General features: G+C 39.3%; 4 protein-coding genes across 5 annotated transcripts; 2 read left to right on the top strand and 2 right to left on the bottom strand.

Annotated features, from left to right (window-relative positions):
- The first annotated feature begins 1601 nt into the window (after positions 1–1601).
- Positions 1602–5501, top strand: ptges3a (prostaglandin E synthase 3a (cytosolic)). Its single transcript, XM_062427705.1, has 8 exons — positions 1602–1735; positions 2582–2695; positions 2890–2959; positions 3050–3148; positions 3504–3593; positions 3685–3741; positions 3888–3915; positions 4334–5501. Coding segments are annotated over exons 1-8 (480 nt in total). The 5' UTR covers positions 1602–1733; the 3' UTR covers positions 4354–5501.
- Positions 5502–8539: 3038 nt separating this feature from the next.
- On the top strand, positions 8540–9762 carry mipa (major intrinsic protein of lens fiber a). The gene is made up of 4 exons (XM_062426707.1): positions 8540–8899; positions 9095–9259; positions 9378–9458; positions 9577–9762. The coding sequence occupies exons 1-4, from the start codon at positions 8540–8542 to the stop codon at positions 9760–9762; spliced, it is 792 nt and encodes a 263-aa protein (XP_062282691.1).
- A 2646-nt stretch (positions 9763–12408) lies between these two features.
- On the bottom strand, positions 12409–40456 carry stat6 (signal transducer and activator of transcription 6, interleukin-4 induced). Of its 2 annotated transcripts, XM_062426689.1 has the most exons (21): positions 40213–40456; positions 27826–27971; positions 27462–27606; positions 26850–26930; positions 25935–26109; positions 25206–25306; positions 24656–24804; positions 23891–24007; positions 23573–23740; positions 22995–23082; positions 22785–22907; positions 21523–21615; positions 19366–19569; positions 19196–19290; positions 18968–19101; positions 18487–18636; positions 18326–18386; positions 18144–18224; positions 16495–16563; positions 14177–14290; positions 12409–14065 (listed from the first exon to the last, which is right to left on the bottom strand). In XM_062426689.1, exons 2-21 carry the CDS (start codon positions 27957–27959, stop codon positions 14005–14007), a joined length of 2343 nt encoding a protein of 780 aa, XP_062282673.1. In that variant the 5' UTR covers positions 27960–27971; positions 40213–40456; the 3' UTR covers positions 12409–14004. The 2 variants fall into 2 exon arrangements, with proteins under 2 accessions (XP_062282673.1, XP_062282674.1); XM_062426690.1 differs by lacking the exon at positions 16495–16563.
- A 4699-nt stretch (positions 40457–45155) lies between these two features.
- Positions 45156–64624, bottom strand: fignl2 (fidgetin like 2). The gene is made up of 3 exons (XM_062427294.1): positions 64507–64624; positions 60590–60730; positions 45156–49812 (listed from the first exon to the last, which is right to left on the bottom strand). Exons 2-3 carry the CDS (start codon positions 60612–60614, stop codon positions 47765–47767), a joined length of 2073 nt encoding a protein of 690 aa, XP_062283278.1. The 5' UTR covers positions 60615–60730; positions 64507–64624; the 3' UTR covers positions 45156–47764.
- Positions 64625–72089: the final 7465 nt, after the last annotated feature.

Genomic DNA, 72089 nt, shown 5'->3' with positions numbered 1-72089 from the left:
TGAAAGTTTAGTCAAGCAGTTTTAATATTTAACAGCTTGACTTTATATATATTGTAAATATCTGTAATTCAATTCTGCCTCGTCAAAATGAACATTTCAAATATCTACTATCTATGTAATTCTTCCTGGGACAAATTATGTCACTTTTACCATTTACGTGTACTGGGCTTTCAATTTCAGATATTCATACATTCATCCATACATTCATTACAATCTGCAATAAAATTCTTACTTACTTACCTATTATATATACTCCTATTCCAGATATCTACAAGTCAATTATCATTTTAATTTCAGATATCCAAAATGAAAAACCATTCCAGATATCCATAATGTAATTTTGAATATCCAAAATACATTGTGAGTAAAAGAAGAAGAAGGGAAACAATCGTATTATGACTAGCAAAAATACAATTTTAGATATCTACAATCATAATTATGTTTTGTAACAATGTAGTTACTCCTTGTAAGAATTATATTGTAGATGTCCAGAATTTTCATTGTTGATTATGGACATCTGAAATTGAAAGCCCAATAAACATGAATGGCAGAAGTGATGTCATTTGTCCTAGGAAGAATTTCATTGTGGATATGTGAATTTTTGATTTTGACTAGGAATAACTGAATTATCCATCTGCAAAATATGTCCAGTCAAGCTATTAAATGTTAAAACGGCCACTTATACTTTTTAATCATAAAGTGTATTTTTGAGCAGTATAATCAAAGTTGTAGACAGTGTTGGGGAATAACTAGTTACATGTAATAGTGTTACGTGATTTAATTACTAAATAAATATAACTTTAATCTGTTACAGCTTCTGAGAAAAATGTGTAATTAAATTAGTTACTCCTGATCATGTTGATGATTACTTGGGTTACATCTGAAGTCAGACCTTTAAGATTTTGCTCAGGAGGAGAGTTTTTCCTCATTTTAAAAATATTTAACATGTTACTGAATACATATATTGCTGTTTTTAATTCTTTCAAAACAATATATGTTTATATGTTGTAAATAAATCATGACATGGGCTTATTTGGAGCACACATGGGCTTAAATGGTGTCACAGTAGAAGCCCATGCCAGACTTTTTTCATAAAATATGTTTATTTTATATTCTAAAAGCTACATGAACAATTGAATACATTTTCAAATGACAGATAAATCTTGCTTCATAAGAAATGATCTCCCTTATAAATAATGTAGGCTAAGTATCCATAAAAAACGCCTGAACTAAAAGCTATCAAAAAGTAAACAAATGCAATAAGTTACATTACTTTGATGAAGTAATTGAAATAGTTACATTACGTGTTACATTTTAAGTAGGGTAACTAGTAATCTTCAAGTAACCTTCCCAAACCTTATTGTAGATATATTGAAATACAATAATAGGAATTTTATTGTGGATGTATTTAATTACCATTCTGACTGGGGAAATACAGTTTGAGAAATGCTAATATGGATATCTAAATGTAATTACGGATAAGAATATGACTGTATGACTTACATATTCCTCGTGGTGGAGCTCTCGCGCTGCCTTGGAGGTGACACGGTGCGTCACGAGAGAAAAGCACGCGAGATGTTTACAGAGACACACGGGGGGCATCTGTTGCAAACGTTAACTGTTTATGTCTCAGTGGTCTTTTTTTTTTTGTCAAGCACACCACAGCTACGTAATACTAAGTTATTATCTGTATCTCGAACCGAAGCGGGAGTCAGAACTCTAAAACTGTGAAGATGTAAGTGTTGAGTTTAATACGCAGGTTGTTGTTAGACTGGTGTCCTGCGCTTCGACTAGCTAACATTAGCTTAGCACACGAGTTAGCCGCAGCGGTGCATTCATTTTCACACGCATGTCAAGACTCAAAAGGTGCAGCACATCGTTAAATCCACCGACAGACAACTCTCATTGAATCTAGTTTAACTTGGCACTTGCGTGTCACTTAAGCTGATAACTCTGCTAGTTTTGTTTACGCGCTTTGCATCAGCTATCGTTAGCTAGCGGGCTAATGTCAACCTGGGGCAATGTTAGCACTGAAAAAGCATGGTGTCATGATTAGCTTGGAGGATTTCACTTTAGCTAACGCGAGCAACTCCAATTTACACTCACATGTCAGTGATACTAGTATTAAAAGCTGGGTTTATCCTATTTTTCCCCTCACCGTGGCTCACATGCAAACGACCGTTCAGCTTCCTTGTATTACCTGACTCATTCTCACAGTGTGGTCATGTAATACTTATTCGGAGAATCGTGTCAAATCTGAAGTTTAATGCTAGCAGGTGCACCGATTTGATTAAAGGGCTTATTCTAATGTTTGTCTTAGAGAACAGTTATTGCTTTAGGGTATAGAGGTGATCAATATTGCAGAGGCTCTCATCCTAAACGGGAATGAATGAGTGAAGGTTTTCCTTAACATGATTCAAATGTGGCTTCATATGTGCTGCGCCCTGGCTGTAAAAATGATAGGCCAAACTATTGCCAACAAGCAGTGCAGTGGTAGTTTTTGAATAATTACCAGAATGAAGCATGGATGATGTTGGATTATCCTAATGTCACACAATTCCTCCCCTCTCTTTGTCATTAGGCAGCCTGCAGCAGCTAAGTGGTATGACAGACGGGACTCTGTTTTTGTAGAGTTCTGTGTGGAGGATAGTAAAGATGTGCACGTAAAGTTTGACAAATCCAAATTTGATTTCAGGTAAGTTACAATCATTGTACATTAAATGGTAAATGTTCAAATGTTGGATGAGCTTTAAGATGCTCTTTGGAAATGTGACCCAGATCCTATGATATAGTATGAACAGAATGTTTGAAAACACAAATACCTTTTTGGTTTACATTTATTGTTTATGACTGTAGATGGAATAATATGACATCTTTTTTATCTTACAGCTGTCTCAGTGGAACAGATAATGTTAAACACCAGAATACAGTGGAACTTTTCGGGGAGATTGACCCTAAAGTAAGTTTGTCACCTGCACCTGTGGTTCCAGTTCCACCATTTGTTTAATATATTTGAAGCCTTCATCACATCCTCTTTTTTTCCACACAGGATTCCAAATACAGACGCACAGACAGGTCTGTGTTGTGTTGTTTACGAAAAGTAGAGGCTGGGAAATCATGGCCAAGAATCACCAAAGAAAAGACAAAGGTAACACTCCATTTATGTAAAAGAATGTGTTAATCCACAGATCTTTTCAGTTCTGGTATTGTTTTTTTTTCCTTTGCAAACCAGATACTGCTAATTTATTTCCATTAATCTGAACATACATCTTGGTCAGGTCTTTTCTCATACATTCAAGCCGCATCTTAGTAAAACTCATCTTACTGCATGGTCCTGATGAGGATGATTAAACACATGAAAATGATTAGTTCTAGGAATGGCGATGGTATAGTCTGCCACCCAACTAAACAGCTAAGTAAATTTGAATGTAAAAACAGTCGGAATAAACTGCTTTCCTGTTAAGTATTGCCTTACTTAAAAGCTTGAATCTATCTTCCCTTAGTGCAACTGGCTGAGTGTGGATTTCAATAATTGGAAAGACTGGGAAGATGACTCTGATGAGGACTTGTCAAGTTTTGACAAATTCTCAGAGGTAAACATACTGAGCATGCACAGATCCTGAAGTGAGAGAATGTCCTGATACAATGCAGACATCTTGATTGTTTTCTCTTGAATTTCTCCAGATGATGAACAGCATGGGAGGGGATGATCTACCTGATTTAGATGGTGCAGAAGATGAGGTGTGTTTTCTTTTTAAATGCAGTACTTATTTATATGGTTCACATTTTTATTAGAGATTTTTTTGTTTTTGAGAGATTTAATCTAGTAAAATTTACCAGGTAAAGCATTAATGAAAGATTGTTATTTTTGTTTGTTTGTTTTACAGCATGAATCTGCAGACAGCGATGATGATAGTAAGTACTACTCTAAAAGAGCTTTCATGTGATTTGTAACCAGCAGTCTCTAATTCTGATGGGCTGATGTTACAGAACACAGCTTTAATGCTAGGTGGTGCCAAGTGAATACAAACAGATGGTATATTGTAGGGTTTGGTAGGTAAGCTATAAATGTTAGTTGAAAAATATATCATCCTACATAGATTAGTGGTTATAATGTTATGTTGGGAAGGGCTGGATTGTTTTTTCATTCCTTTCCTTGAATGATAATTGATTTTATTCAATCAAAAAATGGGTATGATAAAGCATTAAGTAACCTAACACTGTAGCAGTAGCAGTTTTGACCTTTTTCATTTCTGATTATCAACTAGCTTGAATGTTTTATTATGTACAATTTGGTTAATTCAGTCTCACTCTCTCTCACTCTCCCTCCTAGAAATGCCCGACCTTGAGTAGATGCATATGGACACCACCTCAGTAGTAAACAAAGCGAGTTAAGAGAGAGGTTGGACATGAGTTGGCAGCCACGTTGGGAGAGGAAACCTCATCTCTCCTAATAGTTTCCAAAGCGAAACCCCTCAAGGGAGTGACTGTTGGATACAGACATGCACAGAGATCCATAGCGACATACAGTGCTGTGCTGTGCTTTGCTGTTCTGTTCTGCATGGACAATTCTGTTCAAAATGAAATGTTAATGTTCATTGACTTAAATGACTGTGGGATGTGCTGATGTCTTACACCTTCTCTTTGTTCTTGTTTTTTTGCGATGTCAGGTTATGTATAGAACATTGTGATTTCTAATGAAGAAAAAGAACTAAAAATGCCTATTTTCCAAACGACTTTTTTTTAATGACAGGTTTTCCCTTTTTAATGTTTGTATTGTAAATTGCACTTATTTTGTTTTGTTAATTTAAAGGTTTCCGCTTGAAATGGGTTTTCCAATGTATGACAACATCTGCAAATATTTAACAATAATTTCTCTCCTTTTTTTTTTAAACATCTCAGCATTTAAAATAAACAGATATGCTTGTGCAATTTACAGCTTGTGTTGAGATTATGGTAGTAGAGCGGTACAATCTTTGCACATAGTCAAACCTTTGCAAAGGTGAGTTTGTTTCTCTGTGTATAAAACATTGCACATTGTAGCAGGTATAAAAAGTATACTTAATTTTCTTCCATATGCATACTAAGGTCAGGGCAGAAATCTAATGTACCCAGTGAAGAGATTCCCAAATAGTTAAAAAAAAGAAAAAAGAAAACGGCACAGATTACAAATGTTTGTTGCTCAGAAACACTAGAACTATGCTTTGGAAGGTTGTGTGTTTCTCTCAACGTGTTGAACACTTGTTTTTGTCCTATGCTGTGGGATTTGGGTTTACATTTCTAATAAACCTGTTTCAGACCCTTGTATATCAAACTTAAATATTGAAGTATCACCTTTTCAAGTTCCAAAAGAGATTAAGTCATCACCAAAGTTTAACTGTAAAGAAATAATTATACTATATTAGTGAGGGAGTGTGATCTCAGTATCCAGCAATATTGAAAAGAGGTTCTTTTTCTTTTCTTTTTTTCTCAAATCTGTATTAAAACAGTACTGACATGCACATATGTACTGTATTTTGTTCCTTTGTAACACTATTAATCTGAGAGTTGTGGGACAAAGTCAACAATCATCCTTGGCAAAAATGTACTCAAAAGTTAACCAAAGCCATTATGAAGCTTCTGCAGTCTTAGTTAGACACAAGTTAGTGTTTGTAATAGTCTGAATTAATTTCCTCATACTGTGTTTCCTCCCTGAGCTAAAGTGGAGCAACAGTTATTTTTATATGTGAAGCACTTTGAATTACTTCAGCAGCACTATTGGAAGTCTGCTGTATAGATTTTGATTTTGAAAGAAGAACATACCGATTTGATTTGACTTACTTTGCTGAAGCCTCATATTGGTTGAACTTTGGAACAATAATTGCAGATTTTTTTTCCATCTCTAAACTTGGAATCACTCAGAGAGAAATCTCTTATGTACAAGAGGAGCAATCTTTCAATTTACTTATGGGAATGTGAATGTTGTATCGAGACAAAACTGAAACTACCTTTGAATTGCCATGGAAATATGAAATGCCACTTTGTTACCACTGTGTAGTGCTAATGCGTCAGCACTGCACTCTCACTTCCCTCTTAACCTTACAGGGGGATTTCTGGGATTTCCCATCTCCCCTGTTCTTTGATACTGAGTGTAAAAAGGAAAATGGAACCCTGAAATCCCATCATGCCGTAAATTTCTAGTGTAAATTGTTTGTGATCATGCTGAGTACAGTTTTGTCTAACATCCAATACATGCTTCCCACAAACAGAAGTAGTTAGCAAATATATCATCCCCTGATTCTGTGATGCTCATCTAATCTGGTATTAAAACGTAATTATCAGTCAATAAAGGCTGCAGATTATTAATGGAAATTAAAACTTAAATTCCCTATCATGCACACATCATGGATCACGTGATAATGAAAATGAATCATTTGAAGTAAGGAACTTCCTGAGCTAAACAGCAGCTATGAAGCCTAACTCTCCTGTGTCCTCCAATAAATGTTGTTACCCCTGTGTGGTGAGCGTAGCCCATTTCTACTCCAGTGTGAGATGTTTAGGGCCTGCATGGTGTTATGTATGTGTCAGCAGTCTGTAGACAGGGAACAGGAAAATACAATGCAAGCACCTTTTAAACACCCTCCCCTGTAAAACTAAACTGTGGGCTTAAACCCACAAAAGGTGGCTTACCACTGATGGAGGGAGTCATGAGAAGGACATAATACTCGTCACAATAGAGATGCACAAACTGGCAAACTAATAAACTGTCAGGATCAGGACAACAACATCAACACTATCTTTTGTGAGAAAAAGTTTTGTTTTCTCCAGCAGCAATGACCATTGTTCTCCATACGATAGTGGAGGACTGTGTTCACCATGTTTTCACCTTGTTAACTTTAGGCTGCTGTGAAATTAATGTGAGATATTTGAATATTTGTAAAACATAAAAATAAACCAGGCAACTTTCAAAGTGACCGATGTTCTTTGTCTTCTGGTTATATTTATATATTCTGATGCTATTCCAATGCAAGTCTCTGGAGTATCTAAATCATCATGGCCAAAAAATGAAAAGGCTGCTCTGGACTATGAAAAAGTGAACTCACAGATTCAACAGTGACCATTAGACAAACATCATAGAAACCAGCAGAAACTGTTATTGCCAGCGTTTTGTTTCCATGCATGAAAGGAAAAAAGTAGTGAGCTCAGCATAATCCTTTCAAAGGGCTGCTGCCGTCCCTCTGCCTGCTCTGGTCAGCATGATGCTCCAGTGCAGAAGCTCAATGCCAGGCCTGCTCTCCCCTCTTCCTCTCCGACCGTGGATTTTCCACCGCTTTATCCGACCTGAGCCTCCAACCCTGTCCAGCACACACAATGTAAAACTCTGCCTAATCAGTTCTGCTGCCACAAACCTAATTTGTACCTATCCACAACACAAGTGGAGAAATTGAGAAATTGCTCATGCTTTTGTTATCAAAGCCCCAGCTGAATGTGAAGTGTTGTTTGCACATTACTGAGGAGACAATGGAAAGTAAATCATGGAAAATGAGAGGAAGGTGGACATCTTAATGATATTAACACTGTGCTTGTAAATATATCAAAATTAGTGGAAACCAAGCAAAACATTCACTGCTCTTCACGCTGCCCACCACATGTTCACAGCTTTTCTATTTTTGCAGATTTGAAGGTCAGTGCAGTTTCCCAAGGGGCATTTTCACCATCAGTGATGTTCTATCACTATCCTTCAAATAGTGCTTCAACCAGGCAGTTGGTGGTACTGAGATGGTAGATCTCCACTTCCCCCACTAAAACCAGAGGTCTTGCTGAACCCATGACAAGCTTGAAATGAGAGCAGTGTGCTACACCAAACACATTTTTGTTTACTTCTCTGCTTGCCCTGACCAAATAAGTTAAACCACAAGCCATAGTTTCGAAAGCACACCTTGAATGGACTAAATGCAGTACATTTACATTTACATTTGCAACCCTTTAGTGCAGTTTCAGAGAGATTTCAATAATGAGAGGGCGAAGAGGTCAGGGCAAAAGAAGGGTTAAATGATTTTGTTTTGAGTTGTAGTATTGTGCACTGGCCCCTCCCCTGGGCTCAGCAAAGCAGCTTTGGCCCCTGGGGTGTTATAAAAAGGCCTCCGAACTCCCCCTGCTCTGGTAAAGAGGCTGAATGTCTGCAGGACATGCTTAACGTCTGTCTATCCATGTTCTTCTACTAACAACCAGCAGGGTTGGCACATAGATGCACAGAGACTGGCGTATTGCTCCACTCAGGAGCTCTCTATGACAGAAATCAGAGGCAGAGCAGCAGGTTATTCACAGTTACATGTTGAGCAGTTTAGGTGTTGTTGCATTTAACTTTAGAGAGACAGTTTCTGTTTGAGGAAAAGTTTTGTCCTTTGCTCTGTTGTTTTTTTGTTTACCGAACAACAGGGTCTCAAACATAGTTATTACTGTGGAAAAGCAGCATCTGCTTTTAGGTGATTAGTTAGTTTTTCTGTTGACTTTTCATCCCTCCATTGCTTAGAGGTTGCTTTTTGACCTTTTTGCCACCATGTGGGAGTTCCGGTCCATGTCCTTCTGGCGGGCAGTGTTCGCCGAGTTCTACGGCACCATGTTCTTTGTATTCTTTGGGTTGGGGGCAGCCCTCCGCGGGACCACTGCGCCCCATAATGTTCTGCATGTTGCCTTTTGCTTTGGGCTGGCGGCTGCCACCCTCATCCAGTCCATTGGCCATATCAGTGGAGGACACATCAACCCAGCTGTTACCTTTGCCTACCTGATTGGCTCCCAGATGTCCCTGTTCCGTGCTTTCTTCTACATCATGGCCCAGTGTCTTGGCGCACTGGCTGGTGCTGCCGTGCTCTACGGGGTCACACCTGGCAACATGAGGGGAAACCTGGCACTCAACACAGTAAGATTACCTGCCAATTACTGGAACTAATAGCAGCTTTAATAGTCCATATCCAAGTTCTTAGGTCTTATATGAATATAATTCTCATAAATTATATGTTGCAGTATTCTGGCATTTATGTTAGCACAAAGTCTGACAAAAAGAATCAGCTTGCATCTACAATAAAATACAATAATTTAAACCTTTTTCTTTCAGCTGCAGCCTGGTATCAGCCTGGGCATGGCCACCACCATGGAGGTCTTCCTCACCCTCCAGCTTGTCGTCTGCATCTTTGCTGTGACAGATGAGAGGCGCAATGGACGCCTGGGATCCGCTGCCCTGGCCATTGGTTTCTCCGTGCTCATGGGGCATCTTCTTGGGGTAAGAACCAACCAGGCAGCTCTATAAAATTTGAAATGTCTCACTAGGCTCATACAAGGATCCTTAGTAGTATCAGTTCAACAGTTCTTACCCAGGACTCTCCCTGTCTTTGACTTAGATGTACTACACTGGAGCAGGAATGAACCCTGCAAGGTCCTTCGCCCCAGCTGTCCTGGTCAGGAATTTCGTCAACCACTGGGTAAGATCACATCTGTAAATCTACGTATGAACACAACAAATGCTTAAGAACTCTTCTAAACAACAGCAATATGAACTCATCAACATATTCTTCTCTCTGATTTTTTTGTCAATGACAGGTGTACTGGGTGGGACCCATGATTGGTGGTGCCATGGGTGCTCTGCTGTATGACTTCATGCTCTTCCCCCGCATGCGTGGCCTCTCCGAGAGGCTTGCCACATTGAAGGGCACCCGGCCCCCAGAGGCTGAGGGCCAGCAGGAGACCAGGGGAGAGCCCATCGAGCTCAAGACACAGGCCCTATAAGCCTGGCGTAGAAGATTGGCTTTCTGACCCCCATCCCTCACCCCTCATGCCCCACTCTGCACCCTCAGTTCCCGGTCCATCCTCAGCCCCACTCAGCGTTTCTGCACACATACCTCTTTCCCGCCTCCACACACGCTAACACAGATCCCGAACACATCCTTGTTCTGCATCCAGAACTTGACCTGCTGAATTACAGTGAAGGGGTACCCACAGCCCTGACCATCTTGTCTAAATTCCCCTCTACCCAACCTTCCTCCTCCTTCTCCTCCTCCCCTTCCTCCTCCTTCTCCTCCTCCCCCTTGGACTGCAGGACAAAGATGGAGGGTTAGAAGAAGACTTGCCACTGAAGGAAGCACCCTGTGCCTTGTGGTGTGGGGAGTCAGTCCCTCCTGACTGACCAGGTGGCTATAACTGCTCAGGACAGGGGCCCCTCTCTCTATCTTTCTTTTTTTTTTCTCTCTTTCTGTTTTTCTCCCTATTTCGTAGTCTGCTAGGAGTGAAGCTACAGTAGAGCAGTGGACTTCTGCATGCTTTTCCATTTTGATCCAGTGTGATCTCGCCCTTTGTTTTGTTTTGTTTCATGAACTTTGGGTATATTACATGTACGTATTATACTTTACCAGTATTTATTTGGCTCACATTCTTTTTTTTCTTTTTTTTAGTTAAGTGTGCATGTGTGTGTGTGAGAGCGAGAGAGAGACAGATTGAGTGTGCATGCATGTCTGTGTGCATGTGTATGCTTGTGTGCTTATTTTCATTGATCATTTTTATTTTTAACTTTTCATTGCTGCAATCCTTTGTCTGTATCATGATTTTTTTTTATCATGCAAGCTTATTTTAGGGAAAGATGCTGCCCTCACTGATACTGCAAAAGTTAAAGTTCAATTCACAAATTCAACAGATTTCATGTTAGATCCCCCTTTTTATCGGATGAATATAATTTATGCCTTTTCAGTCGAGTCTTAAAGCCAAATTCATTCAGTTTAGAATTTGTGTCTCATCTAGTGAGGCATATTTATATTAAAATAAACACAAAAAACTAAACTATCTGTTTTTTTCTGAGCTCAGTCTTCAATGAAGTTAGTTACAAACACTTGAAATGGTAACATTGCCTCCAAATTTGCTGCCCGTTGCTCGATAAGTGGGAAATCTGCAAGTTTGTACCACATTTAGATAACTTATACAGTATTTGTGTTGGGTTACATTTTAAATGAATTTCTGACATGATTTTGTCCTCAAAGCTTTGCTTTTAGAGCAGCGCTTATCACAGATTCATGTACAGGTGTGTGATAGTTGGTTTGCTTTTACTTCTGCGTGTCTGCCATGGAAAAACAAAGAGAGCAAACCTGACAAGCTGTCAAGAGGAACAAGTGTTTCCTAGATGAATTGTGTTGTTTGACACAACTGAAGAGTCTTTGTTACATCAACTCGAGGTTAAAAATGAAAGAGTGCATGAGGTGTGGTGGCTTCTTGCTGGTGTTGGCAAACACCTGGTGCCTTCTCTTTTCTACGCTGAGCTGGGTGGCTCTTTAGGAGTGAGATAGTTTCATTGGACAAGCCCCTCTCTGATACTTGGGAGAAGAGAGAAGATCACTGTGAGGCGACTGAAATCTTTAGTGTGTTTGTACAGGGTGGTAAACGTACACCTTTATTTTCATACAGTCTACATAAGAGAGAATGAACTTTGAAGTTGAAGCTCTACATTGGCCTGGTGTCCCCTCTCTCTTCCATCCCTCCTTCATTCACCCTACCTCCTCCCTTTGTTTACGTGGCAGCCATCTTGTTCTGCTCTAATGAGGGGACATCTAAAGCTGCTGGGATGGAGAGGGGGACGGGGCACTGAGATAAGTTAGCATTTTGACATTTGCCAAAGCATTTATTGAACCAGATATGTAAGCTGATTCTCTCTTTCTGCTTCCTCTGCATAACCTTTTTCAGTGTGATTTCCCTGGCAGTGGTTGAGTAGAAATTTACATTTTAGTGACATGTTGAAATTAGAATTTGTGTTCTAAAGGAAAAGCTTTGTGATGTACAGTGTAAAGTTTTCTTTTTTTAAAACATTTCATGATTGTTGAAACTGGATGGATAGGAAATATAATATGCTAGTTATGCAATGTCTCCTCTCTGGCTGATGGATTATGGAAGTGATGCCAATTATGTTATACACCAATATGCTTTCATTCAATGGACAGCCTTTATGGTACAGGGCATACCTTCTCAATCAAATGCCATTGATTTATTATTTTTATATGTCAAAAAAATCCTAAAATTCTTATGTTTCCAATCTTTTTTTCTTGTCTTTTTTCTTTAAGAATGCCTGTAGAAAATTTATGAATTCAAATAGATGGTTCCAAACAGGACAGACCTAAATTTAGATATAACAAATAATCAGCTCTGGGTCAACAATTACCACACAGACATAATTTTGTCTTCAAACTAAACCCAGTAACCATTTACATAAACATATGCTAATCAACTGAGATTATTTCTGTGACACCAAAGGGACAGCAATAGCTGCGATTCATTTTTTCATTTCATTCACTTGTTGCATTTATATTCCTCTACGCGCCGTTTTAAAATATGCCACAGAGAAAAAGGGAGACAACCAAATACTTATAAATAAATTCACAAAAAAAGATTTTTTGATATTTTGAGAAAAACTGAGATTTTATTTGTCACCACAGATGAAAGAATATATGGATTTTAGCCTTAGAATGATTTATCTAAACATCGATCCACAAAATACGAAAGGATTTTCATCAAATATATCTGATACATCCAACACACCTTTATACTATTATTGTGTACACACAACATTGATAATGTAATGGTAGGTAGTGCAAAGCTTTTATGGTTGATGGAGAAGATAGATTTTGATATACATTCAGATGAGCAACAGACCAGTGAATAAAATCCAAGAAAAATTTAATTTAGGGCTCCCCACGAAGCAAAGATATATACATCCTCATTATTATATAGTTTTACTCTTAACTGCAGTGCTAATTACTGCTCTTTACTTTACTTTTACTTTACTTTTAACTTTATCCCCAACAGCTATTATACTCTTTTAAAATACACAAATCTAACAACAAAGAACAGGAACCTGACATAGGAATGTGTTATGAAAGCCTCCTAACAGCATGACATCATTTTTTGTCACATAAAATAACAATTGGAGAATTTACATGAGATTGAAATAAGAATAATTAAAAAGTACGATATATTTTTGATCATTTACTTTAACTATTTCTGTCACAGATTTGTCACCTGCATACTGAAACACTTTTTTGCATAAGGGCATCAGAAATACAAAATCAAAACCATGTAACATCTATGCTCAAAACAACAAAAGCTTTAAGAAATTATACATAAAACAAACATTGGAGTCTTTAATTGGACAGATATAATAACAACATTGCCCAACACCATCATCAACACCACTGCTGCATTATATGTGATGTGGTATAGTTTCACAGTCAACAGTTTCAGAGAAGCGTCTTGTTCCTTACATGTTCCTTATCCTCACTATACCACAGAGAAGGTTAGGGATATAAACACTGATTTCAACACGGCTGAGTTATGAAGTATTTATCATGCATACTCTTCATTACTGGAATAAGGAGTGTAATGGCTGTATCACAAACTATAGCTGAGGCAAAGCCAGGCTTTTCGATCACAAGGAGGAATTATATACACACACACACACACATATATATATATATATATATATATATATATATATATATATATATATATATAGGGAAATACTACAAACATTTTTAGCCTCATCATGACTAAAAAAACAAAGCAAAAGCATGCACCAAACACAGAGAACAACATGCAATATGTTCCGTTACCGTGTTCACGTGTTAAGTTGTTGCTGGATAAGCACTGTAATCTGTACAGTAATTCACTTATTTTCCAAAATGCATGGAATATAGTACAAACAGATTAACAAATAAATCAACATCAACAAACCTACCAACAGGAGAAGGAGAGAAAAGAAAAGGTTTAAAAAACGGTGCACAACAAGGCACAGCCGATGGACAGCGATGACAGTACTTTACATTCTGGTTAAACCAGAGTAGATAAGGCTGAAGATGGATGATGATGGAAATGAAGGGAGAAAGTCTGTACAAAATGTGGCAATTTTTTCATATGAAGATAAGATGGACAAGTTTGTCTCCCGTACTTATTCAGTGTCAGCTTTACACTCCAAAACAGCTCTGATGGGAAATCTTCCTATTGCCCCAGATCCTTGAGAAGAGTGTCTAAAACTAGTTCCATATTGTCATTTGAGCTCCTAGAAAACAGACACATAAATATTTTAGGAGCCAAATAATTGTCCCTTAACCCTGCATAACACTATTTGTGATTTCTTGTTTCACACGCAGGCATGGAAATATTAACTTACATGTCAGGGAAGACAACAGGAGAGTTTTGGTTGAACTCAGCAGGAGACACTGTAGTTTCCATTTGTTCTTGATTGATGGACTCTTGCGGGCTGAATGGTTGCTGGAACTGATGCCTGAGAGAAAACAGCAGGAACAAGAGCGCTATCAACTTGAGATTCATTAATGACCACTAAAAGTGCAAGATATAGGCTTTCTACAGTCACTGGATCACAGCTAGCTCTTTTCATTATTGATTAATCACTTGTCTATAAAACATCAGAAAACTGTGAAACATGCCCATAATAATTCCAAGTTATTGGATAACATAACTTATTCCAAGTTATGTTATCATATGTCTTGTTTTGCCACACTAAAAATCTAAAACCCAAACATATTCAAAGTACTGTAATGTTAAGACAAGGAAAAGCAGCAAATTCTCAAATGTATGAAAAATCAATGATTTGGCATTCTTGCTTGAAACTGACCCAAATGATTAATTGATTATCAAAATAGTTCCATTGGGAAAAGGGAGCTTCTGCTATGCTTATGGCTTCAGAGACCTAGGTGCCGACTTATGGACTGTGGCGAAATACTTTGTGAGTTCTGGCTTATCAAATTATCACCATCCATCCATCCATCCATCCATCCATTTTCTGCCGCTTATCCTGGGCCGGGTCGCGGTGGCATCAGGCTAAGCAATGTATTCGATTTTCATTTAATTTTATCCTATTGTTATTATTATCGAGTGGGTTTTGTTTTCCATTTCTTGTTGCATGGGTGCTGAGGTCAGTGGTTAGTATGTTTTGAGAAAAAGATTGTTGTGTGTGGGTTTTTTTTAACCCCCACAGTGCCCTGACACAAATAAGACAGTGATGTTAAACCCGTGGGAGGACATTCTGATGAAAGCTGATAGAGGCTCATTTTGGTTAATCGAGACTGGTGGTGAATCTGTGTCTGTTGGGAAAAGGGAGGTTATGTTATGCGTATGGCTTTAGAGACCCAGGCGCCAATTCATGGACTGTTGTGAAATACTTTCTGAGTTTTAGCTTATTAGGCCTCAAATTATCATCACTGAAGTATACTCTATGTAATTTATTTTCTCTTTAACTTATTTTCATTATTATTAAGTGGGTATTTTCTTTTGTTGTGAAGCACACATTTAAAAAAACAAAAGGAATGAACTACGAGTTTCACATGTTGCTTCATCAGATTATTGAAATACATTTCTTGGTGTATGAAATATATGTGATGCGTATAGGAATATGCATGTAAAAATCTGCATCACATTGGGTTTTCCTCGTGCAGTGTTCTTTTAAGCAGCAATTGAGAGTAGTCAAGTACAAAATTCCATCACTTTCGATTTGTGCAGGTATTTACTACTTTATGAGAAATAACCGATGGATGATGATATATGATAATGTTGTATTTGAAATATGAGGTACGTGCACAATATAACCAAAGTCCAAGTCAATTGGACATTGGACAAACAATGTTTTTATTTCTTTCCTTTTTCTTTTCTTTTTTTTTAACATTGCTTTATGCTCCTTTTATGTTTGTTTTATGTGAAGCACTTGCATGTACTTTTTTTGTTGTAAAGCATTTTAGCTGCATTTATTGTATGAAAGGTACTATACAAATAAAGTTACTATAATTAAGTCAATAAAGTAAAAATGGAAGTAGGACAGGTTCACACCACCAACTATTGCAACACAACTTTTACCAAACGAACACTAAGATTCTACTTGATTTGACTTATTTGGACAGCTGAAGCTTCATATTAGCTTCAGATAAACTTTTAAATACACTTTTGCACAGAAGGAAGATTTTTGGCCCCCATTACTTACATTTTAAGTGCACTATGCAGGAATTCTTTTAAATGCCAGTATGAACAGCAGGAATGATTATTAGAAGTAACCTTAGGCACCTGACTATTGTTTTAAGACAGACTTGAAAAATTGTGAACCCATCCTTTAAACTGACTTAACTAGAAGTCCATTGCATGACATGGTTTATTAAATGTATTAAAACTTTATGACAAGATAACACATAACCAAAGTCCAAGTCAATGAAGTGAAAATGAAAGAAATACACCACACATAGCTTTTACCAAAGAAATACTAGAAATATTTAAATGAGACTGCCTTCACGGATATTCAAATAAAATGGATTCCTGCGGGCACCCTGGAGGTCACAATGACTCAGCAGATATAAACACTGTGTAAATGTTGCTGGTGGTTGAGGGCTGATCACTAGCTGGTAAAGAACAGCACCAGGAATTAAGTAGGTGGTATGAGAATAAAGTGAAAGAAAGACGATGATGTGTATAACAAAGACCTACATGGAGTAAGGAACAGCACTGTGAGGGCTTTCCAGATTGGAACCAGGATGTGTAGCTGAGCCAGCGTCTCTGCAAACACACACACACACACACACACACACACACACACACACACACACACACACACACACACACACACACACACACACACACACACACACACACACACACAAAATGAGGTGTGATGGATTGCTATTTTGAGGCAGTGTGATTGACCTACAAAAACCAGGTCAGGAGTCAATTGCGTGCATTTCACTGTTATTTTAAGGGTGAATTGGGGAGGAGACGCAAAAATAAGCAACACAAAGCGAGTTGTTGGTGTTTTTGTGGAAAATGGGTCTCAGAACTATGTCTTTTTCTGGAAGAAAACCACTTCGCTGCCACTTAGTGATTTCATCAACAAGAAAAGCATTTGTACATCTGTGGTTAAAACATCTGTATTGAACTGTTAATGAATGGGGGTGATTCTGTGTTTGTTATCCACAGTTGTTGATACTATTTGAGAAGCTTCTCCTTCAGTTTGTAAAATACCTGCAGCATCTGACGGCAGCAGAACTGATATATTGATAAATCTGCAACCTCTGAGATGCTGCACCAGAGTACAGTGCCATTACGCACAGCTGCTCAATGTTCTGCTGATGACACCAGGCTGCTACAGTATAACCACACACACCTCTGCACTCATCAGACTGGTTGGTTATAACTCCATATTCTTCCTTTTTAAGAATTACACATCAGGTTAGCAGCTGATCAGCCAGCTTTTCTTTCAGCAAAAGTAGCTCATGTTTTATTCTTGAAATGCAGTGCTCTGCAAATGCGCCATAGTAATAGCAACCAAATTAAATGGGAGATGACACTCTGATTGGTTTACTGCATGTTATGCTCAAAACACACACGTGATTAATTAAGAGACTTAAGTACAATCCCTTGAACCATGCGCCTGGACGCAGCCACCATTTTTCTGTTGTTTAACTAGCAAAAGTGGATTTGGACACACCCTAAAAGCACTTGCACTATGCACTTCAGACCATGCACTATAGATAATTAAAATAGCACCCCTTATGTAATAGGTGGAAAAGTCCATTTGGATTTAAGAACAACCCAAAAAGTTGAAAAGTGGAAAACAGTGGCACACTATCAAAGCAAACTATTCCTGTAGAGCTTCACACTTGGCTTGACAGGCATTGTTTGCTTTGGTGGTGTGCTACCTTTTTACTATTCAACTAGTTTGGATTAAGTCAACACAAGTGGTACATGGATCTGGTGATACACTGTAAAACAATACAAAACATACAATTCTGTAAAACAACAGAAAAACGTAATTAACGTGTAGGCTTTCATTTTAGTGGACTTTGGAGGTAGGACTTTGGGATTTCTACTTTTATATATTGAAACGATTTGAGTGCCTCTTACATTTTGTGCCTCATTTAATTGTGTCACATTTTTGTGACACAATTATAATTTGTCAACAATCTTTATGGTTCCCGTGGGCATCCTGGCGATCAGAAAAAAATCAACAGATATAAACACTGTGTAAATGTTGCTGGTGGTTGACAGCTGGTTGCCAGCTGGTGACAGACAGCACCAGAAAGTGAGTGGGTGGTATGAGAATAAAGTGAAAGAGAGTGACGTGTAGAATAGAGACTTACAGGGGGTAGGCAACAACATTGTGAGGACTTTCAGCATGAGAAGTCATATTGGAAACAGGGAGTGCAGCTGAGCCAGCGTCCCTACAAACACAGACACACACACACGACATGTTACAAATGTTGTCCATTTAACTTGATGTGCATTGCATGAAATGGTTTATTTGTGATACATAGTTACTTACATGCCCACTTTAGTTTGGAGTGATACAGGGATATAGCCCCCGCTGGGTGGATGTTGAGGCTCTGTTTCAAAAAATAGCAGAAATGTAAGAACTGTCTATAGTTGTCTGTCCTCAATTGACTTTAAAAATAAAAATGTGACTCTGTGCATGTAAACCATTACCTGTGTAATACTTTTGGAAAGCCTTATGTTTAGGAAACTCAGGATACAGAAACGTTATGTGGTTTATGTCTAGGATGCGGTCACCAAGGCTACGGATCTCAAGATCTCTCTTAGTAAAGGGCTGGATGTTCTGGATTTTTTGTCCCCCATCTATGAGAAAAAAAAGATTGTATGTGTGAAGGAGGTTATTTAATTAACCTTCATTATTTAACCTTTTACCAACCATTGTTCTGCTTGTAGGTCACTAATACAATGTGGAACTTTCACAGACTGTTACTGCTTTGAAAAGTTATGTGAAATGTAATAAATCCTTGAAAATTATTATCAAGATCTTAACGATACAAAACGATGATTTTCTTTTAATTTAGGATTTTCATTACAATACAAGTCGTGGGAGTTTGTAAAATGGTTAAATAACAATTATCACAGGAGAATTTTAAGTAAAAAATGTAATTAAACACACTCAGATTCAATGACTTACTCTCTGTAGCAGACACATAAGCAATTGTGATGCCTCCAATCTCAGAGTCACTAAAACGAAGCAAGAATGTCCCATTGGGCCTGTCTTTGAGAATCAGGTGTAGATGCTGTTTCCCAATGAAACCGAATATCAGCCTAGTGAAACGTTGAAATAATAAAACTGTTTTCATTAACAAGCTGTAGCAGGATGCTAATATTCACAATTGAAAGAGCACAGGGATCTCCTCACCCGTCGCTCCAGTAAGTTTTCAGGTGCTTCTTGGTCAGGTCCATAACTCCCTCAAACCACTGCCAGAAAGTGAATGGTCGACCTGGGAGAACCTCCTGTAAGATTAAGAAACTATGTAAGATTTGAGTGTGAATGCCTGCGTAAGTGTGAGGACATACACATACACATACCTTGTTAAACTGAGCCCAGGAAACCATCATGTTGCTGAAGTCGTCAGTAAAGTCGGGCTTGTCAAAGATTTTCTGGGCCAAGAATAGCTGGTTGTATTGGTCTAGGTTGTGTTGTGTCTGAACCTCGGAGGTGAATTTACTGTTGAGAGTGCTGCACATCAGCCTCCACGGCACACGCTCTGGCACCACGAACGGCACTCTGTCCTGATGACAAAAAGAAAGACGTTGACATGGCGAGAACACTGATATGGAGTTATGATAGTGTCAATGGAACAGAAAAAGAAGATACTTAAACTGAAAACAGGAAAAAAACACAAAATTATTTATTGTATAGATGTTCACTTGTTTCATCATTCAATTAATTTCTTACAGACTACTTTCTGTCAGCACTTACAGTTTGAACATAGGACTTAGTTAGTTAGTATAGTTTAGTTTGAATGAGCAAAAAAGAGCAACAAACAGCAAACCAGTTGCCCACAGCACCTTAGTGCACATTACTGTAAGCCAATCCATCACTTCTAAGTCTACATACTGTAGTTAACTGGTAAAGCTGCATACAATATCACATCTGATGAAATAAACCACAAGATTTTAGGATACTCATGTTTGAGTACTATGAGTGTTAAGTGCTGGATAGGTTTTCTGCAACCTTTGTTTTCCAGCAGAGAATAATATTTTATTTGCGTTTGGGACATAAACATGACTTTCATCTGGCACACAGCCCATTCAAACAGTGATTTTCTCCTTTAATATTACTGTTACGGAAACCTTAGTAGGTCTTTTTTGCAGCAGGTATTTCACTCCTCAAGTGTCCCAGTAAGCCATGACAGTGTGACAGTGAACAAGCATGCCTTACCAGTCAGATATTTTGGACAGCCAATTATAACTGCATTAGCTGACTGATTTTTGTGATCTCAGGCGAAGAATGGCCGCTTTACCAACAAGGCAGGCTTGCTTTATTGAACTGGAAAAGTCCACAACCTGCTATTCACACTCTATAGTTAAGGGAAGTGATGTAGCACCTTAAATGGGACATCATGCATCACACCAGGTCTATATATTTAGTGGCCCTTTTCTACTCTACTTTATGCGGCCCCTCAGTTCAGCCTCTGTCTGTAACAGACAGTTTTAGCTCCTGTCTCTTAAAGCCCCCCTCTTGATGTGCCCACTCTATTCTGATTGTTTAGCTTCCAGAAGATGCCCCTTGGCCAATTTCTGGTGGCTCTGGAGGCCACAAACACAGTAACATTCCACATTTCATGTTTTCCTTTTTTTCTTTTCCTTCAAGTTCACACATTCATCTGGACATGTTCAAGTTGAAATCTGACCTGAAACATGCAAATAGACCAAACAAACAACCCATAGATTGATCTTAGCAACAAAGGCAGCCGTTTGTGGGCATGCACAAACAATTTTTATGTTATCACAAGTAAGAAGTAGAGGTAACATTGCAAACAAGTTCAGAGCAGCCTGTTTTTTGACTTTCAGGGAGGATTTTACATATATTCACCTCATGCTTTGGAGCTTTGACTGTGTTTAACATAGACATCCAATATCATAACAGTATGTAAATGAGAGAAAATCAGAAAAAGCATATGTCCCCTTTAAATTAGGCAGGCAACTGTATGTGCTTCATGGCTGTCCTAAAAAGAAATCGTGAAAATATGGCATGTTTTTCAGAAGTATGCTAAACACATCACAGTGTAATGCTTATAATATATTAATCTCTGAAGCAACTATGTCCACTTTGTTTTCTGTTGGTCATCCATGAATTATCCCTGTGCATCAATAGGCTTTTGTTCAAAATTGGTATGTTTAGGGGAATACCTAGATTTTTTCATCTCAATTCACTAGAAAGCATGTTCCCCACAGTGGCTGAAGGTGTTTTGTAACCACAAAGCCCACACAGATTAGATGGATTCCACTTAAGAGCAGATACCAAGCTATGTGTCTACTGTGGTTTTTACCATTACTGTGTAAACTGCTATACAAGGTGAACCTGTGCATCACATGACATGGGCTCTTGTGTTCAAAAGAGCATAGGAGGAAGGAAAGGAGCAAAGGAGGATGGCAAGTGCACATTGTTAGCAATGTATAAAAAAGTCAAAGACATAAAAAAGCGAAGGCAAAACATGAAAAGAATAATTTGACACTTACTGGTTCAGAAAAAGCACAGTCCCATATTATGGTGGCCAGAGCGTTGTTGTCTTGACTGCCATGGACAATGACGACTACCGGCAGTGAGATCATCTACAATGACATAATTCAAAGTTTGACATTACACCTGTTCTCACCCACTGCAAGGCCTGATTAAAATACATTTAAAAAAATAAAATGATAAAGTCCCCCTCCATTCAAAAATGTGTTTTCCTTATTATTCCTTCACTGTTTGAGGTTCATTGTAAATAATGATGTATATGCAGTTTGACTCTAGAAAGCTGTTTTCACATTCAGCTACTGAAAGTGAAACTCATCACAACTAGTTTGGAAGCCAATCACTGTCAAGTATGCAACTTACACAAATGTAATATGGAAACTTGTACATTAACACTGAAAACGAACTTTTTAATGACATATAACACATCCTACAGTGCAGTAGTAAAACTTTCAAAACTTCTTACAAAATAATTCCTATCAGGCATAAATTATTATATGTATTATATCTTAATTAACAATAAAGGGGACCGTAATTGTTTTATAGCTACAAATATCAAACATATGAGCCCTTCTGCATAGCCCCTTTCACACTGCAATCCTGAACATTTTCAGACAATATCCAGAGGAGGTCTATGTGTTAATACATGTCCAAATCAGTCAGATCTGACATAAAACTGACTTTACTCTGTCAGCTCCCAAGTCCATGTACTGTCAAAATGAGCAAATGTCTGAATACAGAATTCAGAGATTTTACAGTGAGTGAGTGGGTGTGTTGATGAGGTTTGTATCATGCAGCTGGATAAACGCAGCAGGTCAGCTCAGTTGCACTGAATTTGCTGGGCATGAATGCTCCCCTGTGATGCTAGCGCTAATGGGAGAGAGGACTTCCTGTGATTTATTGTCAAGTAAAAGCAATTTTATTCCTGGTGGACACCTGAAAAATGTAATTACAACCACAGCTGACTTTTTGTGCCACGTTCTATCTCCTGCACGTCTCAACACTCTGCCCACGCGCCACCCCTTGCCTAAACCAAACAGATCATTTCCAGTAGGTGAGAACGCGTCTGACATGAACAACCTCTTTCTGTGTGCTACAGTGACAATGTCTGGAACTGATTCTCCAGACGTTCACATGTGATAACGTAACATAATGTGATAATATAACATATTTGTAGGAATAAGACAATGCTAAAATCATTAGGGATAGGTAACAGGATGTAAGGATGGAAAAAATACACACTACACAACATAAAACATCAAACCTGTATCCTGTAGGGAGTGTCACAGCCTGTGATACTGATTTCTGTTGAGAACAAGAGGGCAAATTTCTCCTCTGTGACTGACTCTGATCCCTTCCTGTCTGCTCTCTTGATCTTCTTGATGGACTGTTAAAAGAAAGTAAGAATTGGTTGAAAACACTAAAATGATAATCAAATCTGCGATAGGATAGGGAACTCAAGACCAGTACGTACCATATTCCTGAAGGTGGCACATGTGCTCTTGCTGGCTGTGTTGTGTTCTAGGATAGCTGTATTGTTGATCAGTTCCCCGACATTATCACTGCAGTTAACATAACAGAGAATTTCCATGTCATATGTTTTTCCCTCATATAACTCCAAATACTGCACCTTGATGGATTCCACTTTGAAGTATTAATCTTTATTGTTTTTATTGTTTTATTCGTATAAATATATCAGACAGTACCCAGCCAATTAGGGCTTACAAGGCCATAAACAGTCACAACAGCCATACATGATTTAGTTTAACTGATGTACATTAATTAATATAATACATTTGTTATTATAGACAGGGATAATTTGCTAGTTAATAAGATTGTTTTGACTGAAATGTAATTTCTGATGTTATGGCCAAATCAAATATATATCTTAAAGCTCTCTCTCGTTATTTCAGGTTCTCTGACTACTGGATTGGAATAAATTGTGAATGAATTGTTTTGAGGAACCAATGCCAGCAAATTTAAAATGTAACCCTCCTCCTCTGACAGTGTGCAGTCTGTGTTTCCCACAGAGGTCCTGTGTTTATGACTCACCTGGGTACGCTGCCCAGGCTCCTTGCCTGCAGCTCAGTGATGATTTGTGCCTTCAGCAGCACAGGCTTCCCCGGAGCCACTTTCTCCCCCAGCAGATATCGCACAGTAGTGGAGAATTTAGACTGAGTCTTAATGACCTGAGGGGGCTGCTTGTCCACTAAAAGAGAGCTGAAGGAGACATCATTTATATGAGAGAGGAAAAAACTCTCTGCTTTAAAATATGTACAGTATGAAAGCAAGCCATTTATGGTGCTCTTTGTGAGTTTTCAACTTAAAAAGACATTTTAATAACAGGGACACAATGTGACTCTGAATTACCTTTGAATCAGATCCTGCAGAAGTTGCAAAAGTCTCTCCTGAAGTTCTGGAATTGGTTCCCCTATCAGCATCAGTTCCTGTCTCAGCTTCCCGTTCACCCCAAGCAGCTGCTCACAGCTATAAAGTTTATTAAGACAATCAGACAATTACAACACAATTAACTTGTTGATTGTTAAACTTTTCTTAATGTTTTTACCAATGACTGTGAATGAATTATTCTATCAAAACAGGAAAACATTGGCTGGGGGTCTAAGTCAGTGTGGTATGATGTAGAACTGAAATTATGAGTCAATTAATTGACGTGTCAGTTTGTATTTGTTCACTTATTAATTCCAGCATATCACATTTGACTATTTGTTTCTTTTCTCCATTCCTTATCATTATAAATTGAATATATTTAGGTTTTAGGTCATACAGCTATTTTAAGATGTCACTCTTGGCCATGGCAAATATTGATGGGTAGTTTTTACAATTTGCGGACACTTGATTGATTCAACAATTTAGTGATTAATAAAAAATCAAAAAATCAACTGATTAATCAATGAACAAAATAATCATTAGTTGCAACCCTATTCACACTATTCACACAGAGAAGATTCATAGAGTCAAAGAAACAAGGCAAAGCACTCACAGACAAGCATATAAGCATCAAAACTTGTGTTGTTTAAGTGTAATGTTTAATATGGTGTGTATTTTTACTTGGATGGGATATAGGGATATATTCAACACATTCAGGGGGAATGGGCTGAGTGTGTTGCTCCTCACCAGGTCTGCAGGACGTTGAGGTTGTCATCAAACGGATGTCCGATGGTGGCCTTGTGCTGTTCCCACCTCCACACCTTCAGCCTACCGATGAGTCGGGTCTGACACTGGTCCAGACAGTCCACACACTCCTTCAGTGACTGGAATCGTTTCTACAACCATCAACATTCAAACACATTACACTCACACACACACACAGGGAAACATGGATGCACGTGCAGATAATACATACATGTAGTTCATGACACAGAAAGCCTCATGTCACTTTCATGGAATTATATTACATATATTATTTTTATACCTGCGTTTTTTAATACTGTAACATGACCCACTGACTAATGAATACACTACTTGTTTCAGTATTAGCTTAGGCTGATCTAAGGTTTACATAATGAGTAGTAGAAGGACCATCTGAGTGTGATCATTAACATCAGACTACTAAAATTCTGGCCTTAGACAAGCTGCTTTTATTTTTTTCTACTACAGTGTTTTGATCATGTTCATCTTTTAATAATGACAGAAATGCTGGCACTGGCAGCATAAGTGTGCTCACTGTGGCCAAGCTTTTCATTGTGTACTCCATTTGCTGGATGTGGTTCTGGAGTTTCTGGATTTCTCCAGCTGTGGGTTCCAGTCCGTTCTGCTGGATCGTGCCTGTGGAAACAATAAATAAAACACTGAGGCAGTGATTACAAATTACAAATAAAAATGTTCTCTTTTAATCCTCTTAACTGTACATATTTTCCCCCCCGTTATTTCAAATTAGAGGACACTGGCTATACTTAATAGCATGTAGGAGGAGCAGGGGATTTCAAACTAAGCTGTACCAAACACAAATGCAATCAAGCCACACATGTTTTTTGGAAGTCCCAGGGTAGAGGGAGGAATGAAAAAATGCTGCTCTTGAAATGAGCTAAAACACAAAAGCTCTTATTTTCTCTGGTTTCAATAGGAATCAAACAATGAATTAGCTGACTGAAGAAAGTTATTTTTTTCCATATATATACAGAGGAAGTAAAATATTCCAAGCCTCAGTCTCTGTTTTAAAGTACTTGAGCCCCAGTTGTGTCACTGGAGCTAACCAGCACTACAGTGTGTTCAGAGCATTTTATGGTATGGGAAGTAAGGCATAACTGAAAAAAACTGTGTTAAATCTACTTTCTGTGTGTGTGTGTGTGTGTGTGTGTGTGTGTGTGTGTGTGTGTGTGTGTGTGTGTGTGTGTGTGTGTGTGTGTGTGTGTGTGTGTGTGTGTGTGTGTGTGTGTGTGTGTTTGGCTCTCACCTATAGACTCATAGTTCTGTCTCTCCCAGTTGAGCTCCTCTTGCATCTGGTGCAACTTTTGCCGGACTTCCTGGATCTCCAGCACCTTCAAAACCAGCTTATCCAAATCTGAGGACTCTGTGAACGAGGACTCTCTATACTGTGGGTACTGTGGAGGGCTGATTATTGTTGGGTGCTACAGACATGGAAAAGTGCATAGTATCATTGTTAGTGATTATTGTATATATTACTTGTTAAAAGTACATTTAAAGTGGAAATAATGCAAAAAACAAATGAACTTTCTCCATGAAAAATCAATTTATACCCTTAAGTAACACACTGATTATAAAAGACACTAATTAATGAGCTATATTATGTGTTACTTCCAAAATGAAACACTGACCAAAATGACATATGAAGTAGAGACAGCATTTACTTATAACTAAAGATAATATTAAACTTAAATTGATGGTTCTGCAACTAATTGAAACAAATTGTATAAATCTTCTTTCTGGCCATTTTCTGAGGCCCAGGTTTTCAGGAAGCTACCAATTTCGCTAAAGGATGGACATCAAACTTCTGAGACCTGAAACTTGCATTATTTACTATAGGCTATCCATCACAGTACACAGTCCTTTGCCATTTTTTGCAAGAATTGTTACAGAAAATATTCCTGTTGGCACTTTCAACCTTTCTGTGACGGCTGAGATCTAAGCTGTCATATACCTTTTTTTAAATTGTCATTATTATAATTTTTTTGTTATTATTGTTATTATTTTTAAATTATTATTATTGTTGTTATTATTATTATTATTATTAGTAGTAGTAGTAGTAGTAGTAGTAGTATTATGACTAGTTAAAGCACTAATTTTGCTCCTGTGCCTCCTAATCATCATGCACAACAACATTATCAGCGAGTGTCAAAAAGGATCTTACAGATCTGAGCAGAGACCTCTCCTTCCTGAGCATGTCCCTGACCATCACTCCAAACTGCAGAGGCTGCTGCTGAAAACTGTTCTGTAAAACAAGCACCTCTTATTAGTTCATCACATCTAAACAGTCCATAATATCACAGTGTAGCTACTAGTAGGTCTAGTAGTAGTAGTAGTAGTAGTAGTACTAGTAGGTAGTAGTAGTAGTTGTGGTTTATTCAGATAATTTCATAGACAATACATTTCTAAAGGCAACTTTCCTGGCTTCATGTTGTAGCAGGTTGGCACAAACATATTTGTATCTTGTTCATGAAATTGTCTCACACCCATTTTACACCTCAACAGACACCTTATATTGAGACCTGCAATATTGTCCTACATGTGAACATACCATTTTCCTGTCTTTGGTTATGTTTGTGGTTCCACAGGGAAACTCAAGCTTATTGGCAGCTGCTTGGCATTTTACACAATAGCTTGAAAAAACTGTATTCAACTGCACTAAACCTGAACTGCAAAAACAGCAGGCAGAGTCATACTCCCTCACTGAAACCTGTTAGGGATCCAATGAGGAAGTCCCAAGTCCTGTGCTGGGAGCTACTGAGTGATCCAGTCCTACCATGTTCCTGCTGATCTGCAACAGCTTCATCTTCTCCACCACATTGGCGTTATCTTGAGCCATCGACTGCAGCATGTGGATGAGCTGGTCCAACAGAGCCGTAGCCTGGCCCTCCTGCTCCACATTTTCTAATACAAAGTCCTCCCTGTGAGCACACACACAAGCACATGCATAAACAGTATTTTGCAAATGAACACAAACACATGCATACAGACCCACACACACCATATGCAATGTGATCTCGAATTATGGCATACATATACTGTATATGCAAACATGACCCTGTAGCTGTCTGTTTGTACATGTACATTATCTGTATATGTATGCATGCTATGTTGTGTACGTGCAAATGTGTGTGTCATACCATCTTTGCTTCTCAATCCATTCGGCTAAAAAATGTCTGACTTCTATGGGGAAGGAATTTGAGGGGTAGAGGTCATTGACCGTCGGTCCAGGCAGATACTGTATCAGCTGGGTCATGTGCATCCACTGGGCCATGATTGAGCAGGGCTACAGAAGTCACAGAGAAATTACATTATGTATGAGTATTCAATATCACCACATTATTAAATTACAATAAAACCAAACAGGATATGTTGCATTAAATGATGAAGGTAGCTTTATTTATTTCTCTTGCTGCATTACTGCTCTTTCTCCATATTTTCCCATTTCCCTACTCTGTCAGTAGCTCTCAGCACACAAGGACATTCATTTCTAGCAAAGGAAATGAATGTGGAAGGAAGTAAATCTTTTTTTTTTAAAACAGCTCACAAAAACGTAGTTTCATTTTTAAGTTACAGTTCCACTGTCTAGTACGTACGTGCTGTGCAGACAAACAGCGTTCACTCCCACAGAAATTCCTTTTAGCTAGTGACGTTTTTGAAGATACCAAGGATGTTAGGATGGATTATAGGGACTTTTGTATGAGATACATCCCCATTTGATTGAATGATATAGCCATAAAATGTATCCTTGGTTTGAATACTGCATTCAACATTATTAAGACCGTCTGGGATTACATGAAAAGACAGAAGCAGCTGAGACACATGAATCCTAGTTCTCCATGTCAGGAACAATTGACCTGCAAAGTACCATATATGCTGCTGTTTGACAGGCAACGCGTGCTCACAATAATTATTGATTTGATTTAGGTTTCTTCTGTTTATTGTGCTTTGTTTTAAAGTTCACAGATAAATAAAAAACATTCACTTGATTATGTTTGAAAGCATCCTCACATAGATTTTGTGTCTAAAATCTTTGCACAGCACTGTAGCTTCAATAAAGAGGAACAATCTGACATAGTGTGTTTGATACACACTGAGACAAAGTGGTGTTCATTTGAAAGAGTTAAGAAAGACTATGCAGGTTCCAAAACATTTGGGGACTATAATTTTGAGCAAACATTTCTCAAATATGAATACATTTGTGCATTTGTTGGGGACTACTTTCAGCTGCAGATTTATACACATTTGGTGCATAACTGAGTATTTACGGTGCCAAGATAATGAATGTGGGTTTTACTAAAAATAAGTTACAATGCCCATGTTCACTGGAATAAAGGCACATGTCACCCAGTTCAACAGTGTGGTTCAGTGATGTGTGATATGTTCAGAGACATATCACCAGCCCTTTGCTTCAGCTAAACAAGTTAATTCCTTCTAAAAAGTTACAATGACTCAGTATACCATCATAAAGGGAAAGTTGTAATTTTAGAACAACCCTAACCCTAACCTTAACCCATGGGAGACTTGACCATTTGCAGAAACGCAAGGTCTAACCATTATTCCTGTATTTGATGTATCAGAAGATTGTCTCTCTGGAGACCAGCTGTTGGAAGTAGTTCCTCTTTTATTTTTAATCCAAGCTGGTGTTCATGTTGATTTGGTGACACAGAAATGTTATATAGTTTCAATCCACCCACAATACTTTTGGAAAGGTGAGAAAAGAGATAATTCAGTTTATAATAAGAAAATCGTTGTACTGAGTCATGAGACAGCATATTGAACTTTATACAACTGTTGTGTCACGGGATGTTGTGTCATAGCTTTTGGACAGAATAAACAGTGTGAGTCATCCAATTTTAAGGTTGTTATTTCCCGATTCTGTATTTTCCTTTTGAAGCTTCCTTTTCTAATTATGTGTTTGCAGTGGCAGATTTAGATATTGGTGAAATGAGCTTAAAAGTGACAAAAGGTTTTTACATGTGTTTGTACCACAGTATTAAACTGCAATGTAGTGTTTCTGTGATGTTCATGTTTTGCTGTAATAACAATAGAAACATACATGGATAAATAAATAAATACATACATACATAATTAAATAAGTAATCAAATACTAAGTAAGATACACACTAATAAATAAAATAAATACCAGTAAACCATACTCATGCTTACAGTATACAAACAAACTGTACTTCCAAGGATACAACAAACAAAATGAGCAACAAATACAGTTATAGATAGTTACAATGTTGTGCTCATGCAGTGATCAAATGTAAATGCATGTGTTGTTACATGTGTTTGTACCAAAGTGTTTTGGTACGTTTGTGTGTGTGTGTGTGTGTGTGTGTGTGTGTGTGTGTGTGTGTGTGTGTGTGTGTGTGTGTGTGTGTGTGTGTGTGTGTGTGTGTGAATCTGGATGAACCCATCACCTGACAAAACTGACCTGTTGCTAAAACTGCTGCCCTGTCGCCCATATTTGTTTTACCTGTTTTTACTTGTTCCTGCTAGTCTGTCTTTGTGTATGTTGTTAAAATGTCTTGTTGCCTGACCTGCCCTAGTGTTATTTTTATCATGTTTCTTGCACTTGTTTTTCTTATGTCTGTCCCTGTTTATGCAGTTGAATTACCTTGTTGTGTTACTGTTGTCCTGCTTCTTGTTTGATTGTTGCTCATATGTGTTACGCTTACATCCATTTTGGCTCACATTTGTTCTTGCTTATGTCTGCTCCTTTCAAGCTGCTCTGTAACTGTTTGTTTGTCGCTTTGTTCAGACGTAGTTTGCTTTGCTTTTACTGTGTGTTGCTTACTGTATGTCACTCTGTTTTTTATACTTATTGTAACTAATTTGTCTTATAATGTTTTAAATCTGTTTCTTGATTTTAGGCTGCCAACTCACACCTGGCCAGGGACAACAGATGAAAATATTTACTGCATATTTACAGATATGTTTATTAATATGCACTGTCCCTGACAAATAAACTTTTTTTTCTTTAATTAAAAAAAATTATATTAACAAAAGAATAAATTCAGCTGTCATCTCAGCCTGTAACTAAGTTGAAGAGAATTAAAGCAGCCACATTTTAAGATTTATGGGGAAAATTTATGGGAAAATGTAATTACTACATACAGACAGCTTTTCTCTGTAAAGCAGTGGGAAAATATTGCTTTCCAACATGTCCATACTTGTTGGTTTGATAAATTTCTCTTACTGGCTTTTTACCCGCAAAGATTTCATTGCACTAACGAGCATCGTTGTGTTACAGCTCAAGTAAAACTTTATCTTTCTCTTCACCTGGTTCACTGTCTCCACAGTGGCCTCTCTGCTGGCTGCTCTGTGTGTGTGTGTGTGTGTGTGTGTGTGTGTGTGTGTGTGTGTGTGTGTGTGTGTGTGTGTGTGTGTGTGTGTGTGTGTGTGGAGGAGCTGAGCCCCACCCTCCAACACAGACAGCAGAGGACAGAAGCAGCGCACCCTTCAATAGCAAAACACGATAGAGACACGAAGCAGAGTTTTCTTCTGTTCATTCGACTAAGGCGCTGTGAAAATAATAAGGAAAACCCAGAGTTTTACAAATAGTTTTACAAATAGTATCCACATTTTGGCTAGTTCGATGATATTCCTTGTTTAACAGTTGATTCTATTTTTACACTGACGAGTACCGTTTAGACCTGCTCTATGTGTAAAATGCCTTGAGATTACTTTTGTTGTGATTTGGCACTATATAAATAAAGATTGATTGAGATTAATTGATTGATTATCAAATCCTGTGATTCAGTCCATGTATTCTGCAATGTGGGAATCATAGGGCCCTAAAAATTACGGCTGGAAACTCAGGCAGGAATACAGAAAACATTTGTCTCTGACATTTACTATCAAGATCAGTTTTTGACAGAAAAAGACACTGCTCTGTGAAAGAATGAATCCGCCCTCAAGGGAACAGTTTGAAATTTTGGCAAGCACACTTATTTGCTGGCTTGCTGAGAACTAGGTGAGAAGATTGATCCCACTCTCATTTTGTACCCTAAATGAGGCTAGAGCTAAAAGAGGTCAAGTAAAATCTGTCACTTAGCACCTCTAAAACTTATTAATTAATGCTTTATATCTCATTGTTTAATCAATACAATAAGTAACGTGTAAAAATACATAAAAACAAGTGCAGTATCTCTTGGTCGGGTGAAGTGACTGTGAGGTTGTCAGGCAAGTCGTGAGTTATATTTGTATAGCCAAATATCACAAATCATTAATTTGCCTCAGAGGGTTTTACAATCTGTACAGCCATACAATATATTTTATCCTTTTTTTATGGTTCAGCGTTTTATATTGTTAGTGTCCCAACCAGCGACCCCCGGTATTGTGATTGGGGAAATGCAACATGTTGTGCGTGCAGGATAGATCATATATAAATTCAGAGAAATACAGAATTGAAAAACAGGATGACAAAATTACAGATAGAAGGCAACAAGTGTAGTCCAGCACAAAGTTACCAAAGGCATAACACAGGAATAACAGCAGAGTACAAGTGAGATGTTTATAACAGAGAATGTTGTAATGGCCGCACAGTATACCTACATTGCCACGATTCAACATTATTATTCAATAAGGAGCCAAGCAGTTGATGAGTAAGCAGCAATATTGAAGCATAAATACAGCAGCTGATGGTAATAAGCACAACCACAGTTCTCTGCCTGAACTAATGAAGTATTCCTTTTAATACCCTTAAATGAGCTGAAAAAATGTTGATTTTCCTGATCTAAATATATGCATTTTAAGATGATTTGAAAGCAAAACATTTTTACAACCATACCAGTGGACAATAGCATAAATGATCTGTCAATGAGTAAAACATAAGAATCAGGTTAAAACTGCAATATGTAAGTCCGAAAGAAATACCAAGAACCAACAAGAATTTAGAGTAAAAAATAAAAAATAAATAAAAGCTCAACTTTTGATAACTGCCCCAATTCAACAAATAAATGTAATAATTCTGCCAAAATGTTTGTGAAATTATTGAGCTTTAAATGTTAAATGAATGTCCCACACTAGATTTGTGTTCTTTATTTCATTCTTTTGCCTGAGCCTGCATTGTGTGTCATCTCAATCGCTGTCTCTCTTTCTCTTTCTCTCATTCACCTCTTGTCAACAAATTCAGCTTTGTCTGACTTCAATTTTTCATTTTCTTCTCAGTCTCAGATGCTGAACTGAAAGAAAAGCATTTTGTATGTCTGGCTGAGTTAGCTAACCGAACTGTGCAAGTGCAGCTGGCCGGCCAAAAAAATCAGCAGTTTGTCTGGTTATCCAAAATATGCTTTCATTCGTCGACTGCCTGTCAACACGCGTAATCAAGAGCCACCGTGTTGAGCAAAGATATTGTAGTAATGATAACAATATCCACTTGTCTCGTGCACACACCCACACACACACAAGTACCACTCAGGTGGAGAAATTAATCATCTTGCATAAAATCTTTGTTGCACCAAAGTTTAAAAAGTTCAATCATTTTAAGCATTTATTTCATGACTTTTAGAAATATACACCTTGGAAAAAATACTGTGGTGAAACCAGTAGTAAGTGTTAATAAGAATTAATACAATCTGATCCCTGTAGTCCTAATGTTTGTTCCCTTTTGTAGCTAAGTTGTTGTTTCCATGTTGGGTCAGCTCTGCATTCGCAAACCTGCTTTATTTAGACACAGTTGAACTTTACACACAGCACTGGCATTAACAAGCACGCCCTGGCGAGATACAGGGCATATTTCTGGCATATTTAGGTGGATGTTTACAATAATCAGGGAACTGTTTGGGCACAGTTTTAGGCAACAGTTTATAACCATACAACAACATACAGTACTCCAGCCAGTGTTTGGATAGACACACTTGCTATGCTGTGTTTAGCTAGCACATTGAGCTACAGAATGGTTTCCTTTTCTGCATAGGGAAAATCCACCACTGTCTTTGCAAAAGGCAGAATACAAGATCAGACAACAAGGATACGCTAACCAACGCCAATAGGATCATATAAATAAGGCTTCTGTTGTAGTTCAACTCGTATGTTGTGTTATATCTATTTATTGAAATAATGAATGCCTTTCTGATTACCTCTTGTCATAGAAACACAGCAGTTGTTAAATGTGATATCCCCTGTATTGCTAAACCGGCTTCCTCGCCTTTAGTTCATGGGCTAGCAATAAGTTACAAAATGCTGTCTGTTTTCAGCATGCAGGGGGTCTGGTAGGTCATTTTGACACAAGCCTTTGCAGCAATGGCTATGTGCAATGGGTGAAACCTTTGGAGTGGTAATTGTACTTATGTACCCACTAGCTTTGGAGTAATGAAGCTCAGTCATTCCAGGAAATTGCGATTTTGTGATCACAATATTTAACATGAATGTACGAACTCTCTGAAATATTTGTGAGAGCTTGCAATTTTTGCTAATTGACCGCAACTTTTAAATTTCCACATGAAATGGCCGAATCTAAAGACTGCTTATGATTTTGTGTAATTGTTGCATTTCATGTTAATTTATGTCATTGCAGATAATGATTATTTTTCTGTTAATGGATTATTTCAATGGCATTATTTAATGGCAGACTATATATAACTTTGAGCTTGTTGTTCTCATGGTCACAAAATGAATCTGAAAATTAGCACTGAAATATGGTTGTTTCTGTGAGATGCAGTTTGCTTTTTATTGCAGGAAGTGATTACATATGACTCTTCATCGGTAGTAGTTTTTAAAAATGCATTATTTTCCTATGCTTGGAACAGCATATAAAACACTGCAAATTATGTCATATTTTTTTAGAAAAGCTGCTGCAAAATCAAGCTATTTTGGCTGCGATAACCACAAAAAAACTGCAGAATCGTGGAATGATATTTTTCATTCTTAAAAATTTGAAAATAAAGTATTTCTTACCTTCAGACAAGACTTTGGATGTGTTCAGTATAAACTAGGGCTGCTACTTATGATTATCTTCATTATCAATAATTACTGTCAATTATTTTTTCAATCAGTTTATAAAATGTAAGAAAATTGTGAAAAAATGTCAATTAGCTTCCCAAAGCCCAAGATGTAACTGATAGATATTCAGTTTACTGTCAATGATGTTTCAAGTAACCAGAACACTTTTAAATTCAGGAAGCTGGAACAAGATAATTTTACTCAAAACAATGTTTTGTTGTAATCTATCATCAAAATAGTTATATTTTCTGTCGATTGACTGATCGATTCATTTAGTAATCATTGCAGCTCCAGTGTAAACCAGTAGGTCAGTTAAATCTCTGTTGCACAAATTTTCCCCTTATTAGCTCCTCTCCCATTTTTAAAATCTAAAAAATATATACAGTACATCAGTGTATTACAATCTGGCAGAAACATTTCTTGTAGGACAACATTATTATTATATATTGTTTTATTACATTATGTTTCCTATTTGTCTGGCCTCACACGCACATGTATACGTGCTACAGTTCAAATCAGGCAACATCATTCCCCTTCCTCTCCCCATATTTCCTGTGTGTTTATTCTGTGCTGTCTAACATAAGCACAACATCAAGTAATATTTACAGAATTTAGCGGTAGATGTAACTGGGGACAAGATTAGTTTGACAAGTTAAATGTCAGGTCACGAAAAATGTGAACTATGAAGTCATCTCAATGTATATCAATCAATAGTAAAAAAGTTACTCATTGTAAAAATCTGAAAAAGCAAAGCTTCATATAGTCTGGACTTGTCCATCATTAAGTATTTTCTGGCCAGAGGTTCATTCATTTAATGGGAAGAAAAAAAATCCCATTCAAACTGGAAACTCTTTTTTGGGCCTTGAGTTCAGAAAATCTAAACTCTGATGTCAAATATGTATTTTGTATTTTATGTAATGCAGGCAGCGAAGTTATTAATATAGAGTGGCAAAAGTCAGAAACAACAACAATAAAAAATAACTTTTCCCATAAAACTGCAAGCGGACAAGTTTGTGAAACTTTGGGAAAGTCTTGAAAGTTTCATCATTTGTTTAATGCAAATCTTTCTTTTTGTGGTGAATTATGTGTCAGCAAGCTACAGTCTAAAGTTCTGGTTCAATAAATTAGGTTTGGCATTTTTGTTATGCACTTATATGAAGTACTGACAGTCAGGGCTTCCAGGTTTTGCTTCAGTAAAAACAAAACCATATATTTCTAGTGAAACATTCAATAGAGGTGTAACTCTCTTGAATATGAATTACATCTAGTTTTTGATACCAGATGTGGCAACATGTCAAGGTACTCTGCCCCTGACAAACACAGTCAAGCTAAGTCCATTTCATTTAGATAATCCAAAATTACAAACTCTTTAACTGATTCAACATTCAAGATTCAAGACAACTTTATTAATCCCTTGAAGGGCAATTCATTTGACAGCTCGCACCACAACATACTCGTACACTTAAATAACAAGATAAAACACAGAAGAAAGAAGAAGAGTTGGCAGCTGTGTGCAAAAAGTGCAAAATCAGTGTGCAAAATCTGTGTGCAAAGTCTGCGGGCCCTAGTCCAATAAATAGTTCATTAAGAGGTAGCCTATACAAGCTCTAAATGATAAAAAATGCACTACGGTATCCAACTGCACAGTGCAATAACATACAGATACAACTGGACCTCATATAGATTTGTTCAGCAGTCAGACAGCAGAGGGGATAAAGGACTTGGAAAAATGGTTACCCTTACATGCGGGTTGGGCATAGTGACGCCCTGAAGGCAATAATGAAAATTCATTTCTTAAGATATGCCCGGAAGTACTCAAAATATTGTGTGACTTCCTCATGACCTGTAGTTCACATAAGGAACCTAGGTCTCTCTGCTTAAGTCCGATGATCTTAGAGCAGGTTCTCACGATACTGTTGAGACTATTTCTGTCCTTGAGTGACAGATTATTAAAACGTACCATACCGTACCGTCTTCTTCCGCTTATCCGGGTGACTATTAAACCAACAGATAAAAGAGTAAGTTAAAAGGCTTTCAATGAATGACTGATAGAAAAACGACAGAGAATCACTGGACTGACAGAAAAGGAATTCAACATCCGAAGGAGATGAATCCTCTGCTGTCCACGTTTGACCAACACTTCAGTATTTGCATCCCATTTAAGCTGGTTGTCAAAGACAGTGCCAAGATATTTGTAGGAGCTGACAGTTTCAATCTTCTCTCCATCTATGACACTTTCAGTGAAGGCCTTCTTGTCACGTCGAAAATCAATCAGCATTTCTTTATTTTTGGATGCACTGCACCATGGTTCTGTTGGGTACCCTGAAGGAGGGACAGCAACACAGTGTCATCCGAAAACTTAACAAGGAAGCTACTGTCACAAGTTGATCTACAGCCGTCAGTATATAAAATATAGAGAAGAGGTGTTATTACACACCCTTGTGGTGAGCCGGTGTTAGTGACAACAATGTCAGACAAATGACCATTCACAATGACCCTCTGCTGTCTATTGGTCAAAAAGTCTAAAATCAATAGAACAAGTTGATGTGAAAGTTTGAAATCAGAAAGTGAGTAAGAGAAAGATACGATCTTTCGTATTCAACGGACTTCTCATGCACAGCATGAAGTGGGAAGTAACACATATACTCACCTTTGTAGTTCAAAATCTGGCTACTGGAAGTCACTACTGCGTGATATCTATTCATACAACTATGATGATATCTGTTTAGGTATGGAAACTCACATGTAAGGTTGTGTAGTAAATGTCACTGCATAATGGGAAGTCAAATGATACTGGATATTTCCACTGGCATTCTCAGAAATGAATGTGGGGGAAAACATAACAATCTGATTAGACTGACAACCAATTACTTTGAATGCGTAACTCTTAACTTAAAACAAAATTTGTAACAATATATATATATATTACAATTATTATTTTTCAATATCTGCACTTTCCACCAGCCCACTCACCTCTACCTGTCACACTATACAGCAAAGAGAAGCCTTTGTTCACAGATATTTATCAAACAAATAACTAATGATTATTTTCAAACTGTGAAAATGGGCTTCAAAATATCCAAAGGCAAAAGGTGACTTCTTCAAATTCAGACAGACAGAAAATCAATCAGCAAAGATTTGTTTAAATTTATCATTTAATTCTTTTTTTTCCTTCTTTGTAAAAATAGAAAAATATTCTGGTACCAACTTCTTAAATGTGAGGATTTGCTGACTTTTCTTTGTCTTAAGTGATAGTAAACAAAATATCTTTGGGTATTAGACAAATTACTCGATAATTAGTTCTTAATTTCAGTCCTAAATTGATTATCAAAATAGTTGCTAATCATCAATTCCCTGACCCCATGTTTCAGCTCCAATCAAAAACATACTGAGGATTGTGCTTTTGTATAATGAAGTATAAACAACACTAGAACATTACTGAGAAAAATTGCTAAGAAAAAACTTGGATTATGCCGACTTTTGTGCAGCACTAGAGAACAAGATACATACTGTTCACAAAGCAATTATTGAAACACTTGCACTTTACAGTAATAATAACAAGTAATAATAACAATAACAATATAGATTATTTAACTTGAGAAAACAAAATTCTGTAAAACTGCTTTAAGTGAACAGAGAAAAGTACTTCATGCTGACAATTCTGCTGATTTATGTAATTTCCACACAGAAACACCCTAACCCTAACCACTTCTTAAAATCTTGCAGGAGGCAGGCAGTATCTTGTAGGAATGTCAAACCCCTGTTGTTATTTGTGTCTGTCACTTTCTGTTACTCTCCTGCCAAAAATTTGCTTTAAAAACATGGTTGCCAAAAGGACAACAGGCTATGCTCTTACTGTAGCCTGCATCACTTCCTAACAGAAAGTACCACTTTATTGACCTAAGAGACCGAATCTTGCGTGACAAATGCCCATACTTCCTTCATCATATAATCAAAAATGAACTTCCCTATATTTTGGGAGAAAAGTGCTCTCTTCAACAGTAAAAAATTGTGTACATGCTATAAGTATTTGTTTAGTCTATTCTCATAAATGCGAGACTATTATGCGAGGCAGGAAAAAAAAGAAAAGGGAGTAACCTCAGATGACCAACAGAGCAGTCATCGCTCTTCCACCACAGTCATGCAATAATATGTGTCCAAACAGACAGAAACAAAGATGCAAGACTCCCCCAGTCCAACAAGACATAAAAATCCTCTGTTTGGATAAATAAATTGTGTCAGACCTGTCCAATTTCCTTGTTAAAAATCCTTAAAGGTCCCCACACGTATTATGACATATAAAAACACTGCCTAGAACAATAATGTGTGTCTTATGTGGTTTTTCCACAAAAAATGCATAATTACCATGTTAAAATCCATAAAAAGGCATCTACTCCTTCTACCTCAATACAAAGATAATATACAAATGCAAATATATTTCATTCAGATTGTTTCAAATGTATTATAGACAGGAGCATAAGAGATAGTTTTACAGAGACTTCCCCCTTTCACTTTCTCTGTGTGGGAGCAGCTAAGGACAGACAGTAGATCTTTCTAGGAGTGCCAAGTGCAGAGTAGCTGTCAAGAAAAAAACAGCTGTGGCTGCTCAATATGAGCCATTAAAGAATATACAGGAAGCACTCTGCATAGTTCAATTTGTAATATGGATAATTTTGGATCAGATTCCAGTCATCTGTCTCCTAGTGTCTATGTGGGGCCACTGGAGCGTGTAGCTGACAGGTTTTTAATCCTGGACATGTTTTTATTGTCCCGACAAACTGTTTTGTTGATCGAATAATCTACTAATCATTGTAGCTTCAGTATAGTAGCTACCCATTGCCAGCCCTTCCTCAGGTTTCAGTGAGAATGGGTGTTACACATGAATCAAATGTTTCACTGAAGTAGGCTCCATGAATGTGGAAAGGCTGCCAATGTTTCGCAACACAGCCAAATAAAACAAGAATCGTGACTGCTCTAACTTGCCCTCCATCACATGTGTAATTGGTATTAATAGGAAAGACAAGAGTTAATTTGGAGTTCAATGCAGTTTTGCAATTTGTAAATAAGTGTATGTAGATACAGTGCTTGTATATCAATATAAAAATGTAATCAGTTCCACCAGTACTGGTTTAAACACCATATTAGGATCATTACACTGCCAGGCTTCTAGGAACAGCAGTGTTGACACCGATGTGTTATTGGCACAGGGCACAGAGGGAGGGACTGACTTCATAAAGACATTAATTCTGTTACCTTGATGAATACATAACTCTTTTAAAGACTTTATGAAATACAGGATAACAATTAAAAGCCCATGTTAGCCTCTTTTCAGCGGGTGATAATGTAGTTACATAATCACATTTAAGGTTTGCATAGCTGTAGAAAGGACACGAGGCCGACACACATCCTGCAACAGCCTGTTTTTTTTTCTTTCTTTCTTTTTTGTAACCAAAACATCGAAAGAGGCACACACAGCCTCATTAATAACGCACCGTTTCTACATCTGACAAAGCCTAATAAAGTGTAGGTCCCGGTATTTAACAAAGACATAGAATAAAACAAACATTTAAACTTACCTTCAGCAAAACACTGACAGTGTTGTGATCCGTCACCTCTTCCTCCTCTTCTGTCTCATAAGTACACAGCCAGTCCGAATATCCTATTGAACATTTCCTGCCCCCATCACTCAATTTGACGCAGAAAACTTGATACTTTTTGTTGTTTTGAACCGAGGAGAAATGAATTTAGATCGCCGAGCAGCTCGTCGAGTAGGCACGGACAACTTTTTTTCCCTCAACGCAGACAGTAGATTAAGTCTCACTTCCCTGTTACGCACGATGTGCCAGTATAGGGGAGCGCGCTTTATTTCCTGCCCTGGCGTTCAAGTTCACACATGGCCGAGATACAGTGTGTAGACCAGACAAACATCAGGGCTGGTGTGGAGCGATATGGTGAAGCATATATATGTATGTAAATATATATGTATAAGACTGTGGAGGGAAAGCCTACAGTATGTTTTGGCGCTAATGTGAACCTCCTCTAGTCATGCTCTGTTTAGTTGAATCTGAGAAGATTATAAAGTACGCACTCTGCCGCCTTTATTGTCTGAGGAGAGAAACTGTATGGCTTGAGCACACGTACAATAGAAATAAGGTAGGCATCCACCGCTGTTAAAACAGAAACTACAACCGAGTGTAGAGGGCTTGGGCCTTCCACAGAAGGAGATGTAGGCGGAGTAATGTTCAGTCATTTCACAGCATGGTGTAACTTCCAGTAAGTCTTACTGAGACACTCGATACCATATCTGCAGATGGTAGTGACCTCAAGTCGGATATCTTCCCAACGGTACCCACTTACGGGAAACCATTAAACCCTTAATATCCAATAATCGCCCTCTCAGGATTTTACCTTTCTGCTAGCTCCAACTGCAATTAAGACAATAGTTGGTGTTTTTAGTCCAATATATATTGAAATATATCCCAGCAGTGGTTCATTGGTTGTGGTTTATTATTATCTACATATTGGGTAATTACAGTTCATCTCGAGCTGCACGCCTCCAGTCCAGCCATTCAACTTTGAACCAGTAGTGAAATGTAACCACATAAACACAAGTACTGTACTAAAGTGCAAATCTGTAGTACTTGTACTTTACTATTTTAGTTTATTTCTATTTTAAGCTATTTTATTATTCGATTTCACTTCCGTTTCTATTCTAATGTTATAGATTAGTTACTTTTCTAATTCAAGTTTTACACACAAAAACATATTATGATATTATAAAATACAAGTCAGTGCTGCAGGTTAAAATTCACTCCATGTTGCCCAACTACAATAGCAATATAATACTGCTTACATATCAATGTATTAGTAATAATAGTACAATGATATAATATAAACATTTAGAATATAACAGATAATGTCAAAATGATATCATATATATTATATGTATATTATATGCCTTGCCTTGCCTATGTGGAGCCACCAGGGGTCGCTAAAGAATTTTAATGTGTTACAGTCCAGCTGCTGCTTAAAGGTTTTGAAGCAGTGATAATGCTCTATGTTAGTTTTATGTCTGTAACTGTGTGCTGAGTTTTACATAAAAGTGTTATGATGATGATGGTGGTTTATTATTATTATTAGTAGTAGTAGTAGTAGTAGTAGTAGTAGTAGTAGCAGAAGTATCAGTGTTAGTATTACTGTTAGTATTAGTATTAACAGTATTATATGCACAATTTCTGATATATCCATATTTTGATGGTTAAGTTTTACAACAAAATAAACCCTTCCTAAAATTTCAAACAGATTCATGAAAGTCGGCTCCTCTGGTTCACAGTTTCTTGCATCAGCCACATGAGGGAGGTACAGACCTGCCTTAAACCTGCTAGCCCTCAATGTGGTAAGGGGTCTGTTTGAAATTAGGTACCATCATAGCAGGATCACACACGAGCAACAGCAGACTACCTAACATGAGGTGAGTCTAACTTAGTATAAGAATATTCATGTTAACCATTTGATCTGTTTCTAATAAATTAATATTCTGCTGCCGTTCTCACAGAGACGTCTCTGTTTCAGTTGTTCTTTGACAGCAATGTGTTTATTCCAGTATATATTCCTGTGTGTTATTTATTTATTCAGCGAGTCATGTGAGAGGGGGCAGGCTGAGACATGTTACCAGGACATTCCACCTGTCAAATCCAATTTCCCAAGAATTTTTGATTGACCTGTCTAACACAGAAACAATGCAGCTGCAAAGATTTGATCATTTCCTTCCAGGGAACCAAAGGAGTTTCCATTGTTTCATTTTTCCTCATGTGAATCGGGTTTAGACTGTATTATTTGTCTGGCTTGAAGCTGCAGATGTCGTCTATTGATTTTGATTAATTTTTTCCACGGTTTCTTGCTACCATGTTCCAAACTGCCAAATATTGCAAACCTGATGGACTCAGTCACAGTTGCCATTAAGATTACCCTCTTTAGTACTCAGGCTAAATATTCATAATGACAACTACAGCTTCCAGGAGAGAGACAATGGTTAATATAAGATGACAGACTTTAAAAGCAGTTGGCAGTGGTGGTGTTTTTTCTATCACAATAAGCAGCTTCTCATTTTCAAAAAAATATGTTTGATGGATATTAAAAACTCAGCCACAGACAGAATTAACTTTTTAGCATTTCAGCTGTCTGTTGGTTGCAGGTTTCTATATCTCAGTGTTTGTATTATTGTTGTTTGCTGCATTACCACTCTCTGAGCAGGCCTGTCATTATTTTCGGGGTCCTCTTAGGTAAAAGGCCCTTACTGCAGGGCTGCAACATCTGGAACCAATACAGCTGTGCTGGCTATCTGTGGAACCAGGGGGCTCGGAGGTTGTGGGCTGGGGTGGAGGGGGTTGGCAAAGGGTTGGGCTAGTTGCTGCTTTGGCCCTGGGGGTCTATGTGTCCCTGACTTCAAAATAGACTTGATTGCTAACAGCTGGCAGTCCTAACTCACCCAGTGTCAGAGCTCTCCTCTGATGTCAACCTTGTCAGTATCAAGGCCCGGACAATGGAGGGCCAGCAGCATGGAAAAGGTATAGAGCAAAATTGTGTCCATGTGAAATGAGATTCAAAGAATGACCTTTCTTTATGAGGGTTGTTACCATAAATAACTTGCAAGTTTTTGTCAAGACACCTTTGAATGAAGCATACACTGAAGGTGTGCACAGACACCATAAAAGTCAGATATTAAAGTTGAGTGCATGCCAAAAAAAACAAAAAACAATATAATGTATGAACAAAGTCATTAGTGCATCCGTCAGTAGCAGCTAAAAACTTTAGCATCTACATACATTTAGACGATATGAAATTATTAAGCGACTAATTATTCCTTTATAACTTCCTCCTCTTCCTATGTAGTCATATTCCTATATAACTACTTTATAACCCAAGTATACAAAGGTAATTATATCAATAATCAACATGTATATCTTTTGGTGAAATGTATTTTCAGTATCATTTGTTATTGGAGCTGTATCGCAGAGAGGAGGCTGCATCTGCGCTGTGCCCTGCTATTCACTGCGACAGTACGAGTAAATAGGACAGCAGCTCATTAGCATCTTTTATTATCCAATTACAAACTCTGCTCGCCTAATTACCTCCAATCAGCAGGGAGAAGAAAATGATTGACTTCCTGGAGGACAGGAATCACTCAGGACAAAAAGGACAAACTGGAATTCACTCACGTAATGGATAGAAAGAGACTCGCAGGAAGTCAGAATATGGAAATATATAGGTAGACATAAAATACTGCAGCTATTGTCTCAGTGTTTAAAAAAATAATTATCATAGATTACCTTTCAGTAAAACCATCACATTGTGCAGGTAAGGCTTTTATTACATGATTTGTGACTGTTGCAAGACCCCAGCAAGCATTTTATCAATATAAGACTTCCAAAACACTTAATTCCTGTTGCATGAAATTAGTGTGCAAGTAGTGAAATATGCCTCTCCACGACTTCCAATGTCACATTTCCACATGGTCTGTTCTACCTTCACAAGGTTATGTTGTTTTGTGGATTATGTTATTGAGTTTGTGACACGAAAAGATAGGAAATAATTTTTAAACAGCTGCAGAAATCATTATCCTTCATCAGAGGATGAAGGGCAGCCACTGCATAAGGTTGTGCTTATAACAGAGCTATGCATCATTATTAGGCAATTAATTACTCTGTAATCAACAGCAGCAACACTGTTCTACTGGGATTCAGTCACAGATGTTTCAAACTCAGCTTTGACACTGCTATCCATAACTGAGGAGGAATGGATCCTGTTTCAGGCTTTGACTAAACTTTAACTTCTTTGCGCACAGAGTTGTTCAGATTTACTTCTTCTCTTGGTTAGTTTTGATTCTTTGAAAGATGTCAGGAAAGGCCAGAAATAGCATAGGGCGGGCCGCTGGGACGAGCTGTTGTTTACAGACAGTGACAGGGATGGAGGACCTCTGTGCTCTGGTGCCGGGCCTGAAGCCTCGGGGGTGTGCTAGCACTGCTTCTGTTGCTGTTCTGGATGATGCAACACACAAAAAACCACACAAACATGCAGGCCAGCAAACTTGTGTGCACGTAGACACACAAAATACACACACACTGACTTCTTGCTAATTTTTCACTCCATACAGACACACAAACAAACAAACATAGCCATAACAACTGCAGAAATGGCAGCACACCCTCTGCTGAATGTACCTGTGTCTTTGTTTCATATTGACTTTACCTGCTGACTATACAGGCTACTGTGTTGTCAATTCAAGCTGATGTTAGAACAAATCCAAAACGTCACAATGTGTGTGTTTATAGGTTAAACGATTTAGCAATCAGTTTAAGTAACTGTGCTGACCTTAACATTGGGGTCAGGCCAGGTTACAGAGAGCAAAACATAAGGTAAGCACCACCATCATGTAATTTCTGCACTCTGGTCAATTGCAGTCCCCTGACTGCTGAAATCACAGAAAAACACAAAGAAGCAACCGCAGTGCAATATTGACAAATTATGTTTAATATTGTGTGATACTCTTCTCTTAAAATACAGTCTTTTCTGAGGTAGACCATTACAGTTCAAGAACATTATTATCATTTTTCAAAACAGACATCAAAAAAGACATGAAATAAATACTTTCATGTACAATATGCCGCAAAAATGAGGTAGAAATGGTTACAGAAAATGTACAATAACCAAGAACAAATTTACCGCAATAACAGATCAAGACATGTAAAAAATAAAAACTTGTTTTGTTGGACAAACTGTCGGGAGTTGTGTGTTGTCGCTAACCCTAACACTAACCCCTAACTCATCACTATTATTTAATTTCTGTGTTTACATGTGAATAATCACTTGCATCATCAAGACTGTACAGCTTGAGGCTTCCGTAATTTGTAAATGTGTTTTCAGTTTCTTAGATGGTGAACAGTATGCACAGCAGTGGTCACTCTGATTGATCTGGCTGTATGGCATGACTGAAGCCACCAGCTGGAGAGGGAAGGCTGCACTGTGATATAGGGTTGCTGGACATCAATCAGACCACTTCCACTCCAGAGGAATAAGTATAAGGGAAAGGGTGAGGGGGGGGGGGGGGGGGTTACAACGCCACATGGCCACTGGGGCTCGTGGCCAGGGGGCAATCCAATCTAATGAGATTGCATTGGGGAGAGAGAAAAAGAGAAAAAGAATGATGAGGGAGGGAGGGAGAGAGGGAGGGGGAGGGGGGGTAGGAAATATTACATCATACTGTGTATACCTCCTGAGGACCATGGCAACAGTCTAATACGCACGACCTCTGTACCTGCAGTCCAGTGACCAGGTTTTTCCAGCTTGTTAAAACAGAACCGAAAGACTGCTGGGAAAGGAAGGTTTCTCTGGATTGTCTACATGTTGGGTTCATCCACAATATGTACACATTAACTGTGACTATTTATACTTTGGGATTTGCTAAAAGCTACACACTTGATTTTTAAACATTTTTGCAAATGTGTTTGTTGCCTTTTTTTATTTTAGTATTGTGCTCAGATGTTCACTATTAGTGCACGTGTGTGATTGTGTGCATTATATTAACATTTTCAAGTGATATTTTGCAGCTGAAAAACTATAAACAGCAGACATGCATATGCAGGATATGTAAATGCTACATAACACAGAGATTTTCAAGCAGTTTGTCCAACAAAAAAAGGAATATTTTCTGTATTCTACATCGCATTTCATCATTCCACCATAAACTACAATAAAAATAAAGGGTAAAAGAACATAAAAGAAAACTTATTTATATATTCATATATAATAATACATGGATTTATGGCATCAAATATCCTTTGAAATACCTGAATTACATTCAATGTTACTCTTTGTAGCATATTCAAGTTTCTCTCCCGAGGTAAAAGCCCAGCTGCAGTGGGTATTAAAAGACTGTCAGGTTTCCCCTCGCTCCTTTTCCTTGCTCCTCGCCACTCTCTACTAAGACCCTAAGATTACATACATTCTTTATTTTATATTTCTGAGGTAAAGAAATTTTTCCTGAGCATTTCAAACAAGACTACATACTACAAAACAAAAGAAGTAAGTGAAATAGAAAACAGACACGCTGTGGGAGAAGCTGTGTGCAGGTGGTGTTGTTTTGTAGGATTCTCAGGAAAACTGCAGTGGTTGAGGAATGTGAGATAAATAACAAATTTATGTGGAAGTCAAGGACAACAACCCAAAAATGATAAAGTAAATTTTCAGTGAATTGTATCATTTTAAGTGTGTATATAGTACCAATGGTGAGTTCTTTAAAGATACATGTGAAGTATTTCTACAACCAAACACGTTGAGAGTAACTGCAAGGTTTCACTTGAACGACTGATCTCCAGGGAAGGGCAGCTGCAAGTCTGGAAATCATAAAATTCATTTGATTTTCTTTATTTTTCAGTGTAGTAAGGAGTAACTGTTTGACTTGGTGAACAGCTGTTGAGACAGATTAATCTTTTGTGATTTTGAGGACCAGTCTGCTTTGAGAAATAACAGCACAGCTATGTATGCATTTGGTTTGACATATTTTTGGTCAAGAAACTGTTTTGCTGAAAAGTTGCAGATCCCAAGCCCGTCATGCTAAATTATTAGCCGAAATCCAATAACTGAATTAACATTAGGATAACATGGAAGTGGACTGGCAATAAATAGAATCCTGAGAGTAGCAGTCAAAAGGGGGATTCTACAAACCCTGATTATCCATAATCTTGGACCACGTCACCTAGCAACAAATAATTGATTTTGTCCTGGACCAAGGCTAATCAGGATCTCTCAGAGTATCCAAATAGCTATCTTTGATTTTCCCATTGACCAAATGACTAAAACACTACCCCACTCAACAAGGCCTATTCATGTTTCCTTTCTTTGGGAAAAAATAAAATATTGATATTCATAGCAAAACAAAAACAACACACCATGGCATGCTCATGCCAGTAAAACTACTTTGTCAGCTCTCCTGTACCTTTGAGCTTGTCTGGCTCTTTTGGCTGCATAATTGGTAAATACAAAACAACAACAAAACATTCCGAAGGCTTGCCATATCGAAAGCAAAGACGGGATCACAAGGCAGTCCGAGTACAGTGACTGGCTGCTTTTTCAGTGGCTATACATCTTGCTCCACTCTATACAAGTGTCCAGTTCTTTTGTGGTGGTGTGTGGGCGCACCTTGCAGAAGGCATTCTCAAAGTCTGTGAAGGCTGGGGATTTGGAGGCTGTGGGCAGGCCATGCATGGCCCCAGTCGGGGAGGATGCTGAGGACAGCGCCTGCTGGCTAAGCTGCAGCAGCTCCCACACTGAGAAGCCCTCAGTGCGCTGCAGCACAGCACTCAGCTCCCTCTCACTCAGGCTGCAGCCCTGGGGCGACAGCGCTTGCAGCAGGACCTGCCTACGCATTCCCACATCTGGCAGGCCAACGTGATAACGCTTGGCAAAGCTCCGATGGACTGCATCTTGCAGCAGATCTGGCCTGCCAGTGGCACATACAAGAATCACCAGACCTGTGGTGCCCACCTGGGCTTTCTCCAGAATGGTGAGCAGTGTCTGTCTCAGCCCCTCCTCTTCCATGGCCTCCACCTGACTGAGCAGTATCACTGAAGGCTGCCGTGCCGCTGCCACCTGCAACACTGACCCCAGAATGTGCTCTGCCTCAGCCTTCCCTTTAGATGCCAGCATCGCTCCACTCAACCGGTAGAAGGATGCCCCCAGCTGTGTAGCCAAAGAACGAGTCAACGTTGTCTTACCCCCTCCCCGGGGGCCAAACAGCAGGACGGTTCTTGGTGGCCGCATCACTGGACTGGGCCTCAACACGGGCCACAGCAGGTCCTCCTCCAGTGCAGCCTTGACATGGGTGAGCCCAGCGAGCTCGCCCCAGCTTAGGGCTGGGCTACAGTCCAAAAACTCTCCACTGACAAGGTCCAACATTCGTGGGTCTGGGCTCTTCAGAGTCTCAACAGTTGGACCACACAGTGGAGGGCGTTTGTGGGCCTGGGAGCAGTGCTGCTGTTGCTGTTGGGTGAAGCCCTGTTCCGCCACTCCATTCTCCCCTGTCATGCCCGCAGGAGGGCTGTACTCCCCTGCTGCCCCATACTGAGGAGACACCAGGGGCTGAGAGGAGGGCTTACTGGACTTGAAGGTTTGAGGGTCTGTGCTGCCTGAACTGCTGAAGCCATTTCCCCGGCACTCTGTTTTGTCATTCACACTGTAGGGTGAGTGTCCCCCGGCCTTCAAGGGGTCATAACTATATTTCCTATAACGAGAGCTATCCCCACCCTCATCCTCTTCTACACTCATCTCAAATGCTTTTCTTTTTAGTGTCCCTCCAGATTCAGATGTCCCAAGGTTGCTGCTCTGGTAACTATAGCTGCCTCCTACTACTGTGGGTCTCGATGGAACAGGAGTAGGGGCTGGTAGACCCGAGGGCAGGTACGTTGCAGAGGGGTGGCTATAGCTGGGGGCAAGGGTAGTCTGTGGAGGGTATGTGCTGGGGGGGTAGTTATAGACAGGTGTGGTAGGGCTATAGCTGGGCACCAGAGTTGGGGTGGATTGGAGGGTGTGGAGGGAGGCAGGGGGAAGTGCTGCACTGGGTTGGGGACAGTACCCTGAGGAAAGATAGGTGCCATTGTAGCTAGATGGGTACTCGCTGGAGCCACTGCAGGAGCTGCTGCCACTATAGCCAGAGTCTGAGAGGTTACTGTTCACCACTGACACACTGCCGACCCCAGGAGGGCCCGCGGATGTGGCTACAGACTTGGAACCTGAGTGGCTGTCATGGCCTCCAGGGGGCACTAGGGAATAGGAGGCATCAGTGCTGTGTGTCAGTGGCCACGGCTCCAGCTCAGTCTTCTGGCCGTTGAGGCCCCCAAAGACTCCTGGCTCTGGGTAGGCGCCCACAGTAGGTGGCCGGTCATATGGTGAGTCCAGTACACCAGAGTACTTCTCGGCATAGCGCTTCAACAGGTTGGAGGCTGTGAGGGCAGAGATGTCATCATTTGCCCAAGCGTAGTTACTGGATGAGCGGCTGCGGCCAGAGTAGAATTCCGACTTGTGGGCCGGAGAGGAGGTGGTGGAGGAGACGTCCAGGTGCTGCTCAGGCCACTGGCTGAGGGGCTGGGCATGCTCTGGGTTCCAGTGCATCTTTAACAGACCTGACAAAGAAACACATGGGGGGATTATGATTACAATCATGTCAGAAAATAGGATAATGGTGTGGTATGACTGATAATCTTGAGCTGTACAGGTTCCTGATTATGATATGAATCAATGTGGGTAGATAAAGGGTCTTAATAAATTGCTTTCTTTCCATAACGTCCTGTCCTTTTGTTTTGACTGACAGGAGAAATAAGTCTCAAAATGTAATTTTAACATTTACATGAATGTAAACATTATCTAAGCTTCAAATGTGCCAATATATAAAAATAACTTAACATAAAATATACTTTGTTTTGTTGTTTGGCTCACATCTGCAAGACATGGGACCACGACAAATTAATTAGCATTAAATAGACTAAAAAAGAATTAAAAGAACAAAACTTATTTTTTTAAGATATAATTTGTTAATATAATTTATATTTTTATTTGTTAAGTGCTTAAATTAAAATGTTAAAATCTTTTTCACCATGCTACAAGAATACAAGAAGAAAACACAGTACCCCTCTTAAAAAACAGATAAAGGAAAAAACAAAATTGCTGTTTACAATATGTCATGACCAGGAAACTATACATTAAGGTTCTGCAAAACAGTACTGCACCAAAATAATAGTTTAATATACTGTAGATTATTAAACAAGACAGTGCAAAGTTTAGACACTCTTCAATGACTGCTTTCCTCACTATCATGTGCACAGTAAAAAATGGTTTGAGCCCCCCCTCTGCAGGCAGCCAGTGATGAGAAATGGCCTTTCTTTTGTTTTGAAAGGACTCCTTTTCAGCGTTACTATCATGCATGGTAGCAGAAGTAGCTCAAGTTTCCCAGAGTGACGGAAGACGGTAAAGAGGAGGTGGAGGGAGAAAGAGAAAGCTGCAGAAATAAAGAGAGTGAAAGCAGATCTGTAGGCTGGATCTGTTGTTTTGCAGTTTCCCAGCTTGTGTTGGAGCAGTGATAAGATCCCACTACTATTCCCTGTGCTGCTAGCATCTGCAGGTCTCCCAGAGGAGCTATTGTTATCTCCCCGTGCATGTTGCTCTGAATGCCTGCTCTCTCCGCCCTCCACCCCCAGCTACCACCCACCAATCCACCCACCCACCGTACACCAGAGCTCCAAAGGCCCAGTGGCCGGCTGGACAGAGGGAGGGTGGGAGGGAGGGTTAGGGGAAGGAGGTTGTTTGTGTGTGTGTGTGTGTGTGTGTGTGTGTGTGTGTGTGTGTGTGTGTGTGTGTGTGTGTGTGTGTGTGTGTGTGTGTGTGTGTGTGTGTGTGTGTGTGTGTGCGGACAGTGGTGTGGAGAGAGTGAGAAAGAAAGAAAGACAGAGGGGGGTTGGGTTTGGAATTGCAGCATAGTGTGCTATTCATCAGCACAGTCTCCCATGGAACATTGGGAAAGTGGAATGTCTGTTCCTCTGGCTGACTTCAGCACTGGCTGAGGTCTGATTGATCATGGCTGCTTTGCACTGAGCACATCGCCAATCTAACAGGAGAGAGGGCAACCAAAAAAATGAGATAGTTTGGATTATGAATCCTCCATGTCAATGGTCTTATTTTTTTTTGTTAAAATATTGTACGGTTGTTGAAATGCATGGAATCCTTTACCCGAATGTATAATGCATCTGGTACTTTTCAATGTTTGAATACAATGCTGCCTAATCTCTGAAGCCCATTATTATATTATATATATGCACACACGTGTGTACATATGTGTGTGTGCGTGTGTTTGAGAGAGAGAGTCATAGATGAAGAGACAGACAGGAAACGAGAGCGAAAGAGATGGTATGAGATGCAACAAAGTTCCCCAGCTGGAACTGAACCAGAGATGTTGCAGTTATGTAGCATGTGCAGTAACTATTTGGGTACTGGGGCACTCTAATATACTGTTGCAATGCTTACAGTATGTGTATATGTCGGATAGTCCACTATTCAAATACCTCATATATGCATTACTAATTATATTACAACATTATAGTTAAAGAATAGCGTATTTTGAGAGGACTAGCATTACCTCTTGCTGAGGCATTAGCTTGACATTCCACACATAGCTTGGCATTATTGAACTGTCACAATTTACCCTGAGGTTAGGACTACTCCAGCCAGAAACAGGGAGGTAAAAAAGGAATATGGCAAAAGCCGTCATTACTGGCTTTGCTGCCTTCCCTGCAGTTGATGCCTGGTGATTCATTATTCATGGCTGTCTGTGTGTGTGGAGCCAGGCTTCTTATTGCCATTTAAATCAATCTCAATATCCACAGTCTGCGATTCTCCTGCTTTCCCACTATCTAGCTCACTCCTAAACTTTGGCCTTTTCTTTACCAAAGAAAAGGCCAAAGATTTCTTTCCAAACCTCCCCATGTGTGTGTTTTCAGATTACGTCTGTTATTTATTCAGTCAGATGAGACCAGCAGACCAGATGGTCGTTGGATTATCATGTCCTTCATATTCAAATCCACTGCCTTATTTCCCAATGGCCAAACCAGTTCAAGTACTTCCCTAAGCTTCAGCAAACCCACACAGCCACACACCCAGCGCAGAAAGACGTTCAAGAACATTCTCACACTCTGTTCACTTGTTATTTTCACAAACTTGCTGAAGACATTGGCTTGTCCACACCCAGATGACCACATATTTTGGTTGCCTTACTTGCAGGTCTTTGTCCAGAAACCATATATGTCCTGCAGACCCTTCCCATCTGCAGCCCAACCAGTTTTTTAAGCAGCCCCAATAATGGGGCCTGTGTGTGACAGAGATGGATGAGAGCCCAGGGGAGCTCATAAAAACCTGGAGTGGGGAGGGAGGGATGGAAGGAGGGAGGGATGGAGGGAGGGGAAAGAATGGACAGCAGGCGCTTCGTCCTCTCTAAGCGGACTGGAGCGGACATTAGAGGACTCAGTGAGGCGGGCTAACTGCTGTCCACTCCGTCATCAGAGTAGCACCAATACAGAACAGACTCACACCACCCTCCTGACCAATGTAATGTCCAGCTGCCCATACCTGAGGTACCAATTCACTATTAAATCTGAGAGTACAGTAATTATATTCTAGTCTTTTAAAACAGTGAATTATACTCTGTAATTCTACCTGTATGTACACAGTAATTTACATGAGTGATAGGCCGCCACTCACCCCTGTTGAACACAGCAGGGTCGCAGCGCAGTTTAACCCTTTCCATGTAATTAGATCTTGCCTTCTGCTGGATTGTGGATTTTAGAGCAGCAGCGGTCCACATTAAACTGAGCAAGATCTAATCTACACTTCTGCTTAAATCAGAGCCATCATGTAGATTAATTCACTAGAGGGTCAGGAAGAAAGCTAAGATTAGAAGTAGGAAATCAGGACAATGTGGAAATACTGTCAGTAGCAGTGCAATCATTAGATTAACTTCAATGTATGCTTCAGTGGGATGCTATTGTAAATTATCCTATACATCATACATATACACTGTCGCCCATAAAGTTGGAATAATTTTGTTTTCAGACACAATCCTCTGTTTATTCCTATTTAAATTTTCATTGTGAACATTTTGAGAAGATATACACTTTATCTGTCAAGAATGAATCACATTGTCACAATCATTTCATGGAAAGAGGTAAAAAAATATTTTATTCCAACTTTATGGCCGACAATGTATCACGATACATTGCTCAGCTCCATAATGAAATTCTGTGACTTTCCCTTTTCTGCCACATATTTTACTCTATTTTTTTAATAAGAGAGAGGGATCGTGGATAAAAACCCACATGTATTGCTGACGAAAGTGTCAGTGTGTTTAAAAGTGGGAATCCTCAATCAAGTCTTTGTTGCTGTTGTCAATGAGAGTAAAGAGGCTCTGTGATGCAGTCACACTGGGTTTGCATGAATATTAAATAAATAAATAAAAATATCAGTGGCATTCTTGAACTTATGTTGAACATAACAGAAATAGGTTTTAATATGTTGACCAAATTAAGTATACATATATGTGACCAGACTGCTTTTTTGTTGACCGATGGCCTTACTTGGCTGCAAGGAGATTGATAAGAACGTTGTATATGTGCACATTAAACTTCCCACTGAGTGTGTGTGTGTTTTCTTGGCCCCAGGAGAGACAGATGTTCTTCTGCTGACCGCCTTACTGTCTGTGCGGCCATTGTGGTGGATGGCTAGCAGACGTGCGTGGCTCGGACAATCCAGTTGGCCCTGAGACAAAGCTTGAAGGATCCTATTGTCAGGGGCCTGTCTAATTATGGAAATCTTATTAATCTATTCAGCAGCAGTCCACTGACAGCTTTTGTGTCAGCCCGGGATTTATTGAGGGATCTGTGTGAGCTGCATCCTATTGTAGGCGTGCGTGATGAAGACAGTGGCACGGCTCTCTTCAGCTGAAACCAGCTTTGCTTTGAGGAGGCCCTAAAATTAAAATTAGAACAGATACGGCTCAGGGGGGTTGTGTTAGGTTCATTTGTGATTTCTGCCCTCAAATGCTCAAATTTGCCATCTGCAAAGTCACTGAATGTCCTGTTGACTTGCTGAAATCAAAGTAGCTTTTAACCCATAACGGTTGGTAGTACTCTAAACAGTGTTGTGGTTTCCTATAAAAGAGGTATCAGTGGTTGAGGTGAAATGTTATCTTGGCCGGAAGCCCAGAGACAGAGAACTCCAGTCCGTTTCACAGTTCCCCTGGGGTCCCTTTCCCCTTCTCCCTTCCCGGCACTTTTGTTTTTTCCTGCCCTGAGGAACAAAACAGACACGGATGCAACAAGCCTTCTGGGACAGCGTGCTATTAAACTGTGCCGATTGTGAAGAGGCTGCTTGTAAACAAGAGCGCTGTGGATCAATCCAATCAGGGGTCCATTCAGGGTTGAGCTCTATCCCCACCCACCGACCAAAGAATACTACCAACATGTCCACTCCATTGTACACCTCCATACAGAGATACAAAAATGTACACAGAGCAATAAATCCTTTGATGCTTTGTCGCTGGTTTATAACAAACTGTTAAAAACGTGTGATGATACAGACCTGCAGGTTGCTTTACAAAATATATAGCAACAAGAAACAAAAGCAAGAATTTACTTGAAAAGTTGTCTTGAAAGTCTTGTTATTAATATTTTCTGTGGAGACATTGTGCTCTTTTCTTTTGCTCTAAATTAACTTATTGGCCAAAAGACTTCCACAGTAAAAAGGTAATTCTTTTTATTCAACTTTCAATTTTACCAACACCTGCCTGAAAATAAGAAACCTACAAATTCACTGGGCAGATATAATCAGCAACCAGGAACTGAGGCAGCCAACAAGACAGCAACCTGCAGAGGAAGAAATCCTCTGGAGATGGATTGGTCACACTCTTTGCACGCCTGCATCCAGAACCACAAGACTGGAATTCCTGGAGAGCCTTTGTTGGCAGCCAATGTCCAAAGTGGGGTCATAGGCTTTAAGTAAGTAACTAATCTATTCAACAAGGAAGTAAAGTATGTTGAAGCAAATTTCTCAACATGAACATGTTCACTTAAAGACAAAATTCTTCATATACTTCTAAACAACTGTTACAGAGTCAAATGCTTTTGAGAATGCTGTTCTGGCTGTTGTGGCAGTATGTCAGTATTTCAATTTAGACAGCATCTCAGAAACTGCCACTTTAAAGAAAAAGCCTTCAAAAGGCTTGAAATGAATGCAGTCAAGTTACAATACAATGCACACAACTGGGGAACGACAGACAGAAAGTAGAGCGAAGGGCAGAGTGTGACAGACATTATATTTGTGCTGATTAATCACAAACCTGATGCTGTGATGACTGCATAAGTTGTTTTGTATTCAGCAGGCGCAAGCTGATCAATGAGTTATCGGATGAAACTCCTGCTTGCTGAACATAAATATGTAGGACAGATTGTCACTTTCTTTCAGGAATCTTTAAACACAAACATATCAAATAAACTGTTTCAAATGATGGAGCACTGGGGCTTGGTGTGCAAAGCAGAGGCGCTTTCAGAATCTGTTATTTATCAGAGTTTGTTATCTTGATTTGTCGTTGAGTCTTGAAGCCCCTTAAGTCCTCCCTTCTCAAGTTCACTGTGATTTATGACACTAATATCAAGCAGGGCATTCTCACTAGGCTGGCCGCTGCATACTACCTGGTCTGTCGTAAAAACACCAATCTGAGAGGCAGGCCACATTTCACAGCGTGGCAGGTGGAGACAGTGGAAAATTGTCTCTGGACGTTCTCCCACTTTGGTATGAAATACACATTTTATCAGCTCTTGCACAGTTTGTCCTACAGACTGAAAAATTATGATGAATCCCTTGGCGATATTGTGGATTATGTATGTTGAACTATACTCGTGTTACAAAGACAATATCACCCCATGGATGCTGAATAGCCTCTGTTATCATGTGGGGTATTGCCAAAAAGCTGTTAAAGGAAGCATGAGGTCAGTCCTTGAGACCCTTTTCAAACCTCCTTAAGACTGGGATAATGCGGACACCGGACAACAGGGATCATAATTTATCAGCCATGCATAATTGGGCATTGCTAGTGAAAATTATTATAAATCTATGTGTTAGTCACAGGGCTGCTATCAATCAAAAGAAACACAATCCCACACTTCCACTCTGCCTCTCGTTCCCTCTGGCTCATCTGCTCCCTCTTTCATGGCCCTAAAAAGATGTAATAACAGAAGAGTGCGGGAGCTCTGGCGGGGAGTTTTCACACCTGCTGCCCAGAGCACGAGCAGACGCAGTTCTTTTCAAACAAGCCTCACCAGTTCAATCCCAGGAGGAAGAAGCTCATCTCCTGCAGTGGCATTGAGGGATGTCCTCTGTGTGTGTCTCTCCCTATCTCTGTACCTTCCTCTTGCTGCGGATAGAGCTATCTGTACTCCATGTATCAGAGTGACAGTTTGACTTACTCTATTTTTTGTTTCATCCCCCTATGGGAATGTTACAGGCCAGCTGTCAGAATGGTTTTTGTCTGTGTGTGCAGCTAATACAGTTTTATTAGAAGAGAAGGACACTGTGACAACGGTTTACTGTGTATTTTGCAGCTATATATAACAAAATGTCTGCAATAATAAAAACCAGTGAGGGTAAATAACAATTATTTTTAAACCAATTGTTAAACAGAATAAAACAAGCCTCTATGAGTTAAATCTCCAATTCATTAGTAAAAAGCAAATATTCAGTCCCATTAAAAGTTGTTGTTTTGCAGAGTGGATGGAGAGGAGCAGGAGCCAAAGTACCTGATGACATTTGTTAATCATTGATTAATTGACAAACGTGTTTAGAATTGCTAATGATAGTGCAGCAAGAAATTTCCCATCTGAGAGCCTGCTCATTTTACAGCCCTTTTCTCAGCACTCTCCAAAACTAGAAAGCCTCCGGAATAATTGCTGGATGCGTCACTTCATGCTCGTAATTTTAGAAACAACTCCCCCATCCCCCGTGCCTGCTAACGCACGTCCACAAATGGCAGAAGCCCATCCACCCCCCTTCAAGAAAAACAGGGTCCCTATTTTCTGTGACTGCAGGCTGGCTCTAGGTCATTGTGTCCACTAATATATCAAAGAACAGCTGTCCTAAGGCACGGTGATGACCAATCACCCCTTCCATCTGTCTCACTCGCCCAATCTCTGCCCCATCTCCCCCTCTTCAGCTCTATCTTTTCCTTGCAATCTCCTTCTTTCCCTGTTTCTTTGCTTCTCCACCTCCCTTATTCCCCTCTATTCCCAGTGCGCATGTTGTGTTCCCTCCTCTCTGTCCAAATCCCCTGGCCCCTCTGTGCTCCCAGCTTATAGTCTCAGCACTTGGGCAGCTTTGGGATTTGTTGTTTTCTGTTAGCACACATACAAACAGAGCAATATTTTCAACAGTTCATTCTGTGGTAGTGTGTTTTGTGATCACCGCACAACAAACACCTGATGGCATACCGATTAAAGTATGTTATTTTTCAAGTGAAGTCATTTACTAATTAGCTGTGCTGGTGTGAAAGACGCTGAGCCTCATTGTCGAGTGCTGAATTCTGCTGCCTCAGGAATCCAGTGAAGTGTTGCTATCCAAATGAGCCTCACCACCCTGCTTCTTAATTGGACCCTTAACAGGAGCGGAGGCCTCCTTAATGAGCTGATGAACCCTTGCAGAGACAGGGGACAGGGCCAGTGGATTCACAGGGCCCTAGGTCCCTAACCTTGCTGTTTTTGTGGGCAAGGACACATGCAAGCACATACACACACACACACAGACTGGGGGCTAATTAGAGCCCATTCACACCCTACACTAATGATCCCGGCTCTCATTCACACACACTTTAGCAGGCTGTGTGTTTACTCAAGGGCCTCCCAGGCTCCTCCAATTCACCACTCATACCACTCTGCCCACAACAGGGTAGACGCCGATGTGGCCCTCCAACCTGCTCCTTCAGGGGCCACTCCTTTCTTCTATACTAACTGCTCCATGACTTAGCAGAGTCCTTCACAAAGACACTCGCGCAAAACATAAAAACAGAGAGTGCAACAGAAAGAAAGGAAAGGGAGAGGGGTCAGTCAGAGGAGAGCTATAAAAACTGCCAGATCTGGACTGTGTGTGTGTGTGTGTGTGCTGTTTTAAAAGAAAAGGTATCGCTACACCAGCGGGGGCCCCCAGCAACAAGAGTTAGGGCACTCCTGGGTTGGCGGCCTGGGACTGATTTAAGAGTGTGTTTGAAGTGCAGATTACAGATTCTTTGCACCAAATCCCTCCAGGAGTATCCATGGCCCCTGGAATCTCTCTCAGGTTTCTTCTCAGGTCCGGCCGAGGCTGCTCACCCCAGCTTGAAGTCCTCTGGACTGGCCGGAGACAGGGGCCGAGACCGGACACGTTGAGTAAGAGTGAGACAAACAAGCTGGCTGAATATGGGATCCAGATAATTTAGACCGGATATTTGACAGCAGTCATGATAACAAAGACTAAAATGTGTCATTGGGTGTACCTGTCGTAACCATGTGTCACCATGTGGGCAAGATTGTCTTTGTGCAAGGGGAAGAAATACCTACAGCAGGAGTCAGAAGTAGCATTGGGAAGCAGGAATGCTCCACGTTCCCACAAAGGGAATTCCAACATGGAGGTGAGAGTCTTCGCATGTCCTGCACATATGCAGAGTCCCTCACAGTTGGATTTGTGCTCTGCAGAATCATGACTACGGTCTTTAACTAAAAGACAGTGAGCTGCAGTGTCACCAGCAAGCACAGGGGTGTGTTTATGTGTCACTGGTCTGAGAGTAAACAGCGTGACTACCTAGCACTGCTATGTGCGTTCATACGATCCCTCTGTCTACATACCCGCGCACACATTAGCAGGCTGTTCTGAAATGATTCCAACCCCGTAGAAGCGCTGCAGAACAGAGCTACTCTGTACATGAGAAAACATCAAACTATTGAACAGAGCAGATGAAAACCAGCATTGTACGTCCTGATCATAAAAGCATATCACACACAAAGGCTAGTACGTAATGTACTGGAGGGTTCCCAAGAAAAGACCAACAGTGTGACTGCTCTGAAGGCATGGTAACTATTCCACCAGCAGTTTGTGACATTCTTGGACTTACTATCCACTTCAGCAAAGACTTGAGTCGGTATGGACTAGCAGGGTGCAGGGAGCTGATGGAACAACCAGTCAAACAAGCCCTGATGGGAAGCGGCACAAGCATGCATCCATGTTCTTGCAAATTACTGAACCATCAATGTTATTTGAGCAACTCAGACTAATTGGATTCATAAACATCTTTTAATGGGAAAAAACCCAACATGTTCTGTGAGAACTGGCATTAAATCAAGCGAGAGCCACTTCTGAGAGGACATGTTTCATAACAACATGAGGTCAAGTACTTATTGGGCTGGCAGCGATTCTAAATTCCATTCATCTGATGAGTAGTCAAATAATAACATCAGCTATTTCGAGGGTGAAATTTCCAGAAAGCAAACAAAGTGTCACGGTTATTGTCAAACATGATTTAATCAAACTGTTTTGTCCAGTTTGAATTCACACACCCACACATTTGCCTTACATTGGCCCTACAATCCAAGTTTTTATCATCCATTATGAAGTAATACTTTTTAAATGAACCGTTCTGTGTGGTTTCTCCCTCTTTTTCTTGTAACTGTCATGCCGATAATGCTCCTTTGAGGCGAGTTAAAGAGCAGGGAAGAAGGGGCTCTTGAGGCTGAGGGCACGGAGGCAGCCCCATGCTGGCCGGCCAAACAATGCTGTTTTGGAGAGCCCGAGCACTGGACTCAAATGAAACCTGGTGGGAGGGTACTAAGGGGGGGAGGCCAAAACTGGACACGTCAGTTATTAGGTCAGCATTGAAGGGAGAAAAGACAGAGAAGGGGGGCGGGGGGGAAGCAGGAGGCAGCGTGTGTGGTGCTAAGTCCTAAACTGTATTGGTAAAATGACACTGGCAGAGGCAAAGGGGTTTCTGCTGCTTAAACCATCAGCCCTCCCTCAACCTCCCTCTGTCCCTCTTCCTTCCCCCCATGTGTGTCTTCCGCCCGGTGATGAAACATTCAAACAGGGCCAGTGCCCGGGGTTTAGCATTTCCACAGTGCACATCAAGGAAAAATCCAGTTTTCTGCATTGAGGCTTGTACATTTTCACAGATACCTGTGCTTTATTTCCTTCAGTTAACAAACTACAGGACACAGTGTCCACTCCTGCTTATTATTGGAGTAGGGGCTCATTGATTCAGGCAAAGTCCAACTAAAGTCAAGTGTGGCTGTTTGATGTAACATGCAGCAGGGTAGAAAGAAAGAAAGAAAGGTGCAAAGTACTCACTATAGGGGACAATAGGACTCAGCATTCTGTGGAGCTGGTCTCAGTAAAGAGGAATGCTGTTTTGTGAATGCCAGCTAAGGTTAGCGTCCGTCTGGCTGTAGTCCATCACTGGCATGAGCTTGCACTGACAACCGAACAGCCCTAAGAGAGAGAGAGAGAGAGAGAGAGAGAGAGAGAGAGAGAGAGAGAGAGAGAGAGAGAGAGAGAGAGAGAGAGAGAGAGAGAGAGAGAGAGAGAGAGAGAGAGAGAGAGGCAGTTACAGGCTGCTGCACAATTAAATGTCTGGACAAACACTTACATGTCAACTAACCCTTTCACATAAGCTCGCACAGCAACACACGCACCTAAACACTCACACCGACTAGAATTCGGCCAGTATAGTAGAATTACTGACCAACCTGAGAACGCTATCAGTGTATCAAAAACAGAGTGTTCACATACACACTCACACAGTCTGCCAAATTGACGCACACAAGGGTATTCATTATAGGCAGGCATTAAGCTGATTGTGAAGCTGCGTCCAGCCTTCTAAAGAGGGCTTTCTAAATCTGCCTCACGAAAAGACTCATGCATACCATTGCTCTGTGCACTGGGGCAATAAAGACTGCATTCTTAGGTCACCAAACACTTTTAAGTAAAATGCACAGGAGAAAACGTTTCCTGCAATGATAAAGTTACACTTTTCAGTCTATCAAAACATTTAATAGACTTCTGCTATAGGTGAAGTGAAAGCTGAAACCATACTAAAAAATGCAGAAAATAAATTCATTCAACTCAATAGAGTTATTTTAGGAAATAAAGCATAATAAAATGTATTCTATCTCTGTTCTGGTTTGGGTTATAAATGTTATATTTTAATCATGCCCAGATTAAAGACAGTTTAATCTTCTAGTTCCAATTGTTTTATTCAGATATGAGGCACTTCCCTGAGCAAGCCCATGAGATTAAAACATGTTTTTTCATAGCAGCCGTTCATGTTATTTCTCCATTCTGTGGACACCAATTCACACTGGTGTGCTAAATTGCTTTAAAATACACAAAGCAAAAACAATAGACAGATTATTGAAATTGTGTTCCAGTTTTTAAACCTGTGAACATTTTTTTAGCCACAAACACCTGACTAAATGCTCCTATAGACATACAGTCCACCTATAAGAAAAGGTGATGCTAATGTATCTATGAACAGAACTAAATCGAAAACCAAAACATCATACAATCTCAAATACATAAAACAATTTTAGAGACCAATATTGAACTTAGTTTAGTTTAGTTCATTTTGCTAATTTGCAACATGTACCTGAGTAATAATAAATCATTGCTTTTGACGCATGCAGTGACAAACCAAAGCAAGTTTATTCTGATTGAAAAGTGCAGACACCTTATTACACAGTCATTACATTCATTATTTTGACCAATGCCTTTAGATTTATACAAAGAAAATGAAAGAATGAAGAAAAAAAGAAAGAAGGAAAATAAGAGAAAGACTATTTTAATAATGGGTTTTTATATATGTATATTCTATAAACCCAAAAGCCCCAAATAAAATTAATATACACACTGGTGTTCATACCTCCGTTTTATATTTGTTAATCACCTTATTCTTAATTATCTGTTGAGTGTTTACATTTTAATTTCCTTTTAAAAACTATTCCACAGATTAGCTCTCTTGACTGATAAACATCTCTGGTTTGCATTTGCTCTAATCTTTATTTTTGTAAATAAATTCCTCTTAGTTCAGACTGACTCACTCTCATTTGAAAGAGCCTCTGGATACAGTCTGCATCTGGATCTTGTATTTTTTTTCCTTTATATAGTAATCGTGCAGTCTTATATTCCACATAATCTTGAAATTTGAGAACATGTAAGTTTATAAATAATATGAATGTTGGTCATGATAATCAGTTCTGTTTAAAATTGCCCCAAACCTCCACACAATAAGTAATGTAAAAGAACGATATAATTTATGTAATGAATTCATATTGAGAATGTCTCTTGCTTTGTGCAGTATTGCAATGGACTTTGACATTTTTGTGTTAACATCATTTATATGTGGTTTCCAGTATAGTTTGTGGTCTATAGCAACTTCCAAATTTTTCTATTAACATTATGTATCATGATTTGTACTTGATTATTGATAACCAAACATTATACATTTTGTTTTATTTCAATTTAATGACAACAGTTAACATCAAACAATTGTTTTAAAGTGTTTCCACTGAATCCAGAAGCTCCTCAAAATCTTTACCAGAACAAAATCAATTTGTATCATCATCATGCAAACAAAACAAACTTTAAGCAAATATGTAGTTGCAAATATAATTAATGGAAAATATAAACTTTGGACTCAGCACTGAACCTTTTTGAAACCACATGTGACCCTCAGCAAGTCATATTTATCATTGTTTATTTTACACATACTGATATATATAATCCAGATAGTTACTAAACCATGAATATGCTACCCCTCTAATACCATATCCTTCAAGTTTTGTCATTAATAATATATGATCAATAGTGTAATACCTTCTTTTTTTAAATCTATGAATACCCCAACAGTATTCCTCATTTTCTATTGCTGTCAATATTTATTCTATCAGTTCCATTACTGCCATTGCGGTGAATCGATTTGATCTAAAACCATAGTGATGGTCACTTAAAAAGTTGTGTTTTCTATATGATCATGTCTTTTTTAAGTTTCTGTTCAAGTAATTCTAAAATTTTCGAGAACTGAGAAAGGAGAGAAACTGGTCTTTAGTCTTTGGAAAGTGCCTCTCCATTTTTGTAGGTAGGAATGACCTTTGCTCTTTTCATTTTGTTGGGAAACATGTCTGTTTGGAGTGACTGCTTACACATATGGGTAATTGGTTTTGCTATATACTCTATAATATTTTCTTTACTAATGTCATGTCAATATCAGAATATTCAATGGATTTTTTATTCTTAAAATTATATACGGCATCAATTCAATTTTCTTCAGAAAGATGGTATTGGAATTTATATCCATAATGTCATCATCTACATCCTCCTCCTTCATTACTAGGTCCACAATATAAATTGCTAAATTATAGCCAACATTCACTAATAAATAATGAAATTGATTGGCAATCTCTTTTGTTTTGGTTATAATTGGCTGATTATTTTTAAATTAAATAATTTGGATAATCTGATTTTCCTGTACCCTTTTTATTTATGCTGTTAACCACTTTGCATGTGCCTTGTGTATTTACTCTACACTGTTCCAATAGTTTGTTGTCTGTAATAATCCTTTTTTCTGAGTCTCATAATAGTTAAGTTATTTCCATGTTTTAATATGTATTTTCTGCTTCCTTTGTTCTGCTTCTAACTTAATTTAAAATTATGACATTTACTGAGTTTTGCATATTACTCCAGAGACTCTGTCTTTATAAGTATATATATTTAAAAATAATAATTAATAAAAAAGGTACGCAGTTATCAAATTACTTATCTAACCCTCCTCGTATGGAGGAGAAATTACGCAGTGACCACACGGCTGTCCCTGGACACCAACAGGCTTCACGTACAACACCTCCGACTACGATCCCCTCTGCTCTAACCCACATTCTATGGCTCTAACTGACAGTCAACTTTGGACACTCAGCCCAGAATATCTAACTAGCCCACACAACAGCAGCAAACCACAGCTTCTACTTAAAACAAACACAGCTTTGCCCTTGTACAGTTCAGGGAGAGGCAGAAAGGAGAAGGCAGAGTTAAGAGGTAGGTTTGTTCAGGGAAATGTCTCATGGTCAGTGGCCAAAGAGGAGAGCTGCTACAACACGCTCAGCTCTGGTCCTTTTAACTTCAGCCAGCCAGCAGAGCCAAGTCAAACAGCAGGGAGAGCAGCAAGCTATGACAGCAGATCAACACAGAGATGCAGAGAAGACAGACAGCCTTACCTATTCATGCCTGCATGTCCTCCATCAGATCTGAAAGCACTAAAATAATCCCTGGAGCGGAGCAGACCCGTGTGTGCACTGCTATGCTTTTTTTCCACATATGGGACAACACTCCCCTCTCTCTCTCTCTCTCGCTCTTTCTCTCTCTCGCTCTTTCTCTCTCTCTCTCTCGCTCTGGCCAGTGACAACAGAGTGAGCACTCAGCTCCCCTCCCCCATGGATCTCCCATTCCCCCCTCCCCTCCCCTCCTTCTCTCTCTTTGCTAAAAGTATTTAAGTAGGGAGCAGGGACAGCAGGGAGGGTGGGGGACTGACCAATCGTGTTCTAAAGGAGAGTGAAGGCGCTCACACTAAAGCTTGGACACAGAGGACAGTGGAGAGAGAGAATTTTTGGTTGGAGGGAAATGGCCAGAGTAAGTTTGGTTTGCCCCCGGAGAATTAGGAAAAAGTTGAAGGAACAGTGGTCAGATTGTGGTAAAAAAACAAAAAAACAACAACAATCTCATATTTATTCTTTGACTGACTAAAACAGATGATGGCCACCATTGGACACATTACTTGATTACTTGGAAAATTAAATCAAGTTGGTAATTAGTACTTATTAAGAAATAATTACATTGCTGTTCATATATATATATATATATATATATATATATATATATATATATATATATATATATATATATATGAACAAATTCAAAGCCATCACACCAACATGTTGCATCTTCTGTACACACATGAAGAAATGATTTAACAAACAGCCAGCCTAGGGTGAAAATGAATAATCTTGGTGACAGATAAGGTGGGAAAAACACACCCAGGTCCAAAGTAACAAAAAAGTTTGATTTACCTCGGCCAAGAAACTCGTCTTCCATTAGTCAAAATAAACCACGTTAACGTGCATTATATTTTTTATTCTGGGACTCCACTGGAGTAGCTTTGTATGATACGCATGTCAAAAAAATCCCATAGTTATCTTTATTTATCTTGTCCTGGCCCTTTATGCAGTGCCTCAGTTCATCCTCTGTCTCAAATAGATAGTTTTAGCTCCTGTCTCTGTAAGGTCCCACTCCCAATGAGCCAACTTGGTTCTGATTTGCCAACTTGCCAGAAGCCTGCTAAAGCTGTGTCCTAACACAAGCAAATGTCAGCGACAAAATCAGTTTGACTACTGCGTAGTCATACTTTCATACTGGAATATCATAACTGGCTGTGAGCGATGTAGCGGTGCATAGTGCAATGCAGCAGACTGTTTTGCATTTAACTTTTGTCAGATGCCCTGTTTCCTGTTGCTTGTGTTGAAAGCACGTAATGGACAAGAAACAGCGGATTCATTGAATTGAAGTGAGGAGTTATGTCTGTTTAAGAACATCTAAATATCACAATATAAAACCTGTGCTTTTCCTGTTTAAGAAGTGCAAATGTATAATAGAGAGTACTCACCCATATTCTTCTTGAGTGATTTTGACTTCAGACTGATCTTGATTGCACAGCTGATATAGGTAAGTGGTTTGTTTACATGACGTAACACAAGTGCATATTTAATAGGTTCAATGTGGACAGTGATCTATCAATGGGACTGCTGTTCAGCAGAGGTGCGCTCAGTGTTGCCATAAGTGGTGGAAAGATGTATGAAGAAGACAACCGTTTTATTCAGTAGTACTGATGGTTGTTTTTTTCCCTTCGAAAAAGATATACGTAACATCCAAGTAAACACACAGGCCACCAAAAAGCATTGAAGAAATAGGTATTTAACTGCTAGATTCTTAACACTTTTTATTACTGAAAAAAGTAATCACATTACTGTAATGCTGACTATGACGATGATAATTGTCACACAAATATGAAGGAAAGGTTTCTATCTCTTATCCTTTCAGCTGATTAGATTTCTGTCAGTCACAATAATTATTTTCAAAGAGAACAAAGATAAAAAACGATGGCAAAATCCAAAAGTTAAATGGGTAATAGCTCTAGTCTATCTATCTCATGGTCAGGTGTTGTTCCAGTTCCATTTACTTGCTTTTCACACACAGCTGTCAGGCTGTTTTTAGCGCCACACTGAGGGCCACATGGTCCAGTCATCTCCTCCAGTTACACGGAGCCAGTTCTCCAGTCAAGCTACAGGATACCACCCACACACACACACACACACACACACACACATAGACTAACACAATTATCCATATACAAGAGAGTAAATAGATTGGGTGAACCAGCTGAAAATAGAGAGGGACATTGTGATCATGTGTTTGGTGTCCAGAGCATCCCATGCACCTCCTCATATGACGTGTTTGCTCTCAAAGTAGCCTGGAGGCATGCCGACATGAAATGAATCATTATGTAGTTCACAATGTTGTTTAATGATATACCTTCATTAGATATATCAATAAAAATGTACTCATGGAGTAAACTGCTGAGTTTTGGGAACACAGCAAAGACACTAAAGGAAGTCTGTTGGGGCACAAAATGGAAAGTCAGATGACCATGCAGGATTTAAACAAACCTTAAGGTTAGCCAAACTTATGTTAAAGAGAAAACAATAAAACTATACCTAAACCATGTGTTCACAATAAACATTGACATCAACTTTCTGGTTCTACTTTGACCTACCCTACCCTTGGACATAGTGATGCACATACACACTTTTCTTGTGCAAAGAGGAATCATTAGCAACATTTTTGCTGAGAAAAATTTCAGTTTTACCTCAAATAAAGCAGTTAAGATAAACTTTGAAATTATTGGCTGGTTTACAACCTATCTGATAGTCATTTCTTGCCCTGTCTGGCTTTGGTGTATCAATGTTGACTTGTTGCTGGGTTTCACTGACTTAATTGTTAACATATCACATAGAAAATAAAGTTGTAATATACTGGAACTGCCCTTTAAACACATGGTTTCTGGAAACTCTCTTTTGTAAGACATGTGATTGAGCTATTTTGAGAGATGCCCCAGTGGTCAGTGACATGGCTCAAATCGGAATGTAGGGCAATAAACCCATTGGAGGAAACGCTGCAACTCATTAGAGTGGTTACAAAACTTAACACACCCAGTGAGTCCCAGTTCACAACCACAATTAGACTCCTTAATGTTTTCCCTAATATGGGATCCTCAATAGATTTGCTAATGGTGCCTCTGTGGGGGGTTAGGTGAGGGTACGGTTGAGTAGGGATGTTGAAAGCAGACAACTCTGGCGCTCTCTCTATCACTCTATTGCCTTATTAGTGCTGAGGCAGCAGTGTGTGGACACAGGCAGCATGCTGAGCCCAGCACTACTGAAGCACAAAGACTTCAGGGCCCCAGGACACGAGACGAGCCAAAAACTGAGGAAAACGTGATCGAAAGAGTGAGTTTGAAAGAGACAGAGACAAAGCAGGTATGACTGCACAGACTAGCTCCAGTGTCACATGAGTGAGTTTGACAGGTGTCACTCAGAAGATCCCACCCCTTTCTCTGACATGCATTAAGATATTTCTGCACACTTGTGACATCTAAGGCTCCCCAGATGATCAGAGGACATTCAGTCCAGTGGACACTGGGGGACACAGTTTACTGCCAGGACTGGGAGGTTGCGTAGGTGCCTGGTAACTGGAGGTTAATGGAGAGATATGAGAGGTAGACAAAAGAGTCATAGCAGCCTGAAAGTGACTCCTGAATGAAGGTACAGGTCAACACGCAAGTGTTTGACCTCATACTGCGGGGCATGTCAACTCAACACCTCAATTCAGAAGGTTGTTCGCCCAAATGAACTGTGTTAGCAGGTCAGCTGGTTTCATCAAGCCAAACTGCTTATTCAGGTCTGTATTTAATTTGATTAATGAAAATCTGCATGCAGCACAGCCCCAAAAGATGATTCGCTAAGCAAAACATCATGCGTAATGACCATATGGACATAATACCTCATCTGAGACTGTGATTCAGAGTTGTTGTTCTACTATGAAAGTACAATAGGATAGACCTCCTGCCTGCCCTTAAACATAACATTTAAAAACTGTCATGGGTGAAATTTCTTTAAATGCACAATCAAGATGATCCGATGTAACATGCGTGATCATGTGTTTAAGGATAGTGATGGAGTACCTGAGTTGTCATATGTACACAAAGTTAGTGTTTGGAGTGTATTATAAATATAAAACATTGAATCTTAACTAACATGTTTAAGTAATTCATAAACAGTAGCAGTCAGGGCCAGTAAACATGATCTTTTCTGCTACAATTTTAAATATATCTGCCAGGCATTGCTTAACAAAAAAACAAAAAACAATTTCCATATTTAGCTCAGGCTAAATATAGTCAGACTTTTGACTACGAACACAAAGTCTGGTCCATGGTGTTCTTAAGTGTTTAGTGTTCTAACATTACCTACTTTGATGAGAAAAGGTGTTTTAATTGACAAGCAACAAAGATCAACCATAGTCTGCCATAGTCACTGCAAATGAAAAAAACACTTTTAAAATCCACCAAAAGGTTTGTAGACCCCCAGTAAGATTATTGAAACAGAATGCAATTATTTCCCTAATACAGATACATACAAACCAGTGCACCTGTGTAATTTGAATGTTCATAGGCACTGTAGTAGACATTGTAGATGCCCAATGAGGTTGGAACCTTGTGAATCTGGAGGCTTTGAACATCTTAATTGACTGCATGGACCAGACCTCAGGTATCAGACTCAGGGTCTGACCTCAGTACTTAAGGGAAACTAAACATTCAAACTCAAATATGAAGGCCTGTGTGCAGAGAAAAGTGTGAGACAAATTTTGCACATTTTGTTTTTCAAACACACACTACATGTAATTTCTTGTGTTCCCCCTCATGTGACAGCCTTTCAAAGCTCAATGAGGCGTGGGTGTTAGAGGACACACTAAGATATTGGAAAGACTATCCACTGACACTCCTGAAAGTTGAGTGTGCACACTTTACCTACACTGAAGAATGTGTGTAAGAATTGTGTGTGCTTTTATGTATACAATCCACAAATGTGTGTGTATGTGTGTGCTCGTGTTGGTGGTGATAATCAGTTCCAGGCCCCCAAGGCTGACCAATATCATTTCATTAGAGCAGAGGTACGAGTGCTGGGGCTTTTGCTGAGATTAGGGCAGAGAGAGAAACTCTACCCCAGGCCCAGTTGCCCTGAAGAGGGCTGGCCTAGCAGTGTAGGAAGGGGCAGTGTGTGTGTGTGTGTGTGTGTGTGTGTGTGTGTGTGTGTGTGTGTGTGTGTGTGTGTGTGTGTGTGTGTGTGTGTGTGTGTGTGTGTGTGTGTGTGTGTGTGTGTGTGTGTGTGTGTAAGAAAGAAATGGACGGGGAGTTGGGGGTGGGGTGAGGGCATTCAGCAGGATTATTAGTGGGAGGTTCAGCTGTTTATTATTCCAATTCTATCTGTAACAGCTGAAAATTGGAGAATTAAGCAGCAGCCCTGAGCAACCTGGGGATCATTGCAGAGGGGTTAAACCCTGTGGCATGGCTCCACACACTGACAGCACTCACAGATACTGACGCTGCACACACACACACACACACACACTCACCACAGAGGTCATTCACAAAACTTAACAGACACATCAGATTTACCGCTCTGAAGTGATAAGACACTCACAGACTTCAGAGGTCGATGAATAGCTTCACACTTCAGAGGTGGGTGAGCGTTTGAAAAACATAAGGCTGGTTAGTTGGCTGCTAATAGCTTGAAGTTTGAATGAAAATCTATTGAATTTCCCCTTTAAAGAGTGAGTTTTGTGCCTGCAGAGCCTCAAAAACATAATCAAATCTATTGATTTTTTATTTGTAAGGTTTTCAGAAGAAACTTGCCAGCCGAGCAATGTCAATATGTTGAGACTCAGGCTATGCACAGATTTTACTCTGTTACATACTCTGCTGCAATCAGCGCGTAGTGTTAGAGGGTCTGTGGTCACGTCCATGCATGTTGTTAATATGGAAAGGGACATGTGACACTGGGAACTGAGAAACCTGAACTTTCCGTGCCATGTAGGCATGCAGTCTGAGGGTATGGACACAGGTCTTTGGACATATGGAGGTCAAGGAGTTTAATTTAGAATTTAAATGGACTCCTAGCTGTTTCAAATTACAACATGCACCAGCATTTTCTGATGTTTTGGTGTCTGATTTATGTGCTGGGGCAGTAGGGTGTCTAACAGGTAGAAAAAACCCAGGAAGATAAAGGGGAGAAGGTGCTGACAAGACTAAATCCTGATCCAGTCTAACATTAACTCCAGATGTGGAGACCTTCACTATTACATCAGCTCTATGGATCAGTTACAATGTTTGCTGGCATTCAGACCATAGCTCTTAATGCCTCCCATGTTGATTTACAAAGAAAAGAGCTAAAATCAAGGAAAAACTATTATGGAGTGTAGATAGTGAGTGCTGCTTGTGGGATTAAACCTTAATGATAACAGCGGATTAAAACCTATAAAAGTGTTTGTGTTATGCGCATGAGCAAATCCACTAGCTGAAGGACATAACACTAGTTACTATAAATAAGAAACTAAATGTGATTCAGTCAAGCTCCAACCTCTGAACTTCACTTGAACTTGTAATGCAAGACAGCAAATTCTGCCTTGACTCTACAGAAGCATGCATTTGATTCAATTAAAAATAAAAATAAATTGTGTGTGTGTGTGTGTGTGTGTGTGTGTGTGTGTGTGTGTGTGTGTGTGTGTGTGTGTGTGTGTGTGTGTGTGTGTGTGTGTGTGTGTGTGTGTGATAACATATAGAGTGTCATTAATTTTCATGTCCTACAAATGAGGGCAGGGTGATCAAAAATGATAACTGTTGCAAAACAGAACCTTGCTTACTGAGGCAAGTCGTACATTGATGCTACAAGTCACTGACATTAATTTGCAAAAATGCTTACTTAATGAAGATGATTTCCTTAAATAATGGTATGCATTTATTCACTGTGAATAGGTCAGCTGCAAATTGCATGAATGTATTCATAATTTCAAATATCTTTCAATTGATATCCTCTTTTGGTAAAAGGCTTAACAAAGTGATACAGGTCACATTGCACTTTCAGCCATCTCTGCTGGTTGAAAAACTTTATCCTTTTAGTTTATTCACAGCAGTGGTTGCAAAATGCAGCAGTACAGTAGCGGTTCCTACCAATGTGGCCTCAGTTCAGGTCAGTGATGAATAAGAACTTATCACACCGAACTGAGATAAATTTGGCTTGTTGTGTAAATAAAATACAGGATATTGTTTAAATTACCTCTTAGCCACTAGAGTGGTAAAGGTATACCGTATATGTGAGTAAAATGTAATTTAAAGGTGTAGTCTGTAGAATTTAGTGGCATCTAGCAGAACGGACTTGGCAGTGTTTCCTGTATATTCATTTTGCAGCAGCAGTGCACCTGAAGCCTCCCTCTTATCATGCTTCAAAGGACATCACCATGAAAAGTACAGTTATGAGAGTAGCTACTTTAGGACAGTGCATAATGTGTGCAGCAGAAAAGCGATGTGAATGCGAGCAAAGCACAGGAAAAGGTTAGCAATAAGCTGTAGATCTGTCAGTAAACATGCTGCGGACTGCAGTGAAAGGGGTTAGCCCGGACATTAGCAACAATAGGT

This window comes from Scomber scombrus, chromosome 10 (assembly GCF_963691925.1).
Source record: "Scomber scombrus chromosome 10, fScoSco1.1, whole genome shotgun sequence".
NCBI lineage: Eukaryota > Metazoa > Chordata > Actinopteri > Scombriformes > Scombridae > Scomber > Scomber scombrus.
Note: the sequence above shows the minus strand (reverse complement) of the source record. Positions and strands in the feature narration are given on the sequence as shown.

Coding starts and splice junctions, on each gene's coding strand:
- ptges3a (XM_062427705.1), top strand. Junction 2,960..3,049: donor TCGGGGAGATTGACCCTAAA/GTAAGTTTGTCA, acceptor TTTTCCACACAG/GATTCCAAATACAGACGCAC. Junction 3,742..3,887: donor TAGATGGTGCAGAAGATGAG/GTGTGTTTTCTT, acceptor TTTGTTTTACAG/CATGAATCTGCAGACAGCGA.
- mipa (XM_062426707.1), top strand. CDS start 8,540: ATGTGGGAGTTCCGGTCCATGTCCTTCTGGCGGGCAGTGTTCGCCGAG. Junction 8,900..9,094: donor GAAACCTGGCACTCAACACA/GTAAGATTACCT, acceptor TTTTTCTTTCAG/CTGCAGCCTGGTATCAGCCT. Junction 9,459..9,576: donor GGAATTTCGTCAACCACTGG/GTAAGATCACAT, acceptor TGTCAATGACAG/GTGTACTGGGTGGGACCCAT.
- stat6 (XM_062426689.1), bottom strand. CDS start 27,959: ATGGCCCAGTGGATGCACATGACCCAGCTGATACAGTATCTGCCTGGA. Junction 27,607..27,825: donor TGGATTGAGAAGCAAAGATG/GTATGACACACA, acceptor GTGTGCTCACAG/GGAGGACTTTGTATTAGAAA. Junction 19,291..19,365: donor CCTGGGCTCAGTTTAACAAG/GTATGTGTATGT, acceptor TTAATCTTACAG/GAGGTTCTCCCAGGTCGACC.
- fignl2 (XM_062427294.1), bottom strand. CDS start 60,614: ATGCTGAGTCCTATTGTCCCCTATA. Junction 49,813..60,589: donor GAGTCCTATTGTCCCCTATA/GTGAGTACTTTG, acceptor TTTCTTTGTCAG/GTCTGTTAAAGATGCACTGG.